Here is a 72,089-nt window from a genome sequence, read left to right on the forward strand (position 1 = left end):
GTATTTGGGAGAGTACCTTGTAGGCGGCGTTCAGCAGGGTGATTGCTCGGTAATTACAGCAATCCAGCTTGTCGCCCTTTTTGTAGATAGGACACACGACACCTTCCATCCACTCCTCCGGTAAAATCTCCTCCTTCCAAATCTTGGTAATCACCCAGTGCAGCGCTTTAGCCAGTGGCTCGCCATCGTATTTTAGTAGCTCGCTTGGTATTTGGTCAACCCCAGCGGCTTTATTATTTTTGAGCCGGCTAATCCCCTCCTGGATTTCTTGGAGATCCGGAGCCGGTAGTGTAATGTCTTCCGCTCGTGCTCCCAGGTGCGTTACCGTGCCATTCTCGTCGCCTGCTGCATCGCCGTTCAGGTGTTCTTCGTAGTGCTGCCGCCACCTCTGGATCACCTCACACTGGTCCGTGAGAAGATTCCCGTTTGTATCTCTGCACATGCCGGCCTGTGGTACGTGGCCCCTGCGCGAGCGGTTCAACTTTTCGTAGAATTTCCGTGTGTCTTTAGCGCGGTACAGCTGCTCCATCGCTTCGCGATCTCGGTCTTCCTGCTGGCGCTTTTTGGTCCGGAAAACCGAGTTCTGCCTGTTCCGTGCCTGTTTATATCGCGCCTCGTTCGCCCTCGTGCGGTGTTGCAGCATTCTCGCCCATGCTGCATTCTTCTCTTCGACTAACTGCTCGCATTCGCCGTCGTACCAGTCGCTTCTTCGGTCCGGGCCCACCGTACCAAGTGCAGTGGCTGCGGTGCTACCTATGGCGGATCGGATATCTCTCCAGCCATCTTCAAGGGCAACTGCGCCTAGCTGCTCTTCCGTTGGTAGTGCCACTTCCAACTGCTGCGCGTATTCTTGAGCCACTCTGCCATCTTGTGGCCGCTCGATGTTTAGCCGCGGTGTTCGGCTTCGACGAGAGCTATGCACTGTCGAAAGTTTTGAACGTAAGCATACTGCAACCAGGTGGTGGTCCGAATCTATATTCGCACTGCGATAAGTGCGGACGTTTGTGATGTCCGAGAAGAATCTACCGTCGATTAGAACGCGGTCGATTTGATTTTTTGTTACTTGGTCCGGTGATCTCCAGGTGACTGTGGATATCTTTGCGAGGGAAGAAGGTGCTTCGGATTACCATTCCACGGGAGGCTGCGAAGTTCACACATCGTTGGCCGTTGTCATTTCATACGGAATGCAGGCTGTTAGGCCCGATCACCGGACTGTACATTGCCTCCCTTCCTACCTGTGCGTTCATGTCGCCGATGACAATTTTCACGTCTCGCAGAGGGTAACCGTCGTATGTCTGCTCCAGCTGCATGTAGAACGCTTCTTTCTCGTCATCGGGTCTCCCTTCGTGTAGGCAGTGCACGTTGATGATGCTGTAGTTGAAGAAACGGCCTTTGATCCTCAACTTGCACATCCTTGCGTTGATCGGCTGCCACCCGATCACACGTTGGCGCTACTTGCCCAGCACTATGAAGCCGGTTCCCAGCTCGTTGGTTGTAGCACAGCTCTGGTAGAAGGTAGCCGCTCGATGCCCGATTTTCCACACCTTCTGTCCCGTCCAGCAAAGTTCCTGCAGCGCCACGATATACCGTGGAATAAGAAGCTGTCGAAATTCGCCTGTCTGGCATGCTATCTGTAGATGTGGCAATATGAGTCAACCGGAGTCTAATAGAAACCACGGACTCACGAGTTTCCCATGGCTGAAGAGATACTAACTCATACTGCACTAGAGGACTTAGGTTTAAAAGGGCCCGGTAGTAATACAAGCCTTGGGGCCCGACGCGGCTCTCGACGGCCCTGCTGCTCCGCATTACTCCAACAGCTGAACTTCAACATCCATCGTCGTGTTTTGCGATCCCATACTTTTTTCCGCCTTCCTGTAGCTAGAACTAATTATGGTCATAACGAACCCATAGCCTGTATGAGTCGTATGTTTAATCAACTCTCTGATGCCTTCGACTTTAATTTGTCCCGAGCCACCATAAAAAAAAAGTTTTTTGAAGTCATATCCACTGTTTAGTTGCTTTCGTTTATAAAATTTTTGTATTATGTTGTAAGTAGTACTTAAGCCAGTTTCACTTTTCGAGTTTGTGTTAGACATAGTTAATAAGTACTGAACTTACTTGTATGTTCTATCATTGTATATTATTTATATTCTGTGTATTATATAGTAATTCGCTTTTTTGTCATTAGGGTTAGCATATTGCCTGTTGACAATGAAAAGATGAGAAGGTTTTATGCCTACTGGAGAAGAGGCGAAAATGAGCTTCACTCCAGCGGGCTTTTCCCTGCTCCACAAATAAACAAATATGATTTGTGCATCCAATTAGCAATTGAATTAGCAGTGTTCCGCAAAAAAGTCAAAATTGTTGCCGGTCTAAGTGTATGCATGAGAGGGAGAGAGTGAGTGGGAGAATGAGAAAATGAGAGCAAGTACCAGGTGTATAAGCTTAAATCCGCTGTTTGCTTATAGATGGTGTTACTGAGCATATTTCACTAACATAGAAATGTCAATTATTACCCTGTCCGTTTGGTGAATTTTTAGACTTTGATGATGAATGTTAGAACTATCGTTTCTTACAAACCTGAATATATATCAAATATTGATCAAAGCATTTGAAAAAATCTTCGAATTTGACTAATATACAAGTACAAAATGTATTAAAAAATATAATAAAACTGTTTTATAAGAAGACAAAGGGATCGCAGTACATTTGTGTTAGAGGAGCACAGTACCTATAAATTAAAACCTGTTTTAATCCACCTAGCGGTGCAATTGTGCCTTTCTCATTTCTCTAAACTATGGCACGGAGGCTTTTTATGTTCAACATAATTGTAGAAATGTCCATTACATTCTTAGTACACTTTGCACTTATACACAATGGTATGCCAGCCACATATCATACTCCATTAGCCTAATCAGCATTAGATCAATGTTAACTGCTTGCTAACTCATTTTGTCATGCGAGGGTGGGTATGTGAGGAGGGCGAAAGTCCCATGAACGAACGACTCCCCAGCTTAAATTGGTATGCTTTGTGATATAGTGGTGGTTTAAAGATGATGGGGTTGAAAGGGAGGGGTATGAGGGCTGGATGGGGTGGTGGTCTGAGGGGTGATTTAAGGAGATTTTTAAAGGAGGGGAGTGAACAGTAGAGGGGGGGGGGGTGTAACCCCTCTCCGTAAACCATCAACTACGCCCCTGTTAAAATCCAGAAACCTTATGCGAGTCGAAAAAAAAATTGGCCGGGATTAGGTTGACGTTTTTCAGAGTGATTGCATAACCTTTCTATATGAGAAAGGCAAAAAGTAAGTCATGGATCGATTTCATCTCTTTAGAAACTATCACTTATTACAATAAATCTTATGATAATTATAATACTGAATAATGAAGAATTCAGAAATAAAGTATAAAGACTTATCCAACTGCTGAAAATTTTATAAATATATTATTTTACTATTTTACAGTCCACAATCTTTAAACAAATTATGAAACAATTTTCGTTTGGTGTATAATTTGAATGCGCGTGAGTTTTTCGAAAACACTAAGAAATTAACAGCTTATCATCATTCGCCTATCCCTCGACTTTGGCTCGATTTATAAGAAAAGCTTTCAACACTACTACACTAAACTCCCGAAAATGATCAGTCCCAAGCAGCAGTCAATATCCCGAGACCCGCCCTGCAGCCGTCTTTCGATCGCCAAGAAGCGAGCGGAAGAGTGTCTTAATTTCGCATTTTTCGAACCGCTCGGAATAAATGTCCGAAGGTCACGTCGTACATTAGGTGGTACAACGTGCATCAAGTTCGATCCTGCTATGAAAAAAAAACGCTGAAACTTTTGCTGCGAGCTGTCCGAAAATTGAGCAATTAGAATTAGACCACCGGAAAAGTTAGAAGATGAACTGAAGTTTCTCCCCGCCACACGATGCCTGGCCCGCAGCAAAGACTGATGTGGGAATGCTATTCTTCAACCCAACAACGAATGAGTCAACATCCTGTTCTAATCTGTACGAACGAACCACCCAAAAAAAATCAGCCTTCCAGCCTTTGGCGCCGATACGTATCGCTCTGCGCCTTGCTCGGTTGGATGGATCGTACAGACCCGCGCAAGTACCCGCTGAGTGCAGAGCAGACGACGCTGATTTTCCGACTTCCTCCCGCCGCCACCACAGAAATCATCAAAGAACAAATCTGAAAGTCATTCCGCTGGCGCATTCACAAGCGTCGTATTTTTTCACTTAAGCTACTCAAGCGAGCGACGAATTATAAACAAACATTCAATTAGACAGAATTTATCTAAATTACTAAATTGGTTTTGCTTTTAGAGGGTCCATCAGACACACGCTCCCAGACGATCTTTTCCTCTTTAAACAACCGACCGACTGTTGTCTGTCCCGAAAATCATCACATTTGCTGTGGGTCTCTTCGAGGGAGTTCCGCCACCGAAGAGCTGAGCTCAAGGGGCAATATTTACACTGACAAGTCAAATTGCTCTCAACTTTTTTCCTCCCTTTCTTTCTTTCTTTCTCTTCTTACCCCTTGGGTGCTTCGCGGTGGACTTTTCAAGATCACGCATCTAGACGCGGGAGGAGTATTTATCTACGATAACCCGCTCGGGTGTAATTTTGCTTGCCGCAGTCTCCGATGATGGGTGGTCAAGCAGCGCTGAACAGACGCGTTAATATGCGGGCTAAAATATGCTCCTTGCAGCCCGGCTCGTAGCGAAAGCACGCGTCACTGATAAGTGCCCACACGCGCGGACGGATGCTGCCCGGACCGGCCTGGCCCGGCGCACTGCTAAGTCGATTGTTGATTTTTCGAGTGAGTACTTACTGTTCAAATCAACTTCACTCATCTCCAACCGAACCGGAGTAATGCATGTAATCTCCGCGCAATAACGCAACCACAACACGCCTAGTCATGCTCAATTGCTGCGGTAGTCCGCGTAAAGAAGAAGTTCGTGCGTGGTATTGATACGGACGGGTGGTAAATTTAGCTCTCTCAATGGTAGACGTTGACTCCCATCCCGTCCGGGGGTAGCCGTTGACTGATAAGACCTAGTCGTGTGGCCTGCAGCTTGATGGCCACAAGGCACGCGCGACCTCTTTGTCCCAAGTCACGGCTGGCAGTCGTTGTTATCGCTCTGCGTGAGGGTTAACTCGTAGCTTTCAAGCGGATGGAGTGGTTAATGAGTTTGAAAAGGAAAATGAAACAACTGCGATAACCACAAGCGAAGATAATTCTTCTAGTTTCAAAATGAACTTCTTCGGAAATGGGAACAATAGAGTGAAGCATTCGCGTGGTGATCGGAGCTAGAATTGGCATTCCGAAGCCGAACAATGAACCGGAAATACTTCCATGTCACCAGTCGATCTGTTCGATCTTTCGCTCCTGGACTGACTATCAAACGTGGGATGTCCTTTTCCCATAAGGTGAGATTGTTTGTCTGTTTCTGGCTGGCAGCAGAGAATGAGAGAATAACGAGAAGTCAACCTTCATTGTCTTACCTACCTCCATTCAAGCTGTCATTTCCGGTCGTGCTGCGATGAGAAGGGTCGCTACCGAGAGATAAATAAGAACTTATGCGAACTTGCTAACAATGGATAGGGACAGGTATTTGATTTCGAGCCAAAGTGATGCGGTAGGGAATTTACGTCTTGAGTTGCTTGCCAAAAAGCAGCTTTTTTGAGACGATATATGATTAGTTTTCCGATCGGAAAAAAGATGTGGTAATTCCAGTAAAATTATTTATGTATACAAAGTAGCTGCTATAATAAGGAACAACTAGTGATAATTTCAGATTGATCGATTAATTGGTTCCTGTGATATCGTGATCGCCGCGCATGAACTTTTCAACAAAATGCAACTCTGAGATAATCGAGTTTTACTGTCGGTGCAGCGAGTCAACGGTCTAGCGTATCAGATACTACGCACCGCCTTCGAGTGGTCAATGGGTAACGGTCTATGAATAGCTGTAACTCAAGTTATAGTATTCCGATCTTAATGAAATTTTAAGAAAATTTTCCTCAGCGTCTGTAATTTCAGAACATCTAAATTTAAAAAAAAATCGATTTTTTCATCCTACCCCTTAAGGGAAAAGTGAATAAAAACAAAACATAAATACCGGTTTAACCACTCTAACTTCTCTAAATGTATTCTGTAAAAGTATATGAACAATATTAATGCTGTTTTTTGCGTTATTGTTTGAGTAATAGGAGTTATTCTTAGCACCTACTATATATAGTAGGTTGGGCAATAAGGGTTAAGAGTTACTCGACTTAGAGTTTACTCGACTAACCCTTTGTTTCAAGGTGACCAAGATGCCAAAAACTATTTCGGACTTCGCATGGAAAACAAATCACTTTGTCAATCATTTTAGAAGAAAAAAATATTTCGCTGCTTGCTAAAATTTAATATTTTACATCCCACAATGCCGCTCAAAATGGCTTAAAAAGGTTAATTTTCTTCGATTTCACCAAATCACCTCACTGTTGCTGATGCTTATATGCAGCTGCTGCTTGATAGGATCTAATTCAATCGGCCGGGTCAACGGGTAACGAACCAAGTTCGTAAAAAAGTTTGAGTTCATCCAGAATAGCACGAAGTTGTATACACTGTAAGCTCCACTACGAACCAATCCGAGGGGTTTAATTAGTTCGTGGAAAAAAAATGCTTGATATTCTTATTAAAATTCGCAATTTTCACGATAATCGTAACAATATGTGTATTTTTGAAACGGACTTCACAAGTAGATGTTGAAAATGGACAATTGGAACTTTTTTGAAATCCCAGATGGCCAGTGGCGTAGCCAGAAATTTGGTTTGGAGGGGGTTTTGATGAAAATCTTAGATTTTTTAAAAATGTTGGCGGGTCTATTGGTGACATTTAATCTGTAGGCCGCGATCGACTGGGTACTATCGTGTTCTGCAGTAATAGCGCAATGGGATGGTGTGAGCGGGCATGGGCGCTATAGCCCTACCGTAGGCAGAACTAAATACCTGTCGCAGGTGTCAGTTATGTTGGGTGGTTGGACAGGTTAGGTCAAGTTCAACGAGTGGCCCAAAAACACCACTTTACTAACAATAGAGCAGAAAAGGATGAGCTGAAAACTCGCAACTTCGAAACCGTAGCATTGGAGGAGCTTTGATAGACGGGGCAAAAGGTGTGGAAATGCAGGGATCGAGCGACGGCTCGAGAGCTGGGCAAAATGCGCCAACACGTGATCGAGTGGCAGGCGATCAGCGAAAGGATGTGTGTGGTGTGGATCAAAGGCCATTTCTTCGACTAGGGCATTATCAATGTGCACTGACCTCACGAAAAAAGATGCATTTTATGCGCAGCTGGAGCATGTCTATGATAGCTGCCTATGGCGGAATGTTAAGCTCGTCATTGGTGACATAAACATCCTGATAGGCCGGGGGCATTGTATAAACTGGTTATCGCACAGGATAGTCTGTACGCCTTATAAATAATGTGCAGAAATTCTCATGATTGATCAGTATATTATGACGAATACCTAAATAGCGAAGCAGTAGACGACAAGAGTATTGCAAGAATCAGCTTGGAGACGCGCGCAGTCGACGACAGATTCGCTGGCAATAATCAACTGTCATGTGAGCTACTCAAACACAGAGTAGAGGAATTGGCTAGAGCACTCCACTGGGTGCTTTTGAAGATCTGGAAGGAGGAGTTTTTACCGAAGCATAGGATGTAGGGAGTAGTATGTCCCATCAACACCATAAAATGGTATTAGGCGGGATTTTTGCAACTAATTACCGATTAATCACATTACTGAACTGCCCTTGTATGCAAAGGTGGCGAAAATGCCATCGAGTATATTTTTCAGGAAATCAATTTTCAAATATTGCATGGTGTGGGTAAAAGCATGCTTTCGCCACTTTGCTTTTCACATTTCAACAGGCTTTTTTTTATTTTTATTTGAAGTCGTTTGAATTGAAAGATGCGAATTTTCGTAGTGAACTTAAAAATACGAAAAAGTTAAATTTAACCAAAGTGGCGTTGAAGTCACTTTTGCATACTAGGATAGTAAACGTCATCTACAAGGTGTTCTCCCAAATTCTTTGTTGCCGCCTATGACCGTTAGTAAGGGAATTCGTAGTGCAATATGGCCTATAATGCACAAATACGGGTTGCATTCATATCTTCAACCAAGCTATTTGCAATAACATTCTTGAAAACTTTGCTGAAGACACTCAATTTGATTGGATTAGTGATGCATCCAACTGTAAAAATTTATCAACAAAATTATGCTGCTAAATACTAAACCTCCAAAAACTGATGGTTTCCAAATTATGAAATCTAGGTGCCATTCAATTCGATACCCGAATGTACATCATAAATAGCGAAAAACGTGAAAAAATTTCAATTTTTTTTATTCCAATCTTAGCTAGTGGCACTTTATATAAGTGATAACCCAAAAAATCAAATGCACATAAAAACCGATTCTGACCTGTTAGAGACAAGAGTAAAACGCCATTTTTCATAAGTTTCTATGTAGGCGTTTTCATTGAGCTATTTTGCGTGATATTTACATGACTTATCAACTATATGATCCTCACTAAAATATTTGTTACAAGATCCCATTCTCACAATTTACAAAAATCCCCCATAACGTTTAACACATTAGGTTCTCAATGTAATGAACAGATAATAAACTTCCGAAATTATTATTTGAATATTTAATAAACTAGTCAGCATCAAACTTTTTTTTTCTTCAATTCAAATATTTTGGTTTGGAGGGGGTTTTAACCCCCAAAACCCCCCCTTGGCTACGCCACTGCAGATGGCGACTTTCGGTTGAGCAATATTCACGATAACTCTAACAATATTGAACTCGTCAACCCCATTCCAAAAATACCCATATTGTTGAGGTAATAGAGAATTTATCTAAATCGGAAATCTGAATTCCTTGTTACAAAAATTTTCACGAAAAAAAATCTTTTGCCCTCTCTTTTGTGTATCGAATCGTATTTCTAGCCTTAAGATAGCTGTAGAAATTTTTCTTTTTTATAAAAAAAATATTTCAACATTGTAACCTCCTAGTTTTAAGATATCCAAAATTTGGCTAAGATAAGGCATTTGTGCCTAGCAAATAAACGAAATGAATAAAAATAAATAAACCGGAAGTCGCCATCTTGAATTTCAAAATGACCAGACATCAATTTCCGCCATTAACTCGTTAAGAATATGTAAAATTGTATACAACCTCTTACTAAATCTGGGTTCGTAAAAAAGGAGTTCGTTATTTCGAATTTAGTTCGTAATAAAAGTTACTTAAATCGAATACCGTCGTGCGGGGCTACTTTGGATATGTGGGGCTTCTTTTGCACACTTTAGTTTTTCAATATTTACTAACAGACGCGCTTTTATCGGTTTTATTATACCTTTGATATTTGTAGAGCCATGTTTTTGCCTTTTTCATATTTTTTCATATAAAGAAAGGCTATGCAATCACTCCAAAAATCGATTTTCCAACCGAGGCCCGGAGAGTCGAGTGTCATATCCCATTCGATTCAGTTCGTCGAGATCGCAAAATGTCTGTGTGTGCGTATGTATGTGTGTATGTATGTGTGAGTCAAATAATGTCACTCAATTTTCTCAGAGATGGTTGAGCCGATTTGCCCAAACTCAGTTTCAAATGAACGGTATAACGCTCCCATAAGACGCTATTGAATTTTTAGTTAATCGGACTTCCGGTTTCGGAGTTATGGGTTAAAGAGTGTGGTCACACAGCAAATTCCCATATAAACTGGTAACCCTATGATGTCGAATGATGTAAGCCATATTCAAATATGTTCAACATTACTTGGATTTGCGGGTCTAGATCATTAAGGACCAATTAAAGTTGTTTTGACTCTCGAGCTAATGTCACACTTATTTTCCAGCAAACCCTTAACCGATGTTTACAAACTTGATTTCAAATGAAAGATATAATACTCCCATTGACTGCTATTGAATTTCATTCAGTTCTGACTTTTGGTTCCGGAGTTATAGGTTGGTAATTGCGGTCTCATAGAAATTTTCATATAAAACGGTACAATCATAATATCTCATAGGTTTAATATCTATTGAAATGAACATCACATTACCTCAATTCGCAGGCCTAGATTACTGATGGCGAATCAAAAATTATTGGAATGTATTGTCCACTTTCGATAATTCCGGAAGTCCCGGGGTTCCGGGCAAATTACATATCTAAAGCCACTTCGGTGACGACTGAACCAAATTTTACTAACCAAGTCTCAAATGGAAGGTATAATATGAAGTTCGGTGTTGAACCCTCCATCTACCCCTCAACCTCTTATCTCTCAAACCCACCCCCCCCCTTTCTCACCCCCACCCTCTCCGACCAACCTCCCATGCATCCCCTTCATCCACCCCGTATACTAAAATAAGTTAGATGATTCCCGACACATCCTCCCCCTCCTAAAATTATCTCCCGTCCCTTCTCCACATAAAGACAACATTGAACTCGCGGTGATTAAGCTATATAAATATTATATTTTTGTTTGTTTCAATTGTGTCAGTATCGGCATGTTGCTTACCAGGTTTGTGACAGTCGTGCACTTATATATACTCATCAAGTGTAATAAGAATGAAATAGACATTTTCACAATGTTATATTGATCATAACCAGCCATAAAATTATAGTTTAGATAAATGAGAAAGGCACAATTGCACCACTAGGTGGATTAAAACAGGTTTTTAAACATGTTGTATATGCCTTTTGTCATTTTTCTTAACATTGTTTACCAAAACAAACAAAACACTTCAAGGGTCGATAAAAGTGATTAGAGGCTCGTAAAATACGACTGCTCAACAAAACAGAACATCTTAAGTGGACCGAGACCACATACTGTTTTTCGGAAAGAAGAAGAAAAACCGATTTAATCCACTTATCAGTGAGATGAGACATTTCTTACACATATCACTGTTGTATTCTTCATCAGTTTGCCGAACACATAAAAGTTGGCGCGCAACTAGATGTGAGATAAGCACAGTTTCTATAATAAATTTAAGCAAAATAATAAAATAAATTAAAATTTAAAATAATTATGAACCAAAGAAATAATGAAAAAGGTTGTCATAAAATGGATAGAATGATTAATATAAATGAAATTAATAAAATAAATCAAATTAACTCAAAAAAAATTAGACTATATAAAAAGTTATGAAATTAGGAGAGTCTATTAAATTATTTCAAGCTAACAAACTGTCGTCCAATAACAAAAAGAACTGACTGAACCGAATTAATAAAATGAAGAAACTGAACCAAATATATCAACTGGGAAAAATTAATAATTTAATAAAATTTAATCATTTAATCAATAAATGAAATAAATAACATGAGTAAAACAAAACGAAAATTATTGAATTAATAAGATAAATAATATCAGTAATATGGTTAAATCTTACCCTTTCATTCAACCATTTCAATTAAAAGTGTTAGAGTAAAGAAACATGAAAAATTTGTTTTGATCAAGATAGATGCTTCTCTAGCAGTGTTATAAGTTTCTGAATTTTTACGTAACAATCCTTAATACACATCTCCTGCAAAGTTTTCAATAGTTCGATTGGGCAGAAAAGGTAGCCGAAAGCAGTCCAAATTGATAACATTTATCAGTTTTCAAAAATATTTGAAGACAACGGAGATTTCATCAAAATATAATTTTTCACCGATAACTGAAAATGTCTCTGGCAGCACTGCTTCAGTGGAATCCAATCAGAGCAATTGCAATAACTTCAGTTCTACGGATATTATTTGTAACTATTACGCGCTCAAATAAACGGTGATAGTCACAATTAATAGTTTTACTTTTTGGTGAGGAAATCTTGTTTGACCCCAGAGTTATAGCTGTTTGAAAACGTTGTTGTTCACAAATAACAGGGTAAACAAAGGGTTAATTTAATCAATAAAATGAATAGAAGAAAAAAAAACAAAATGAAGAATTTTTACCATAATAAAAATGTTTTCATTTCATCTAGAACATTAATTAGACACATTAAAATTTATTCTATTAATTCTATTACTTTTTAATATCGCTGATTTTTTCATTTCAATCAATGCTTAAAAACAAACACAACGAAAATAATGATAAAATGTATATTTATCATTTTCTTCCGTTTTGTTTGTTTTTAAACAGTAAAATGATTAAAATAAAAAATAGATTATATTAAAAAGTAATAAAATTGATAGAATAAATTATATTGAGTCTAATTAATGTTCAAGATGAAATGAATAAAATGAATGACTGAACAAAATTAGTCAGATTATTAAAATGAATAAAATGTGTGAACCGAAAAAATATAAAATTGGATGACAAGAAAAAAGTGAATGAAATAAATCAAATGAATGATTCAATTAAGATGGATGAGATAATAAACTCGGAATGCATACAAAGAATGGAATTAATACAATAGATAAAATTAGGTAAAATAAACAAAATGAATAAATGAAAAACCTGTTTTAATCCACCTAATGGTGCAATTGTGCCTTTCTCATTGGTCCAAGCTACGATTCCATGGCTGGTTATGTTTTAATACAACGGTGGAAATGTATATTACATATTCAGTACGATTTGCACATACATACAATGGATCGACAGCCACGATCTTGAGATGCTATGTCTCGACACTGAAACATCACTTGAAACCAGCAGCGAATCAAGGAAAAGGATCCGGGGGGTCCGGACCCTGCCGAAAATTTTAAACTAGTTTCAACTTTAAAGTAGCAACCCCTCATTGCATACTCCTACCTACGCCTAAATAAGTCAAAAAATCGCCGGGATTAGGTTGACGATTTTTAGAATGGTTACATAACCTATCTATATGAGAAAGGCAAAAAGGTGCCAAAGCCCAAAAAAGTTAATTTTCGCCAAAAAACATTTTTCGATATTACATCAAATCTCGACGTTTCATGCATTTTAAAGAAATTTGGCATAAAAATACAAATTCGATTTGGAAATTTTCCTTTACTCCCCCCTTTGAGCATTTTTCAGTTCAATTTCGCTATTTGCATATGGCAGCCCTAAGTTTGCGCCGCTAAAGCAACAAAAATGATCCATAAAAAATTGAAAAACGATCCATAAAAAAGTTGTCCATGTTCCATAAAACAAAACTGAAAATCCATAAAACAGTGTGAATGATCCATAAAAAGGGGTGATTTGATCCATAGATTATGTAAAATTGAACCATAAAATGGTCGCAAAAGAGCACTAAAATAGTAATAAAAGAGCAATTAAATTTAACCAATGCCCCATAAAAATATTGGAAATGTTCCATAAAATGATACATTTTGCGCCATAAATTAACTGACATTGATCCATAGAATATTAACAATGTACAATAAAACACGTTGATATGTTCCATAATATCGACAAAAATGTTCCACGGTATTACAAAATGGAGCAATAAAATGTCAGAAAAAGTTCCATAAATTTGATGAAAATGTTTGCTAAATAATTTTTCTTGGTCCATAGAAGATGTAAAAATGAACATTAGAAATGATTCATATATCGAACGTTAAATAATGGTTCATGGATATTTACAAAACGATCCATAAGAAAATAAAATGTTAAACGATCCATTAATATGTGCTTATGCACCAGAAAAATTAAATTTAATGAATTCATGCGAAATTTTTGCTATTCGAACTAATAATAAAGTTTATTACATTTGGTTGTAATGTCAAACTACAACAAACCATGCATACATGCACTGCATATAACTACAACAAACAATGCATACATTATAGTTAAACTTAAGCTTCCGTATCCCACTAGTCAGGTAACTGACCTTAGCTAACCTGAAGTCATTATGGCAACTCTTTAAACGTCAGGGTATTTATGAAATTAGAGCGCTGAGAGTTATTAGACCACTGATACAGGCTGGCATGAGTCGCAAATACTATCTGAATAACTATCTGAAGCGAAAACGGACACTTTATACACGAACACTGACTAATGTGGCTACGCCACATCGCTTTCTAGTGCACTGTCCGACTTCGCTGCCGCTCAGTCGGCTTTTAACTAGCTATAGCCCCTATGTTTAAGTAAACCGGGCAAACGAGAGGACCACAGGTTTGCTTGCAATTCCAGCTACGGGTTAATCAATGCCTCGTCCAACGGATCCTCAGCGGCTTTGCGCCGCTTCGGATCCTTGGCCTCGGATATGCGGCCAAGCCGCATCACACTAGCTCCCAGTATAAGCTCACTTGTTAAAACACTGTCACTGTTATGAGAATTATTAAGCACAACTTATTTTTTCAGTTTACCATAAAATTTCGCATGAATTCATTAAATTTATTTTTTCTAGTGCATAAGCACATATTCATGGATCGTTTTGCATTTTCTTTTCTTATGGATCGTTTTGTAAATATACATGAACCATTATTTAACGTTCGATATATGAATCATTTCTAATGTTCATTTTTACATCTTCTATGGACCAAGAAAAATTATTTAGCAAACATTTTCATCAAATTTATGGAACTTTTTCTGACATTTTATTGCTCCATTTTGTAATACCGTGGAACATTTTTGTCGATATTATGGAACATATGGACGTGTTTTAATGTACATTGTTAATATTCTATGGATCAATGTCAGTTAATTTATGGCGCAAAATGTATCATTTTATGGAACATTTCCAATATTTTTATGGGGCATTGGTTGATTTTAATTGCTCTTTTATTACTATTTTAGTGCTATTTTGCTACCATTTTATGGTTCAATTTTACATAATCTATGGATCAAATCACCCCTTTTTATGGATCATTCACATTGTTTTATGGATTTTCAGTTTTGTTTTATGGAACATTGACAACTTTTTTATGGATCGTTTTACAATTCTTTATGGATTATTTTAAATATTTTATATGCAAAAGTACATTTTCCCATTTGCATATCTCGTCTCAGGGTATATCTAATTTGTTAGCAGGGTTACCATATTCACTGATTTTTCTGTAATGTCACAGATTTTTTTCACAAATTTTGATCACAGATTCTTTTTCACAGATGGCAGATTTTTGGCATTTCGATGAAAAGTGTACAAATTTTTGGAAATATTGTGATTTATCACAGATTTTTCGTAAATGCATCACAGATTTTTTTCCTGTTTCAGTTATCACAGATGGTAAAAAGATATTTTTGGCCGAAAAACAGATTTAAATGTGGCATTTCTGTTTGTTGGCGGTTGCGTAACCTGCATGATAACAATCTGTGTTTTTGTTGCGCAGAGACGAAAACTTTCTTAGCAACAAATTTACGCGGGTTGATTCATTTCCACTCAGCCTATCCTATTTTGATTCTGCTTATAGATACATACTACAAAGCCTATTTATGAATAAATACACTGCCACTCGAAAAACGGTTGCAAAAACGCATTTAAGTCCACAAATATTTTTTTTTTCGATTCTTGTATATTTAATGTTTCGATTTATGCTTAAGTCCACTGTAAAGGCTACATTTGTATGCGTACTTTATGAAAGTTACAATAATGGCAAAATATAACTAGAAAGTTTGGTCTATACATGTGATTATATTGTCTAAAATTGGATTTTTCTTCGCCGGTCCGGATTTTTTATCACACACAATCGAAAAGTTTTTACAATTTTTAAAAGCTGATCTTGTGCTATAAAGATTTAGTTCCAAATATTAGTTCGGACACGGTTTTCTGTCTTCCTTCTTCAGCTCTTCTAAAAAGGGTTTAATTGGATTCGATCACCTACTACAAATGAAATGATCTGATAACCAAGAAGGTTTGGTTCAATATGTAACATTCGATGTTGTGCTTAAACTATACGTAAGAAATATATTTGATTTATTATTACTCTAAATGTACTAAGAAAATAATTATTTTACATTAAGTAGTATAGTCCCACGTCTACAGTTCGTGCAACCCAATAGGGCTGCCCCTTGTAGTTTTTATAACAAATAAAGGACAGAAAAAATGCTTTTAGAATCTAGTGTGATAACTAATCTTTTTACTTAAATTATAAGCCAAGGGTCACAAAATTGGATGAAAAACGTAGATGGTATGAAGGACTAAGTGAAAATTGTAACTTTGTATTTTACTCACAATTCATACTTTCCACTGAAATAATATTCTATACTTGATAGTTATCGTTTGTGTTGGGTACAGTCTTCTCGAGCTTGCATCCAGCAGTAGTCACCAACCATGTCACCGTCCCAAAAACCCTGATATCGCATTTCATTAGCTGCTGATCCCTAATGGAATTTAACTTTTACAAAAAATACACACAGATTTCTCGTGGTCTAGCAAAAAATGAGTGTATCATTACACGTTGCCACCCTGTATAGCGTTTGTTTACTGCGGCATTTCAATTGTTTCATTGTTCAACTAGGTGCTCTTTTTGAAATGTGCAAATATTCGTTGGAAAAGTTTTGTTTTGTCTGTTGTGAGTATATGTTTAACAATCGTTCCAGAAACCGGTTGACCGAAATGTTCTTGCATTTTATAAGCATTATTTCAGATTCGAAGCAAAATTCGTAAATGAGCTTTTGACTGCTAAGTCGGTATGCGTATCGTGTTTGGTGGTAGATTCCATCAATACATTGCAGCAATTGAAAAGCGACATGAGAGCTTCTGGGACGAAGGCATGATGAGTGACTATTGTTGGATGCAAATTCGAGAAGACTCTATCCATTCGAATGCATTCAAGGATAAAAGACTGTTTTTTAACCGGAACTATGATTGTGTTAACAGTATATTAATAGATTGATATATTAATAGATAATAAAACTAGATTTCTTTTTAATTCCGTTAAGTGTGTATTTATTGTACTGTACATATTCACATTTCGTCAACGTCTTACAAAGCTTTGGCAGTGCATCCTTCAAAGGAATTTTCACCTTCTGCATCAAAAGACTTCGCAGCCGATTCCTTGTTCACACAACATTACTTGGCTAGTGTTAAAATTAACGTAAACGTATTATCTGTCATCTTAGATTCTTAAAGATCCGAAAATAATTTGTTTTGCTGTGAAAAATCAATTAAAAATGAATAATTTTAAAAAATGGTAAAAAATTCACTTTATTAACTTGGTCGCTGGCAACACTAAATTTTTTACAAATTATCGACACATATCATATGTTTTTAAAAAGGGCATCTCAACACTATTCAACCTGCATATTGAATAAAATAATTGGATGATTTTCACACGAAATATTGACTATTAACTAAAAACCTGTTTTAATCCAATTGTGCCTTTCTCAATCATGAACACCAGAATGTTTGCGTTGTTTATATCACTAGTTTACAAAATAAAAATCTGAACTTCAATATTCGAACACCATTTCTAATGTAAAATTGAGTGCTGAATCCGAAAATGAGGTTCAAAAAAATTACAGTAGAACAGTTTTCGAGTTACAGTGAAAAAATGAATTTTACCTTTAAAATTAAAAGTACGTTCAGTAAAATCCAAATATCTTCGGTTGTAGTACATCGATATGAAATATTATTATGTTGAATTAAAGGTAATTGAATGCAATTTTGATCGTTAGAACATTTTGTTTTAAAGCGACTACTGGTTCTGACGTCATTTACGGATTTACGGATTTGGATAAACGAGTTCGAATATTACCCCACAATAAATTCTTTCAAAATTCTTCTATTTACTTGTTTAACAGAATTTTGACGGAAAGTCCCTCATATATTTTTAAACAAGCCCTAGAAAAAATTGGAATCGAGACGGTTCAATAAGTTGACCCAGAGAAACACAAAAATTGGCATTTTACAATAAATTGAATTACTTTCGCAATTTTCATCGGATTCAAACTAACAAGTGGTTATTTTCATTGGTTATTGGCAGGCTTTAATTACCCATAAAAATATATTTTTTAGGATTGCTTTATCTTGTCGAAAGTATTAATCACGCACTCATATTTCCTTAAAAATGACGAAAAATCTAGAAAAAGTTTAATAGATTCGTAAATGACGTCAGAACCAGTAGTCGCTTTAAAACAAAATGTTCTAACGATCGAAATTGCATCCAATTACCTTTAATTCAACATAATAATATTTCACATCGATGTACTACAATCGAAGATATTTAGATTTTACTGAACGTACTTTTAATTTTAAAGCTAAAATTCATTTTTTCACTGTAACTCGAAAACTGTTCTACTGTAAATTTTTTGGACCTCATTTGGACACTCATAGTTCAGAAATGCTGTAAACTAGTGTATTCATTAAAAACTTTCAAATGCGTATATTACATTTCATTATTATACATGACATGACAACTATATACAAATAAATCATTATTCAAGTTCTATAATTTTGTAAAAGAAAAAACAGCCACGGTAATATTGAACTGAAAAAAAGCAAAATCGGCAAAGTCCCAAAAAGTCGATTTTCATAAAAAAAATTGAGATAGCATAAAATCTCGACGTTTCATGCATTTTAAAGATGTTTGGCATCAAAAATACGATTTCGATTTCTGAAATTTCATTTGAAAAAAAAAATTTGAGTTCCAGCTTATATGGGAATTTTATATGTGACCGGACGGTTCATTCTATATTTCCGGAACCATATAAGCGATCTGTGCGAAATTTCATAGACATCTGTTGGCATAATATTGCTATCATTTGGGACTAAGTTTGTGAAAATCGGCCCAACCATTTCCGAGAAACTGATATGAGTTTGCTAGTTTTGAAAGATGGCCGCTTTTCCCGGGCACTTCCCGAATTATGGTGGTCAATGTAGTCAACAAAATTTTGTTTGGCCGTCGGTGACCTAGAACTGCAAACTTAAGTTGTTTGAGAGACATTTTAGCGAAATTTTTACCTTTTTTGCTTTCATCGGAGTATCGGTTTGAATCACAATTTGCTATGTGATCGCACGCCACAACCCGTAACTCCGGAACCGGAAGCCGGATCGGAATGAAATTAAATAGCCATTTACGGACGCAATACCTTTCATTTGAGACCAAGATTAGTTGAATCGGTGTAGCCATCTCCGAGAAACCGAAGTGACTGTTATTCTGAATTTAGATACTTCCGCCGGGGCTTCCGGAACCGATGATGGTGGCCAATGTGGCCAAATAGACTTTGAATGGCTGTTAGTGACGTAGTACTACAAATCGAAGCAGTTGTGGTCACATTTTGGAAAAATTTTCACCATTATACATTCATTAAAATATTTATTAAAATCGACATTTTCTGCCTGATCGTACTCATCACCCTGTAATTCCGGAACCGGAAGTCGGATCCATTAGAAATTCAATAGCAGCGTATATGAGCGTTGCACCTTTCATTTTGGACTAAGTTTGAGAAAATCGGTTCAGCCATCTCTGAGAAAAGTGAGTGAGATTGTGTTCGCGTACATACACAAAAGACGCACATACACACACATACATTAGCCAAACTCGTCGAGCTGAATCGAATGGCATATGTCACTCGGCCCTCCGGGCCTCCGTTAAAAAGTCGGTTTTCAGAGCAATTGCAATACCTTTCTATTGAGAAAGGCAAAAAAGCACTCAATTTTTTTTTTTGAAAAAATCATGAAACCGCTTCTTTGAACAAAAAAGAATGAATATTGTTCTCGAGTTCAGCGACCCAAAATTTGTCTAGAAAATACTTTTTCTAGCTGTTTCATTTTCCTTTAAAACTAGTATTATTAGAAACATTTTGTGTGTAAATATTTAATTTTCTTAAAGTGTTCATTTTGAAATCAATTTCCCGACAAGAAGTAATTGTTTTAGTCTCCCAGTGCAGATGCAAAAAACAACAATGTCGATTTTAACTTCATCTAAATACGGAATCAACTGTAAGCATGCATTATTTCGCATGTACTTCGACGGACTACCAAGCGTGCGTGGGTGTGAAATAAACAAGACTGCAAAGTTGCATATTGTCTCAAGAGAAAGTTCGTACCAGAAAGAAATATAGCAGCTGCAAAAATAAATTCACGTTTACAATTATGGGCGATATGTTTTTTTTACAAACATAAAAACGTCAATTTACATTAATATAAGTATTTATGATTGAAATCGTATCGATAGGACAGATGCACGCAACGTAAATAAGGCACATAGTTTACGATCGGGTTTCCGTTACCCATAAAGATATTGTGGAAATAAAACGAGTTACGCTTGTCTGCCTTCCAGAATAACCATAAAATGACATCATTTAACCGTAATCATCAATAATGAAACAAGACCACTCACTGCTGCTGATTGTCGATGGGACGTGTTTTCATATTTTTTTTTTGAGCAAACATCTGCAACCGTCCATGTGCGAGTCTATCCAAAACAAATCCCGAAAAAGTTTTATGCGCTGCTTAAAATCCTGCAACTGCAACTACACAGTGCACACCCATGCTCAAGTGGTTTCGCGTGAAAGATGACGACGGACTCATCAAAAGTCGAAGGCCACACGCGATGTTTACTGATGCTGATGGGAAGGTTATCGTGTCAGAGGACAAAGCAGGCTGAGAAACAGTAGGTACCTACACATGTGAGTTTACGACCACCGGTACCGCATCGCGTGGTGCTACCACCATCGGGCTAGGGGGTTAAGGGTAAGCCGGCGATAAACCCGGTCAGGGGTCATAATTGTCACAGGCTTGTTAAAATGGTGAAAACGACAGTAAAATCACTGGCGACTACTTCAAAAAAGCGGTCGTAATCGTGACATGGGGTTTAGCTTTTGGAGGAAGATTAAAAGATAGGAGAGATTTATTTATAAATATATTTTGTAGACAAGTGCACCAGAGCTAACCTAAATGTCTAATTGTTGAATATTTGTGTTGTTGATCGATTTTTATTTGTTGTTCCAAACAATTTAGATTTTTGCTCAACTTTTGAACTGCTTTATTTACCCTTTCATACCCGTAATTATCTTCCGTTGCAAACCTTTCGAACTTGGACCAACAAACTTCAGTACCTTCCCAAGCGTGACAGTCAAATTTTCACATCCTTCTGGCAGTTTTATGTTTGTCCTCGCTTGGTTTCCATTAAACACTTTACAAAAAGGAACCGTACCGCTTTGCTTGCACTTTCGAAACATAACTGTGCCACAGAACAGAGCAAGAAGAATAGATAAAGCAATGATTTGTGGGTCTTGTTTTCTTTCGGTTGCCTTTTCTCACACTCGCCGAGCCGTGCAGTTGCGCGTCTTGAGGAGTTGGTGTTTTTCCAGGGAAACCACGATTTGCGTGTGGGGTGGGCAAACAAATAAACAAACCATAAGCGCATCTCCGCTGTAAGGGCTCTGGATGCTGTTGGTGCGGGGGCACCTTGGCCAGGATCTTTGTTGGGACAAGCGAGCGCGAACGAACGCACTTCAAGACCTAAATAAATAGTGGTTAATCCTTGTGTGCGGACATCAACGACTTTCGGGCGGGTTTAACGTTAATTCCGAAGAACTGATGCTTGAATTCTTTCGAGAGTCAAGTCGCACAAGGATTCCGGGAAACCCATGTCGACAGGTGGATGGCGTGGTAAAGTAACAGAGTGAGATGTTTGTAACTCGTAAAGAATTAATGCTATCGGAACAAATAAACAAAAATAAATAAATGAAACCTGATTTATAGTCTTAATGGCATAAATTAGATGAAATACTGTTTCACGTTGAACTAAAATAATTTTCGTCATTTCGTGGTGCTGCACCAGTGTAGTGTCCAATTGGTTTAGCAGTTATGTCTTTCGCATAATTCTAAAAGCCGATTTTTTTTAATGTCTGCACCAGTTGTAATTTGTAATTCATTAATTTGTAATTAATCATCAGCATAAACGTACAGCAACTATGAATCTATCTCGCCTTGTGCAGGAAGGGAAAGCTTCCATAGCTTTGGTTCAAGAACCGTATTTCCATAAACTTCTATGTTGGAAAGCTACTTAACCCCGTCTTCGTAGCTTTCAACAAAAATGGCATGACAAATCCACGTGAAATGCCTCGTGCATGTATACTTGCGAATTGACGCTTGTCTTAAATATGACTGTTGACAACATAAACAAGAAATACGTCTATTGTTCGGCATATTTGCCGCATAATGAACCATCACCTTCTGATGATTTCAAAAGGGTTGTATCATACTGTGGCAGAAATGGGTTTCTTCTCATAATCGGCAGTGATGCAAATTCCCACCACATAATTTGGGGCAGCTCTGATATCAATTTGAGAGGAACCGAATTGATGGAATACTTAAGTAGTACAAATCTGCACATTCTTAATGCAGGAAACCGCCCAACTTTTGCACGAGCTGGCAGAGAAGAGGTGTTAGATGTAACTCTCTGCTCTGACAATATTACGCATGAGTTGACAAACTGGCTCGTACCAAACGAGCTCGAACCGTCGTTATCTGATCATAAGTACATCGTCTTTGATCATTTAAGCGTCTCGCTAGATATCGTCACCTATCGTAATCCCAAATCTACGAACTGGGACCTCTATGAAGAGGGCTTGGCGACTAGGTTTCATGGGTATCTTCCGACGATTGAATCTCCCAGTGATTTGGATGAGGTCGTGGATAAAACAAGCTCACTCATAGTAGCAGCATACCAAGAGGCTTGTCCGCTTCGAGTTATGCGTGCTTCTAGAAGAACACTTTGGTGGAATACCGAACTTGTTCGACTCAAAAAATTATGTAGGAGAGCTTGGAATCGTAGATGCAGGGACGGATCGGAGGCATTTAAGTTGGCTCGCAAAGCATACAGAAATGTCCTTCGATCCTCTGAGCGAAGTGGTTGGAAAAGCCTCTGCACAAATGTCTCAAGTCTCAACGAGACTAGTAGATTCATGTCAGTTCCATTAGAACTGCTAATGGTGAATACTCGTCTGACGAAGATGTAGTACTCAACTGTCTTTTTGACACACACTTTCCAGGTTGTACGGAGCCATCACTGACGACTGCCCCTGAGTTCTTTTCAGGCAGTTCTGATTCTTAGGCATTTGCTCGTAGAATTGTGACAACCGAATCGATCAAATGGCCGATTGAAAGTTTTGCTCCGTATAAGTCTCCGGGAAAGGACGGAATTATTCCAGTTCTACTACAAAAAGGATATGATTACTTCAAGCATAAGGTTCTTACTTGTAGTCTTGCAACAGGATACATTCCATTAGCGTGGCGGGAAATAACTGTCAAATTCATTCCCAAAGGTGGCCGCGTCATTTATGAGGAGGCAAAGAGCTTTAGACCGATCAGTCTGACCACCTTCCTTCTCAAATCAGTGGAACGTTTAATCGACCATTACATTCGGGATGGTAGCTTGGGCGAGCACCCGCTGCATGCAATGCAACATGCATATCAGCGGGGGAAGTCTACTACCACCCTGTTACACAATGTTGTCTACAACATTGAAAAAGCTTTTTCATAAAAGCAATCAAGTTTAGGAGTTTTTCTCGATATTGAAGGTGCTTTTGACAACGTGTCTTTCGAATCCATTTTGGAAGCAGCACGAGATCATGGAGTACCTTCATATATCACGAACTGGATACACGCAATGCTTAGTAACCGACATCTGTGCTCATCGTTAAGACAAGTAGAGATGAGGGAACTGAGTGTCTGCGGATGTCCTCAAGGTGGTGTGCTGTCACCACTTCTATGGAACCTTGTCGCTGATAGCTTGTTGAGAAAACTAAATGAGCTTGGGTTTCCGACGTATGGTTTCGCCGATGATTATCATATAATGATCACCGGTATTTGCATTAACACACTTTTTGATTTGATGCAACAAGCCTTATGTGTTGTTGAGCGGTGGTGTCTTCATGTTGGACTATCAGTTAATCCAAATAAAACTTCAATGGTGCTTTTCATGCAACGAAGGATTACAACCGGAGCTCGTCCATTGCAGTTTTTTGACTATGAAATTATTGTCGAAGATCAAGTTAAGTACGTTGGGGTAATTCTCGACTCAAAACTTAATTGGACAGCTCACATCGATTTCAGGATCAAGAAAGCTTGCATGGCCTTTGGTCAATGTAGACGGGCTTTCGGCAAATCTTGGGGACTCAAACCCAAGTACATTCAGTGGATCTACACAACAATTGTTAGACCAATACTGGCATACGGGTGCGTTGTTTGGTGGCAGAAGGGAGAAGTCATGACAATCCAATCAAAGTTAAACCGTCTTCAGAGGATGATCTTGATGGCGATGACTGGTGCGTTCTCGACAACACCTACTGCTGCTCTCGAGGCACTCTTGAACATAAAACCACTACATGTGTTTCTGAAACAAGAAGCACTTTCTTGTGCATACTGTCTTAAGGTTACTGGGCTCTGGAACAGTAACTCAATAGATCGTGTAACTAGTCACACAAGACTGTGGCCCCAAATGGTTACTTGGGATGAATATACACTTGATCCCAGTGACCTTACACTCACATGTAGTTTTCCTTCTAAAACTTTCAATGTGAGAATTCCTCTTCGTGAGGAATGGCTGTCTGGCTGGATGGAGCGACAGCTTGAAGAATACGTAGTTTGCTATACGGACGGTTCTTTGTTGGAGGGCCGAGCCGGTGCTGATGTCTATTGTCATGAGATGAGATTAAACCAATCTCATTCGCTTGGTAGATACTGTACCGTATTCCAAGCAGAAATCTTTGCGATTCTGTGTGGCGTACAATCCGCACTTCAACAGGGAATTTGCGGTAAAAGAATCTATTTTTGCTCTGACAGTCAGGCTGCCCTGAAAGCACTTAGTTCGGCAGATTCGAGATCGAAATTAGTAATCGCATGTCGAACTCAAATCGAAGAACTTAGCATTTCAAATGCTATCTACCTTCTATGGGTACCCGGTCATTCCGGTATTACTGGAAATGAATGGGCGGACGAATTGGCTAGAGCTGGCGCTGCGACTGATTTCGTTGGTCCAGAACCAGTTCTACCACTGTCAATAAGTTGGATAAAGCACAAGATTCGCTCTTGGGCTGCATTCGAACATGCCAACCAATGGCGTAGCTTGCAAACTTACGTTCAAACAAAGGCTTTTCTGCCGGATGTGAATCAGAAAATGTCAAGAAATTTGTTGCATTTTTCCAAGCACAACTGCAGTATTCTGGTCAGGGCACTGACTGGACATTACAAACTCAATTATCACATGGCTACTATTCAGCGCGCTGAGTATTATTCATGTGATCTTTGTGAATCCGATTACGGAACATCATATCATTTGATATGCAATTGCCCTGTATTAATGCAATTGCGCATCCGGATTTTTGGTTCTCCATACATAGATGAACAACCTATGTACAGAGAGCTGAAATTTAAGGATATGCTTTTGTTCCTAACCCAGTGTGGTAAAGAGCTATACTGCCGTTCTACGCTTAAATGTCCCATGTATATAGGGAATCCCATAGAACATGGGACAATTAAGCTTATAACGGCAGTATAGTTTTTAGCCGTATTTGAATGACAATATCTCTTCGGGGGTGTTGTCGTTCTGTTATCTCAATATCCCCTCGGGGGTGTTGATATATCTGCTCACTGTTTAAGTAGAGGTTCTAAATCCCTCCGGGGGTTGGAAGTTTTATTCCTGCTGTTGTAGCACCTGCAGATCGTTCAGCATCACTCCGGGGGTGCAGAATGCTCTGTTTTAATTTTTCTGTGTCGTTGTTTTCCTTACCCCTAACCTTACCATTTCCCCAATTCTTCCCATCAGGAAAATGATGAAAATACGATTCTTGGCAAGGCACAAATCTCCGATCAACATGGGGAACGTGCCATTTGAGTCAGATGCTACTAAATTCCTGATTCCTGATTCACGTTCAACTAAAATAATTTTCGTCTTTTCGTGGTGCTGCACCAGTGTAGTGTCCAATTGGTTTAGCAGTTATGTCTTTCGCATAATTCTAAAAACCGATTTTTTTAATGTCTGCACCAGTTGTAATTTGTACCATTTACCAAATTGAGCAAATTCTGAATAGTCCTCGAACTATCCAATAAATACATAAAACAAAGCAGGCGATTTGCCCAACAAGATACTTTTCTTCGAGCGTAAACAAACATCAGTACATTGCCAGTTGCACCAAACATGTCTGATACCGCCGGTGCCGGTCAAAGTGTTGACTATAGCTCGCCGGATGATACTGGCCTAACGAAGGCACAGAAGGTAGCATTAGTTGGAGCTTGGAGCGTTATTAAGAGGGATATCGTGGTGCATGGCAGGAACATATTCGTTCGGTAGGTAATCAGCATTTAACACTGCATATATTGGTACACTTTTTAATGAATAGTGGAATAGTTTCTTCGAGGAACATCCAAACTATTTGAAATATTTTGATTTTTCACAAGACTCGGAAGCAACGGAAATGAAAGACAACAAATCCTTGCATGCTCATGTTCTGAATGTTATGCAATTCTTAGGTAAGTGTCATCTGATGCTATCTCTGGAGTGAATTTTTAATAGAATGTGAGAAGAAGTTCTACTATTTACTTTCTCTTCTATAGATACCTGGGAAACTATAGGGCTATTTTAATAATATGCTATCCAAAAGCATAGTCTTTTCAGCAGTTACAGTTTGGTTTCAAATATTTTGGATCTGTCGCTTTTCAGGAATACTGATCGAATATGGCCTTGAAAATCCAGTCATGTTTAAATGTAGCCTCTCGAAGATGGTTAGGAACCATAAAAGGCGTGGCATCGGAAGGACGGATATTGAGGTATTGATTAAAATTACTTTTTTTTTCTACACCCAAGGTCAAGTTTCGCAACGGATTGTAGTACCAAGGCTTTGCCTTGCTTTTGAACTCTTCGTATATAGGATTTGGAAAAACTTTGTTGTGGGAATATATTCTTTTACAGATATTTAAGGTTTTGTCAGTCTCTTATACGTAAGCAAATGATATTGCGCCCTTCCCACTAACCTGGACTCCGCACTTTCAAAGTGTGAGTGATCAAACTGCTACTGAAAACTGCGAGCCGTCAAATCACATGAATTTCAAGTGATAGATATGGTTCTCTCATAGACAGCTCAGCCGAACTCACCAGTCTATGAGTAGAATTTATTAGAAGAATGTTAAATGCGCAGTGCGGTTCGAATCCAGTTTTTAGTGCCACAAGCAATATTTTTTTTATTCATTTCGTTTATTTGATAGGCACAAATGCGTTAGCTTGGCGGTGCCAAATTCTTTCGTTTTTACATTTTGGATATTTTAAAACTAGGAGGTTACAATGTCGAAATATTTTTTTTTAAAGAGAAAAATTTTACAGCTATCTTAAGACTAGAAATAAGATTCTATATACAAGAGAGGGGGCAAAAGATTTTTTTTTACAAAAAAATTTAAAACAAGGAATTCAATAGTAATAGTTTTTTAGGAAATATTTACAGTTATCTTAAAACTAACAATATAGTTTGGTACACAAAAGGGGGAACAAATATTTATGAGAAAATTCACAGGTTTTTTAAAACTAGGGATACAATTCTATTTACAAGATGGGGGACAATAGTTTTAACAACGAGGTAAAATTACAACTATCTTAAAACTAGGAATACAGAATACTAATTTGAACTTTTTTAGCGGAGACTTAGCTTGGTCAAGATATTCAGAGGGGGGCTGTAGAAGCAGTTGTATCAAGGACAGGGGAGAGAAAGCGTAGATGGTGACCGGGAGAGAAGAGCAAAACTTGCAACTTTCGGGCAAACGGGAGATCAGCGAAACAAATTAGCGCCTCAGTCTAGTAGGTCGGATTGGCGGATGGTATTCTTCGGACCCGCGGGGAATCCTTCAAAAGTCATCGGACCTCGAGTCGCTCTCGCTTTAGTTTCCGTAGTGGTAAGTGCGACGGCGGTTACATAGTTGCAGTCTGGAGCTGATCGGTCCCACAAGGCAAGAGAAAACTTCTAAAAAAGAGAAATAAAAAGAGAGGGGCTAAATTGGGATATTTATCGTTTTTATGAATGTATAAATAAGGAATATATAGGGGAAATCACGATTTGCCAGCATATCTCGGACTGGGACATTTGGTGGTCTACCTCGGGCCCGAAGGGAATCCTTTAACTGAGACCTGGCGTCCAAGTACCCGGCGCATACCCAGACAACGTGCTCGATGTCGTGATAGCCCTCGTCACAAGCACACAGACTACTCTCCGCAAGCCCAATACGCCGCAAATGCGCATCTATGGTGTAGTGATTGGACATAAGTCGGGACATTACGCGAATAAAATCCCGACCCACATCCATCCCCCCGAACCAAGGCTTCGTTGATACCTTTGGGATAATCGAATGTAGCCAACGTCCAAGTTCCCCGTTGCTCCACGAGGTTTGCCAACTGTTGAGCGTCCTCTGACGACAAATACTAAAAAATTCGTTGAAGCAGATTGGTCTTTCGTTTATGTCACCATTTAATGCGCCCGCCTTTGCTAATGAGTCGGCCTTTTCATTGCCCCGGATAGAACAATGAGAGGGGACCCAAACAAAGGTAATCTGATAAGATTTTTCAGATAACGTACACAAGGACTCCTGTATCTTCCCCAGAAAATACGGGAGTTGCTTTTTAGGCTTCACCGCACGAAGAGCCTCGATAGAGCTGAGGCTGTCCGAAACGATGAAGTAGTGATCTGTGGGCAGAGTGTCGATGATCCCAAGGGTGTACTGAATTGCAGCTAACTCTGCGAAGTAAACTGAAGCGGGATCATTGAGCTTGAATGAAGCGGTGATAGTATTACTGAAGATACCGAAACCAGTGGACCCATCGAGATTTGATCCGTCAGTGTAAAACATTTTGTCGCAGTCGACTTCTCGGAATTTATTATAAAATATATTGGGGATCACTTGAGGGCGTATATGGTCCGGGATTCCACGAATCTCTTCCTTCATGGATGTGTCGAAGAATACAGTAAAATCAGAAGTATCTAGGAAACGAACACGGTTGGGAGTATATGAAGAAGGATTAATGTTCTATGCCATGTAGTCGAAGTACAAGGCCATAAAACGGGTTTGAGAATTGAGCTCGACGAGCCTCTCGAAGTTTTCAATCACCAACGGGTTCAGAATGTCGCATCGGATGAGCAATCGATATGAGAGTTCCCAAAATCGATTTTTTAGCGGAAGAACGCCCGCCAGCACTTCGAGACTCATCGTATGGGTCGAGTGCATGCAACCCAAGGCAATGCGCAAGCAATGATACTGGATTCTCTCCAGTTTGATGAAGTGTATGTTCGCAGCGGAGCGGAAACAGAAACACCCGTACTCCATCACCGACAATATCGTTGTTTGGTACAACCTGATCAGGTCTCCTGGGTGAGCACCCCACCATGTTCCAGTTATTGTTCGGAGAAAATTGATCCTTTGTTGGCATTTCTGTTTCAGATACCTAATGTGACATCCCCAGGTACCTTTCGAGTCGAACCAGACCCCGAGATATTTAAATGTGAAAACCTGGTTGATCGTTGCACCCATTAATAAAAGCTGGAGTTGCGCCGGCTCACGCTTCCTAGAAAAAACAACCAACTCAGTTTTCTCCGTGGAGAACTCAATACCTAGCTGAAGAGCCCAAGCAGACAAATTGTCCAAGGTATTTTGTAATGGTCCTTGCAAGTCGGCAGCTTTGGGTCCTGTAACAGAGACCACGCCGTCGTCTGCAAGTTGCCTTAGTGTGCATGAATTGGCAAGACAATCGTCAATGTCATTCACGTAGAAATTGTAGAGCAGGGAACTTAGACATGAGCCCTGGGGAAGACCCATGTAGCTAAATCGCGATGTTGTTAAATCGCCATGCGAAAAGTGCAAATGCTTTTCAGACAACAGGTTTAGCAAAAGGTTATTTAAAATTGGTGAAAGACCATGCTGGTGCAGCTTCTCTGACAGAATTTTGATAGAAACTGAGTCAAAAGCCCCCTTAATATCCAAGAAGACTGATGCCATCTGCTCTTTGTTAGCATAGGCCATTTGGATTTCTGTAGAAAGCAACGCAAGGCAATCGTTCGTCCCTTTGCCTTTGCGAAAGCCAAATTGTGTATCTGACAGTAAGCCATTTGCTTCAACCCAATTGTCGAGGCAAAACAAGATCATTTTCTCGAACAACTTCCGAATACAGGACAGCATTGCAATCAACCGATACGAGTTGTGGCCGGAGGCTAGTTTTCCTGGTTTTTGGATGGCGATGACCTTCACTTGCCTCCAGTCATGAGGGACAATGTTACCCTCAAGAAACCTATTGAATAAATTCAACAAGCGCCTTTTTGCAGTATCAGGCAGATTCTTCAGCAAGTTGAATTTGATTCTGTCTAACCCTGGGGCGTTATTGTTGCATGATAAGAGAGCAAGTGAGAACTCCACCATCGAAAACGGTGTTTCGTTCGCGGTATCGTGAGGAGACGCGGCGCGGCACGTTTTCTGTACCGGGACAGAGTCCGGACAGATCTTCTTGGCGAAAGCGAATATCCAACGGTTTGAATATTCCACGTTCTCGTTGGTACTATTACGGTTACGCATACGTCGAGCCGTACCCCAAAGAGTGCTCATCGCTGTTTCTCTCGTTAACCCGTCGACGAACCGGCGCCAATAACTGCGTTTTTTGGCTTTCATTAGACTCTTCATTCGCCTTTCTAACGACGCGTACTGTAGATAGCTAGCGGGTAACCCGTCTTCCCGGAAGGCCTTATATGCAGTGGACTTTTCCGCGTACAGCTCTGAGCACTCTTTATCCCACCACAGGGTGGGAGACCGTCCATGGGTATTCGCGCTGGGTACTGGTTTAGTCTGAGCTTGATTCGCACTGTCGAGAATCAAGCCAGCCAAAAATCTGTACTCTTCCTCCGGAGGAAGTTCTTGAGTGGATTCGATTTTAACGGATATCGCGGTCGCGTAACTCTTCCAATCAATGTTCCGTGTGAGGTCATATGAGACATTGATTGTTTCCGATGGTCTTGAACCGTTAGCAATTGAAATCACGATAGGCAAATGATCGCTACCGTGGGGATCAGGGATCACCTTCCACATGCAATCTAACTGTAGCGATGTCGAGCAAAGCGATAAATCCAACGCGCTTGCGCGTGCTGGTGGTGTAGGAATCCGCGTCGTTTCTCCCGTGTTTAAGATGGTCATGTTGAAATTATCGCAAAGATCTTGTATTAATGTTGATCTATTATCATCATGAAGACAGCCCCATACCGTACCGTGCGAGTTAAAGTCTCCCAGAACTAGCCGCTGTGCCGGTAAGGATTCCGTGATATTACAAAGCGTTCGGTGCCCTACCGAGGCTCTAGGAGGAATGTAGATGGAAGCAATGCAAAGGTCTTTACCTTTGATTAAAACTTGACAAGCGACAATTTCAATGCCTGGTGTTGAAGGGAGGTTAATTCGGTTGAAAGAATAGCACTTTTTGATCCCCAAAAGTATTCCTCCATAAGGGTTTTCTCGATTCAGACGGATTATATTAAAGTCGTGGAAGTTGAGATTTATATCGGAAGTTAACCAGGTTTCACATAATGCGAAAGCATCACATTTTAAACTGCTTAGTAAAAATTTGAAGGAATCGATTTTCGGGAGGATACTTCTGCAATTCCACTGTAAGACAGTGATCGAATCAGTGACCTCGTTCGATGACTTAGCCATCGAAGGATACGATCGCTGCAAGGAGGGGCCATTTAGCAGTTAACTGTTTCAAAAATGTTTGCACCATAGGAAGAAAATATATCAGAATGCTTTTAAGAGGATCAGTAACATTGAAAGCTGTGAAAATTAAGTCCACTATGTCAGAAAATTTCATTAGTCCGCTACTGGACTGAGTATCTGTTTGAAAAAAGGGAACACTTGGGGTTTTTGGTGTCCCTGGAAGTGATGGATACTCCTTGTTAGAATTAAAATTTCCAAGTCCTGGAGCAAATTGCTTCGGCTTTAGTGCATCACTTCCGTTGGATTTATTGATTGTAGTTGGCGCACTCTGAGTGGACGACACCTTGGCACCCTTACGAGGCAATCTAGGGGAGGCTAGATTTCTCCTCTTCCTGGACTCCCCTGGGTTAACCAAAGATGTTCCCTCTTGTGGGTCGTCAGATTCTTGCTCAACGCCAGCCAAAAGAGCAAAGGAATTTTCGGAAGGGACAGATGGCGAAACATTCTTAAGAATTTCTGCATAAGAGCGCTTCGAGCGTTCCTTAAGGGAGCGCTGATTTAAGATCATGCGGAAGGCCCCCGCAGTAAATACACTTTTCAGTTTCTCCACCGCAAACGTCATCCTCATGTTCTCCTTCGCATTTGCCGCACCTTTTCTTATTGCCACAATAGGTGGCTGTGTGGCCCAGCTGCTTGCAATTGCTGCAGTTCATTACCCACGGTACAAACAGGCGAACACGTAGACGAACCTTAGTTGGGGAGGGAAGACCGGGGAAAGTCACCCGAAGCGAGTCTGACAAAGAATAAGTTGTCTTATTATTCTCAGTTTTTGCGGAATACAATTGCTTGCATTCCAGAATCTTCACATGTTCAAGTGAGGGGTCCTTAAAGCAGCCAACTCCGTACTTCAACACGTCTTCGCACTTCAAACCCGGCTCGGCGACGAGCCCGTCGATCTCCACTGCTAATCAAGGTATATACGCTTTAAATTGCTTTTTAAAACGCTCGCTGCGTGCAATCTGGTTTGCCTGGTCGAGGTTATTCACTAATATGCGTATCTTATTAGCTCTAACACGTGTTATCTGAGCTACGGCCGGGTAGTTAGCAGTCAGCTCCCGTGAGATTTCTAAAATATTAAGCGATTTCGTGATGGGCCGGAAATAGACCACCCAGGGCCCAATTGAACTGGGTGGGTATGTTTTAATACGAGGAGGACTGGGGGAATCAGAGGAGGGAGTGATTTCGGGTTTATCCGGTAAATCCATGGGAACATCATTCCCATGCAATGTTACTTCGCCCTCGGCCTTTTAGGCACGAGGATAGCACATGGTGTAAACGAGAGGTGAAACTTATATTCAGGGGGAAAGGGATCTAAGAAGTAGCGACCGATCGGGGGAAAGGGAAATGAAAAAAAAAAAGATACTTAGCTTATTTAGCGGCTTGTCCGGTTATTCCACTATTCACTTCACCAACCTAGGCACCGGCGAACAAAGCCAGCCTCAAACAATGGTTGACCTTCACAATGTATATATATATATATATATATATATATATATATATATATATATATATATATATATATATATATATATATATATATATATATATATATATATATATATATATATATATATATATATATATATATATATATATATATATATATATATATATATATATATATATATATATATATATATATATATATATATATATATATATATATATAGATTTACTCTATGCACAGCACAAGAAAACGATCTGCTTCGATCGAGAGCTCAGACGATTGTGAGTGCCACATGCAATATGTATAGATTGTATGTCGTTTCGACAGTTTTTTATGGCATTTCTAGTTCCAGGCCATCAAAATGACCGAAACGTCGGCCAACCCATACATATAACGTTTGCTTACGTATAAGAGACTGAGAAAGCCATAAATATCAGTGAATGCTCCGTAACCAGTCGCCAAACATCTAATTTTACTTTTTTAATTCATCCTTTAATTGCATCTTGTTAACTTTGGAACACCTATTTTTTCACATCAAATTATTACATTTATTCTAAGCTCCTACAAAACGTGATACCGCAGTCTTTGTTGAGAATAAGCAGTCCATCTTAAAAGACACAAATGAGAGAAGAAAATTTCAAATGCATTTAGAGTCATTTTAAATATATTAACATAGGGTAACTGCAAATATCTTTCAGGCCCTATCCGATGCCATCAGGAAATATTGTCTGCAGGCGCTGGAAAATCATCGCTCGAAAACACTAGATGAAGCACTATCCAAATTCATGGAACTCATTATGGTAGGATTTGAATAAACAATTTGCATACGAGTTTAGTTAAACTGTTGGTCAATAAAATTTGTTAAATCTTAGTCAAAACAGACAGATTTGGATGTTGAATCTAAATGGGATACAGATCATTCCACTCGAAGTGTCCAAACTATAATATATGTTCTACAATCATGGATTTGAGTCAATATTGGACAAAGAGCCAACATGCCATAAGAAAGAAATTTTGCAGACGTTAAATTCCGGTGAAGTTTTAAAAGGTGTCCGTCCATACCGATTGATCGAACGCCATTGGAACGAATACTATTCTATTTGTCTGAATGGCCATAATACAGAAATCCAAAAATATCGAACTAAATGTTAACAGTTGTGATTTGTCAACTTAAATTGAATACTTGATTACCGGTTCTCACTAAGTCTAGGTTCAATCCTAGCAGAGGTCGTTGGGATTTTCTGAGGGGAAAAATCTGTGACTACGTCTACTTTCGGAAAGAAAGTAAAGCCGTCTCGGTCCATGCGTTGATGGGCCGATATCTAGGGCCCAGATTGTGGAGTAATATGTCTGGCATCGGTGATAGGCACTCAGTGCGGCCAGCGGGTGACGAAAAATAAACATATGCTCTGTGGATATTCTCCTTCTTTATAACATGAGTTGGTCGTTCTATATATTTCCTCAATATATGTCTATAAGTATATTCTTCAACAGTTTCGTTATCTTGCAAAGAGTTCGATAAGATCTGATTTCAGTTTTAAGAGAGAGTAAGAGAAGTATTGATAGATAAAATGTCAGCAAAAATGTTGAGCTTACTTTCGCTAATATTTTCGCTGAATACACTAAATCTCTTCTTTAAATACTTCAGATGTTGAAACTCGTTCGTTATATTTGGTTTCCCAACAAAATCGTTTTTAAAATATCTTTTCAAATATTATTCCTATGAGTTTGAAATGTTTGATGGAGTTGTCAAAATATATAACTTTCAACAACGCATATTTTTTTCTTATTTTGAGGATTTTCAAAAAGATTTGATCCTTTCTTAAAATCACTTGTTCAAACTACGATTCCATAGCTGGTTATGTTCAGTACAATGGTGGAAATATATATTACATATTCAGTACGATTTGCACATAGTACATACAACGGATCGACAGCTACGATTTTGAGAGACTATGTGTCGACACTGAAACATCGCTTGAAACCAGCGGCTGATCAAGGAGGAAGGTCCGTTAAGAGATTTTAAACTAGTTATAATCTTACAGTAGCAACCCCTTACTGCAAACTCCTACCTAAGTCTATACAAGCCAAAAAAATTTTTTGGGATTAGGTTGACGATTTTTAGAGCGATTGCATAACCTTTCTGTATGAGAAAGGCAAAAATGTGCCAAAAACAAGTCAATTTTTGCCAAAAAAAAATTTTTCGAGGTTACATCAAATCTCAACGTTTCATGCATTTTAAAGTCATTTGTCATCCAAAATACAAATTCGATTTTGAAATTTTCCTCTACTCCCCCTTTGAGAATTTTTCATTTTAGTTTACATGGGAATTTGCTGTGTGGACGCACTCTTCAGCCCGTAACTCTGGAACCGGAGGTCCAATCAATAAAAAATTCAATAGCAGCCGATGGGAAGGTTGTACCTTTCATTTGAGCAAATCGGTCCAGCCATTTCTGAGAAACAGAGGTGACATATTCTTCCACATACACACATACACACACATACATACATACATACACACAAACATTTTCCGATCTCGACGAGCTGAGTCTAATGGTATATGACATTCCATCCTCCGGGCTGGGATTATGTTAACGATTTTTAGAGCGATTGCATAACCTTTCTATATGAGAAAGGCAAAACAATAATTCTTTCAGCTATAACTGTAGCTCTACTGAAGACAACGAGAAAAGAATGAAATTCACTGAGATTTACTCAATTTATACAACGTTTCTAATTCTAACTCGTCGCTGTTGTGCTATTTTATGACAAGCGCCATTTTGCACATTTCAAGAAAAGCGATTTTTAATGTTTTAGATTGAATATCTTGAAACTTATAAATCGTTTAAACGATTCAAAAAAGACGGGTGTACCCCGTTAGGCATAAATACGTTAGGCATACGGTCGTTTGGCATACGTACGTTAGGCATAATGGACATTAGGCATAAAGACGTTAGGCATAATGAACGTTAGGCATAATGGACGTTAGGCATAATGGACGTTGGGCATAAATTATCATGTTGAAGTATCACTTAAAGGATACTGGAAGCCGCTCATTGCTGGAAGCCGCTCAAATTTTGTATTCTGCTCAATACCATTCTGCTAGAATAATTACAATAGTCTAAGTGCGTGGAAAACGTAATTGAAGACAGTTTAAATTGATAGGTTTTATCAGTTTTTAATAATATAGCAAAATAACGAAAATATATTAAAATTTCATTTTTCGTTGTCAACTTAAACTGTCCCTGGCAGCACTGATTCACTGGAATCCAATCAGATTAATTGCAATACGCATTGTTTATAAACAACACGAGCATGAGGGGGTTAAGGTATGAATAACGTACATTAACTTAGATTAGCTCTTACGTACTTGAATGGTGCAAAAGTCAAAGAAATGCCTTGAAGAACAGCTCATGAAAGAAAGAATGATGAATTTTATTATTCATTTATCTAATATAAGAATATTATAACTTATATATTGATTATCTCCGATATTATTCAGATCAATGATTATATTCTTGAAGCCATCAAAGAACACAAAATATATTTCTTCGTTACAGACCGTTTTCGGATAATCACTAAACCGCAACGTTCGTGAGTCAGTGGCAATACGCAAAAATAGCTGAATATGACTATTGCACCAATATTCGAAGGTGTACTTGCCGATAACACGGTAACTAGCATAATTTCTTGAAAAAGGTGCAATATATGCCGCCGAAAAGTCGAATGAAAAGTAAATGTTTCGTTAGGTATATACTTCAAAGACTGGAAGTCGAACATAACCCCACCAAGAGTCGTTAGTTGAAATTGTTAGTCTCACAATTTCAATATTTTGATACAATTGTATTAATAGCCTTATTTATTTCGATTAATGTGTAGTCACAGTTTCTTTTTAAAGACCTTTAACGACCTTCAATTAGCTACAGATTACTAAGTAGGAAAAATTATGAAAATTTACAGCCGTAGTACTCAAGTAAGAGCAAGGATGTGAAATATACAGATCGGAAAACTAGAAGTGGCTTAAAATCTTACGGACTAATCTTTTATCTTCTGCTGGCAGGAGTCCATCTTTACCATGAGAACCAACGGTATTTTAGCTGTCTCTCGTTTAAAGGTATGGTATAGAGTAAAGCCATGTCAAGTGATCCTCCAATTTTTAGCAAAATCACCGATCTTCATGAGGTATAATTTATTGTATAGGGATTATGGTGATTAGCTTTTGGTATAAATATTTCACTACAATTCCTTTTTTTCTCTAAGATATTAACCCTTAAACTTTATTGCATGATAAAATTGAAAATTTTATATCTCAAAAACTACTGAAGATAATTCAATGAATTTTTGCACATTTATGGAATGATATTTGCACTATCTTATAAAAATATTTTTGCTTTATAATTGTGTCAATAACGGTACTTTGCATCTATTTAAAATTTTCAATTGTATTTTTTCTTGTGTTTTTCACGCTAAAAATTTTCAAAACTTATGTCAAATTATGCGAAAATCTTTCACCTTCAATAATCTGTATTGATAATTTTTCATTTTTGTTCCTATCGAGAGTTATAGAGGATTTTGAAACTGTGCGCTGTTTCAACGCACGGCTCACTTTGATGCAACCTGCGAGAACGTACATATTGGCAACGTCGCAACGTCCTAATGCGCATTGCTTTGAAGGAGCGTATCTCATGTTCAAAATTGGCATCTCTGAGATTAAAGCAAAAAGACAAGCTTTTCTTTATGGATAATTGAAAGTGATGTTTTCTGAGTAATTTGCATGCTCTTTAGCGTTATTATATTGTTCAAGAGTTATTTAATTTTCTGTTACTCAATACCTCGGACAAGTGCGCTCGGTTGTTGCCAGCCGATGAGCAAAGTTGAGCAGTGGGCATGTTTTAATCTGCGTTGGCATATTTTTCGCAAATTGACATACTTCACAACGTTTTATTTTCAGTTGATTCTGTCTAAGAGGTAGCACGGTATATTGTGAATTTTTTCAGCCATGCGTCATCGGGTCGTGCGTTAAATTACGCGTTCATTTAATTTGCATCAGTGCGAGTGAGAAAACGTTTTGACGTTTGATTTTGTTTCGATCGCACTTGGGTGTTTCCCATATAGAGAGAACTCGACGAAATGCTATATTATCTCAAGATATACAATATTAGCTCAAAAAACATTCGATTGATTTATGTTATAAATATGGGTCGATCACACGAATGATGTATTCCGTTAAAAAAAATTCATAAATATGTTCGTCGTATCTTGTTTTTATGGCATCCATGTGGAGTGATAAATTTATAAATTATATTGGTCAACACATGTGTATCATATGTCGTAATGGGCGCAAAAAATACAACGAAAATAAATATGGACAGGAACAAAACACAATTTTCCTTTAATTTTCAATTTTACATCCCGTGTTTATAGTAATGGGTTCCTCTATAACGCGTTTAAAATATAAGAAAATTTACACGTTTAATTTTTCTTGCTATAGTGTTTGCCAAAGTAATGGAACTGGAATATTCGATGACTCAACAGGTACATGTGGAAAACTGTAACGATGATTTTGAAATAAAGATCGTTGATAATTATTTGAAATTCGACAAAAATAAATAATATCTTACCAGAACTTGTAGAACCACCAATCAACAGAATTAACAGAAGCAATAGTGATAAAAAACCCCAACATCGATACGATTGAACAACAGATTTTATGTAAACTTTTTTTCAAAAGATACATCGTTGTTGACTCGGTTAAAATAAAAACTTGAAATAAAATGCTGTTGGCATAAGATTTTCCACTTTCATATAGTAATGTTGTAGACTCAAAAAGAATTTGGATATAACGTAGATGTATTTTGACTAACAAAAGTGTTTTTAAAGATGTTAATTGTTAGTAGCGTTAAATTATAATAATTAAAAAATATATTAAACAACTATAATTTTTGTAGTGCACTTCAGTTAAAAAAATTTAACGCATCTCAAAATATCCGAAAAAAAATCACCTTCGATAATTCGTATTGAAAAGTTTGCCCTTTTGCGCTAATCGAGAGACATGGTTTCTTTTAGTCATGCGATGTGCACTTCCCACACGATGCGCTTTCTGACGTAGTGACGTGCGACGTTGCCAATATGAACGTTCTCGCGGGCTGCATCAAAGTGGGCCGTGCGTTGAAACAGCGCACTGTTGCAAAATCCTCCATAACTCTCGATAGGAACAAAAATGAAAAATTATCAATACAAATTATTGAAGGTGAAAGATTGCCGCATAACTTAACATACGTTTTGAATTTTTTTAGCGTGAAGAACACAAGAAAAAATACAATTGAAAATTTTAAATAGATGCAAAGTACCGTTATTCACGCAATTATAAAATAAAAATATTTTTATAAGATAGTGCAAATATCATTCCATAAGTGTGCAAAAATTCATTGAATTATCTTCAGTAGTTTTTGAGATATAAAATTTTCAATTTTATCATGCAATAAAGTTTAAGGGTTAATATCTTAAAGAAAAAAATGAATTTTAACGAAATATTTATACCAAAAGCTATTCACCATAATCCCTATACAATAAAATATACCTCATGAAGATCGGTGATTTTGCGAAAAATTCGAGGATCACTTGACATGGCTTTACTCTATAGCAAGCGTAGTGTTTTTTAAGCCGACAAAAACGAGTTTTTATGTTGAGAATCCTACAATAATGAAAGGTTTGCGATTACTCTTATATTTTTGTGAATTATGCCTATCGTCCATTATGCCTAACGTACATTATGCCAATCGTCCATTATGCCTAACGTATATTATGCCAATCGTCCATTATGCCTACCATCCATTATGCCTAACGTACTTATGCCTAACGTATTTATGCCTAACGTCGCGCACCCAAAAAAGACAATTGATGCTTCTATCTATTCTGTATTAATCTCTCAAATATTACGAAGATCGGTTGTATAAATGTAAACAAAAGTCGCACTCACACGTGTCATACGTGTGTATTGATGACATAATTTGTATGGCGTGGCATAATCGCGCATGGAAAATTTTGCATAAATAAAATCATCAATTATTAACTTTCAGTCATATCTTTGGCTTCATTTGGTCTATAAACAATCGGTGAGATGCATTTTGAAGGAAACGAGTCTGGGATTCTAGAGAAAATAGTTTTTTTGTTACAGTGTTGCCAAATATGATATATTTCCAGTTTAAAACTTAAATTGCATTTATCTCACAATTCGTGCATTTTCGTTTTGAAAATGATTCTGTCATTGTGTTTCTTAGATAGTTTTACATATAAAAACATCTTGTACATCAAGATAATTGGAGCCAATCCCCAGACACAGTCATTTGAAGTAAAAAATTAACAATTTCTCAGCACGTTTCTCGCATTACTACTCAGTAACCAAGCAGAATGTCAAAATTCTGTAAACGCCACTTTGTAGAAATTTTTTAGACAAGTAATGTGGCATATCTAACTCAGTTTACCCGAAAATGGCGTTTGTCATAAGATAGCACAACAGCAACGAATTATACTTCTCGTTTTTGCTCATTCATAAATTATTACTGTTTCTATGTCACCTTTTTTATTTTGATTATAGAGGTTTTAACCTTGGGGTTATCCGTCTCTTTTCAAGTTAGAGAAATCTCAATTGGAAAAATCTCTAACCCTATGTGTAGGGTTCGTCGCGGTGCGGATGTGGGCGGTAAATGGATTGTCCGCACCGCAACCGCAAAAAAATAATAAAACCGCACCGCTTACCGCAACCGCACTTTATTTACCGCACCGCACCGCGCGGTAATGCGGTAAATGCGGTAAAATTTTTATATTTTTAAAATTGGTGTCGAAAAATTGTACATTTGTGTAACCATATATAATAAAACGTTATTCTTATTCACACGAAATTTAACTTTAACAGACTCCTAAGAATGAAATGTTTATGAAAAAATCAACTTTTGAATTTTCTATTAATAAAATTCCATGCATTTTAAGGCAAACATTATACATTCAAAAACGTTCAACTGCAGTAATATGAAAACTATTATTTTAGCAACTATTCAGTTAATTGAAAAATATGGAATAAAAATATAGTAAGAAATCAAGTTGCATATTTTTTTCTTTAAATTTTCATATTTTCAATGTTTTTGACATATGAAAATGAAATGGATGATTTTCGCATTTACGTAGTAAACCACCTTTCATTCTTAACGGAATTTCACCAAAAAAAAATTTAAAGTCGAAATACCAGTACTTCTATATAGTAGCGCATATATTCCAATACAGTGAAATAAAAACATATTGTATTTCATTAATAAGAACGACGCCATATTTGACGAAAAAAATTATCTATACATTACATCTAATCAGGAGTCCGGTCTCAACCGGCACACAATTATTGAACATTAGAAAAACTGCAAAAAATGTATGATTTGTAGCATACAGCAGAAATGATTTTTAAAAATAGGGGGTTTTACGGACAAAATATCCCAAAACTCTAACTTCCGCATTCTTCAAGAAACAGATGTATTATCATTTTAAAACTAAGATTGCTCCCTTTAAAATGAATTAAGTGTAATTTTCTAAAAACTGGTTCGAAAGTTCTAGCATTTAATATATTTTCCTCTAATATTTTTCCAAAGAGCCAATGGCAAAAAAGTTATGTAGCATTATGCTATATTTCACCCTAAGGAGGAAAATTTGGTGAACACCAAAATTTCTCACTAGGGTGAAAATTTGTTGGTAAAACCAGTCTTTGCACTTGAGGGCACAAATCCTTATTTCTTACACAGTTGCGTTTTGGCTTCGCCTCATCAGAAACCGACACTAACTTTTTGTCGGAATAGATTAGCGCCGGCTTGACGCAAATCCATTAAAACTAAAACACACTTTGTGTTTCAATCGAACGACTGATCAAACGTGACGTCCCGTCCGAGCAGAAGTTCTGTTTATGCCGATGAGACACAGTGAAGCCGAGACTTGTCTTGGCTTAGCAGGCCTATGCGAAAGCACTATGCTATATTTCACCCTAAGGAGGAAAATTTGGTAAACACCAACATTTCTCACTAGGGTGATGACGTTTGATCACGTGTTTACCAAATTGATATCAAAAACGATTCATAATTCCACGATTTCCAACAGAAATCGAGAGAAGTGATTCACTTTTAAATTGGATTTAAGAGTAAACATGTATTGTTTTTAAATGATTTAATAATTTCGTCTCTATTTGGATCTTGCATTTTATGTATTTGAAAAGGTTAGTTTGTGAAGTTTTACTTAGAAGTATAAAATAACTAGTCCAAAATATGTAGTAAAAATAATAGCGTCAAAATATTTCGGACACAGCTAGATTTTCTTTCATTATCAATTATAATAATCAAAATTATCACTTTATCATTTTTTTTGCGGTGCGGTTGCGGTAAAACTGCGCGGTAAAAGCTCTTTCCCGCACCGCATCTGCTGGAAAAAGTGTCTCACCGCACCGCAGATTTTGTGGTGCGGGTGCGGTAAATACCGCGCGGTTGCGGTAATTACCGCAACCGCGACGAACCCTACCTATGTGCGGGGTTGGGAATCGAACCCAGGTGAGCTGCGTACAAGGCAACCGATTTACCAACTACATTATGCCCGTCCTGCTATCAACTATGTCACCAAAATGAAGGTCTTGGATCATACTTAAAGATCTCAGACGGCATGATTATTAAACACATGTATTAAGGGGGGCATCTGGTGTAAAGTGCTCAAACCGAGGGTTATTTTGGTATATGATTTTGAAGGACAATGGATCTTTTTTGTAATGTTAAGATTCATTTATGCATTCATTGTGTATGAAAAAATATATTTTCAGTCACGCAGAGCCACACATACGAGCTTTCCAAGAGTAGACGTCTAACCATTTCCACGTCGAAGAGGGCGGCGGCGAACACGATAACTCTTGATAAAATTGTCTGTTACGGGAAATTCAATAAGTTTTGTAAATCTTAGACTTTTAATTAGTCGATTATTCACAAAAAATAGAAAAAAATGTGAGTTTAGGAAAATGACTTCGATTTTCAAAAAATCTCATGTTTTACTTTAAAATTCGCTCACTTTTCTTCAAAACAATACGATGAAAACAATTTTATTCAGTTTTTTGTGGTTCATCGACAGGCTGCACATATTGTGCATTCTCATAAAAAATCAAGTCAATTCGTTGATTAGTGTTTGAGTTACAATTTGAAAAACGCGCTTTTGAGAAAACGTTATTAAAGGGTGTCCCACATCAAACTGCATTACGGAAAAAAACGCTTTAAAAATAACCCCTTGGGTATTTTCTCTTGAAAATTTTGGTAGAAGTTGTTTAGAGAGTATTATTTACACTGTATTTTTATCGCTGTCAGTTTTTGAAAATTGAGATTGTAATCTGCGTGTTTTGTAGTGAATATGCGCGAGGAATGCATGGCTGTTCAAAACAAAAGAAGTTCAACGTGGTCCCCGAGATCGCGGGAGACTACTCTAGAGGTTCAATACTAAAAGCGGATAAAAAAGAAGTCGACTCCGCTCTTAAGCAGTATTTTCGAAATTATAACAAATGTATTTCACGAGATAATTTTTTTGCCAATAGAATATACAATCACTCTGACAGTCGGGTTTTAAACCGAGGCCCTGGGGGCCGAGTCCAATTTTTTTGTCGATCTGACTTCGGAATTATGGGTTGAAGAGTGCAGTCACTACTGGCTACTCTGGTTACATAAGAATTTTCCATATAAACCGGTACAATCGTAATATTTCAGAGGTTAAAAATCCAATAAAATGAACATCAAATTATTTTGATTTGCAGGTCTAAATCACTTATGGTCAGCTACAAATTCTTTGAATATATTGTCTATTGTTGACATGTTGACATTTCCGGAAGTCCCGGGCATCGGACTTATTCCAGAATTAATGTGACATCGGTTATTCGGTGTCGACTCACCAATAAACCACCCTCACATCCCCTTTTGCACTTATAATCCCCCCAAAATCCCACTGTATTCCAAAATATGTTAACACGACGACAACACTTAACTCATGCTAATTTATCTACTTACATATTGTACTTTTTTGTTCCAAGTGTGTCATCATCGATATGTTGCTCATCAGGTTCGTGCTTGTCGTGCCCTTACAAATATGTATGTGCCCTTGCCAAGTGTAACAAGAATGTAATAGACATTTTCACAATTATATTGAACATAACCAGCCATTGTATAAATGAGAAAGGCACAATTAACAACACGAGGTGGATTTAAAACAGGGTTTATTTTTAATTCCAGTGAACGTTTACAACACCATGTATAAAAGATTTGTGAATCATAGTGAAAAACATTATAGTCATTATTCTTTCTAATTTCTAAAACTAGCTTCATATTATCCGCATATGTGAGAATTTTGATGTTTTTTCATATAAGAGAGATATCGTTGACATATAAAATGAAAAGAAGATATCCTAAATGTGAACCTTGAGGAACCCCCGATGTAATTTTTTTATCAGATTTTATCTCATAGAATTTTACTATTTGCTGGCGATCTGTTAAATGCGACTTGATCTACTTCAGGTGTCTCGTCTCGATTCCTAATTTTTCAAGGTTGAAAATCAACATGGGAATATCAAGTATACCGAAAGTTTTGCTGAAGTCAGTGAAAATAGCTTCTATTTAATTTCCTTATCCATTTCACGATCCATTTCACGAGTAATCAGAAAATTCTAGAAGGTTTCTACCAAGGGGTTTCCAACGAGCCAAAATAGTGACACTTAATTAAGAATTACTTCGATTTTTCGAAATAATTCGGTAATCCGTTGATTACTTTGGTAATCAATAATAAGCTGGGTAATTGTCTGTATTATTAAAATAATTCGGGTAATCAACCATAAATACAATGTAATCAGTTAATCATAAAGTAATCGTAAAGTAATTCATTACTACAAGACTCATTATATGTTGATTTTCACATTTTTGCTCTCATTTTTTGTATACTCCAAATTGAATGTCTTAGGCCCTAAGATATTAACTGAATTTAATTAAGAATTAGGGAGGCAATTAAAAACATTTGAATACATCTTAGCATTTTAACAAAGAAAGATTCTTTGATTTAACAATTAAAACTAGGAGAAACACTTTTCGACACTTGGTAGGCGCGGTAGGATTTAGAAGTAGAGAGCATATTAGGGACAGCAAAGAGATGGCAGAAAACGATGACAGAAACAAGACGAATTCAAACTTGCACCATTTTGGCACGCGACTGGTCTTTTTTAAAGACCCGACTTCCAGTCCGTTACTTGCATTCGATTTTCAAGAGTGCAGCGATAGATTTTCTGCTAGTCTTGTTGTAGAGATCAGAGAATGATAGAGAAAAGTGAAGAAATAGCTTATGTTTGGATATTTATCGCCAGCACATCCAGAACCCAAAATAAATAACTTATCTGAGATATGGTGCCACAGTACTCGTCTCATGACCAGACAACATGTTCGATGTCGTGATAATCCTTCGCCACAAGTTCAAAGATCATTCTCTACAAGTCCAATATGCTGGGAATGCGCATCCAACGTTTGATTTGGCATGGGCATCACTCGAATTAAATTACAACCCATATCTACCCCCTTAAAACAGGCTTTCGTAGATACTTGTGGGATTATAGAATGTTGCCACCTTCCTAAGTCTCTACTGTTCCATGAGGTTTGCTTTCTTTCGAGTGTCCCTTGACGAGAAAAATGCATGTAAAATTCGTTGAAGTGAATTGATCTTTCATAAAAAATCACTTTCTAATGCACTCACCTTAGCTAGAGTTTGCGCCTTCTCATTACCCGGAATGGAGCAATTGGAAGGGACCCAAACTAATATATGATATGAGATATGAGCTTTTTGTACAAAAATGATTTACCTTTGTTCTGTATTGAGAAAAAGCAATTGAAAAATTCAATGGCGTTTCAGTAATTTATTTTTATACCTCTTCCAATTTTTGAGATGGTCCCCCATGGGTCACTTATCATGAATCTGACTCCAAATTTAGTGTAGTTTCAAAATATATAGGCCTCATCTTGCGCATTTTGTGCCGAAGTTGTTATATCTGTGTTTTTGAAAATACCCATTTGGAGACGCCTTGTAGCTCATGAATCTTATTACAAATTGGTTGCCTATTCGACATCATATTACTGAAAAATTAGTAATTCTTACTAGTTTTGGCAACCTTTTCTGCTATCTGATGTTATTGACTACTATTATTAACGTGTAACCCTTCAACGACAAACGCCTTCAAATGGGTTTACATAAAAGGAGTCGAAAAAAAGAATTATGGAATTTCACAACTGATAGCAGAAATGGATTCAGCGACCCAAAATTAGTTAAAACCCAATTTTTAGCAAAATAACCCAATTTTTATAATTTTGTCACATCTTTGTATGGGGAGGTGCCACTGTGAGTCATTTTGATTTTGACATTAAAAATGTCTTACTCCACTATCTGGGACTAGGTGTCATTCTAAAATCTAAACTATCTCCCATGTAACGAAACTATGTAAGGTTTGCACGCTTATAACTCCGATATTAATAGATGGATTTTAATCATTCATACACCAACCGATTCAGAAACACCTAACTTAAATATTGGTAATAATTTAATATCTCCCCAATAAAAGTAGACTTTTGGAAATTGGTAAAATTAAAAAGTTCACGAAAAACGGGAAAATTACCATTCGTGAGGCAGATTTCTCAGACACAGCCGTCAAAAGAGGGCAGCTTAGTTGCTCAATGAAACACGAAAAGTCATAAATAGAAGCAACGCATGTCCGTTTAAATCAGTTGTTGCTCTTATCCCACACGAGCAACGTCGTCTCCGGGCGATGCAATAAGCGCTATCGATTTTCGGCAACGTTGGCATTTGCACACACTCGCACCTAAGTGACTAAACCATATACGGTTAGTTTATAAATAGAGGTGACGCGTACCCGTTTGAATCAGTTTTTGTTCTTATGTCGAACGGGTAAGGTCATGGCTGCAGCGTCTGGGCACTACAATAAGCGGTAGACGCTATGCATTTTCGGCAGCGGTGGCCGTGTGCGGATTTTTCGGGTACCAGCACAGTGTCACAGAATGATTTGCAAAGCGGGTGGGCGGGGTGGTTTGGATTTAATTCAATACGGTGTGTGCTGCTTAGGCTGCTTAAGAGTGTTGCGTTTGAAAAAAAATATATTTATTTTTATGCATGCGTGTTCGTTGTAACTATCCATGTAACTATCCATGTTTACGGCGCTTTGTAGCTGCGGAGGGTAAAGAGCCTATTGGTTTTCATATGTCGGTTATATGTTTTTGCCTTTCTCATATAGAAAGGTTATGCAATCACTCTGAAAAACGTCAACCTAATCCCGGCCCGGAGGGCCGAGTGTCATATCCCATTCGACTCAGTTCGTCGAGATCGGAAAAAGTCTGTATGTGTGTGTGTATGTGTGTATGTATGTGTGTATGTGTGTGTGTATGTGTGTGTGTGTATGTATGTGCGTATGTGTCAAATAATGTCACTCATTTTTCTCAGAGATGGCTGGACCGATTTGCCCAAACTTAGTCTCAAATGAAAGGTGCAACCTTCCCATCGGCTGCTATTGAATTTTGGATCGATCGGAATTCTGGTTCCGGAATTACGGGTTTCAGAGTGCGGCCACACAGAAATTTCGCATAAAAACTATAGGAAAAATTAAAAATAGAATTTTTATTTTTGATGCTAAATGTCTTCAAGGTGCGTGAAACGTCGAGCTTTGATGCAAACTCGAAAAAAAAATTTACGACTATTCACTTTTTTGGATTTTGGCACATTTTTGCCTTTCTCAAATAGAAAGGTTATGCAATAACTCTGAAAAACGTCAACCTAATCTCGGCCAAATTTTTTTTTTGACTCGCATAGGGTTTCTGGATTTTAACAAGGGCGTAGTTGATGGTTTAAGGAGAGGGGTTACACCCCCCCCCCTCTACCGTTCACTCCCCTCTCTTAAAAATCTCCTTAAATCACCCCTCAGCCCTCATACCCCTCCCCATCAACCCCATCATCTTTAAACCATCACTATATCACAAAGCAAACCAATTTAAGCTGGGGAGTCGTTCGTTCATGGAACTTTCGCCCACCTCACATACCCACCCCCGCATGACAAAATGAGTTAGCAAGCAGATAACATTGATCTAATACTGATTAGGCTAATGAAGTACGATATTTTTTTGTTTCAAGTTGTTCACCGTCGTCACGTAGCTCATCAAGTTCGTGGCTGGCAAGCTATTGTGTATAAATGCAAAGTGTACTAAGAATGTAATGGACATTTCCACAACTATGTTGAACATAAAAAGCCTCCGTGCTATAGTTCAGAGAAATGAGAAAGGCACAATTGCACCGCTAGGTGGATTAAAATAGGTTTTTTATCAGTAAGGCATCTGACAACGTGCTTCTGTAGTTATTGCACTGTTCAGCAGCGTAGTATTTTATATAGGAGAGTACACTCAGGTTTTTTTACGCGGATTTTGAAATTTACGCGGTTTTCATTTACACGGCCTGTATCCCCCGCGTGAAAAATCTGAGTGTAATTGCATCGGAAACAATCACATTCCCAGCAGAACTTTTTGTTTTCTAATTTCAAACACTTTTGTTTCGTACTGCACACAACGGAAAATTTTAAAACAGAACTTACCGTCCCAGCAGCAGTTTAAGCGGGTGTTCTTTTTCGATTCAAATTCAAGCCATGTCTTAAGCGTTACTGGACTTAAAATTGTTTTCCCAGTTTATCCAGTCAGAATATCTGTCCTACCCTATGTATTTAAAACACAGTTCTAATTGCGTTTTAAAGTATACAACAAATAGAACGATTGGGTATACTAATTTAAATTTTAAAATAAATCTGTTTTAAATTATGAAACAAACCGCTGTACTGAAGATATAATTATGTCAGTCCTATTACCACCGAAAACACCTATATAACATAAAACGCTGCAGAATTGGTTTAATAATACAATGTTTACACTACAGAGTTATAACACGTTTTAATAGTTGGCAACAAGAAAAATGTCACCAAGATAGCACAAAAACCCGTTTTAACTGGTAGTGCGAACGTTGCATAGCAATGTAATTTATCAAATAATTTCATTTTTTCCACCACTAATCGATCAAGAAATACTTAAACTTAAGATTGTTTACTTAAGTTCATTAGTACATTATTGAAAATTTAATTGGAAATCATCATCACAGCTCTCAATATGGAACTTTTCTTTTGAATATATTTTCTGGACATAATTTTTTTTGTCGGTTCACATGGTTTAGGATTTTTGTAGTGAGAATAATCCAGCAGAGCTAGAATGTATTAAAGGTGTTTTTTTATTATATTTATTATTTTATTAGATAATAGCGATCAATTTGCTAAGTTTCCGCTTAAAATAATTGAATAATCCAAAGTAAATCCAACAAGAACTCGCTTTGTTTCCAAATAATCCAGAGTAATCGAGGAATTTTACAGTAATCGAGTGATTAATTTAATCGGTTTTTCGAAGAAGTAATCTTTATAACCATGAAGTAATCTAGGTAATTTTTTTCGGGAGTGACATGTAATCAATGCTGTTGGAAACCCCTTGGTTTCTACTTGTTGAAGGGCCTTGTAAAAACTCATGTTGTGCATTTGTTATTGTATGTTTGATTTGGTTAAAAATGTTTTTATTTATGATGGCATCGAAAAATTTAGAAAAGTAAGACAGAATGACAATGCAACGATAATTGAGAATATCGGATTTTTACCCGTTTAATAAATAGATATTAAAAAAAATTCCAGTCTTTTTGAAATTATCAGATTCAAGTGACTTATTGAACAGTCAGAAGAAAGGTAGTATGAGCTCAGTTGCTAAATTCTTTATGAAAGCAGGTGAAATTCCATCTGGCTTTGAACCTTTAGAAGAAAATGTATAAAAAAAAATGCTGAATGAAAACAAAAATGATTAAAATTAAACGATAATATATTCAAAATTATCCTCATATTCAAAATGAAAGAAGCTAAATCAACGAGTATTTAGAATGAAATGGAATTACCTTCCCAACGGCATGCTGTGTTACGTTTTCTTGTTAAAAGTAATGTACGGTTTTGGTACAACAATGTGAAAAAAAAAACCATTAAAAAGATTTTTTGGCATAAATCAAGATGTCGAGGGTATACAACATTTTTCATACATTATTTTGGGTTGCATTTGATGAGATCTATAACCCTTACTAGGTCTTGAGAATATTAATTCCACAGAATTCAAATATGATTGATGCATTGAAATAGTATTGTCAATGTTTTATCTCGAGTAGGAGGAAACTCAGTTCAAATCTGTACTTCCCAAAACTAAATGTACCCAAATTAAAATAAATCTGTATAGTTAGCAACATGACCTCGAAAGAGAAAAGCAGGTGCAGCATGATGTTCCGTACGTTTCCTTGATTAAATCTTTGTTTAATCCGCGCATTAACTAAACGAGCGCTATTTAATTCGACCCCTCTCGTCCCTTACACATTCCTTCTGCTTATTGATTGGATGGCCATTTCTCGCGCAACGTTACAGGAACACGATACTTTAAGCTACCTCTTCCTATCGGCCAGGTTTGGATGTTGCGTTCTTGATGCAATACCACCAGGGACACAACTTTTCCATCATACTCCCAATTCAAACCACCTCCCTACTATGTTGTGCGTATAATATATCCTTCATCCTTCAACTTGTCTGTCCCGTTTCGTCACGGTATATCACATAAATCAGGTTTCCCTCTTACCGACCTCTAAAAACCCGTGGTAATATTTGCTGCTACAGGTTCACCATTGTCTGCAACCGAATGTGGAATAGTAGGTATTGTGTTAAAAAAGGTAGCCGCAGCCTATCTCTCTCCCTCGTTGCCGGCAGGTGCAATGTGTAGGGGGCCTCGCAGTTCAACCTTTTCCTTCGCTTTTCAATTCTTCAATTCCTCATATCTCTCAGGTACATTTCCCGCGGCTTAGGCCGTTCCATTCCCATTATGTTGTGTTATTATTAAAAGGTCGGTTGCATTCTGAAGCTTCGCCCCGATGCAGCACGACGGTCGGCGGGTTCGCCTCACCCACCGTATTCCATTGCTGCCTCGGGTGCACTATTGAATTCTGGATCATCGCTTCGTGTCGGCTTGATGCGAGGCCGGGGCGCGCGGGGCTGAATGTTTATTTTAATTACACGGTCAAATATTATTCTTTCGTTATCCCTCCGTTGCGATCTCGGTGTGTTGTGCGATGATCTTGAGCTGGAATGCCGAAATGGGATCCCTTTAAACGGCCGTGGCTGGCTGGTTGGCTGGCACACAATAGAAGGGGTGGACCGCTTGCTGCGTTGAAATTTTATAATTTCGATGATGGCATCCGCCCTCTTCCGCTGCCGTGACCAATCGTGGTAGGCGATCGAAATTTAATTTGGAAGTAATTTTACATCCAGTGTGTCGGACCGGTTATCGGGCCGATCGCTGGTGATAAGCGGCTGGACGCGTACTGGTGAGTGAGCGCTTCAAACCGAAAATAGATTCTTGCTTGATTTGTCAAATATGCCGGACACGATATGGAGTAGCCGTTTTTTCGTGTTTTTTCGAAGCTCCGATATCGGAAGATAGTGTTTTGCAAGCGCACTGGAGCCCATCGTGCTGGCGTCATTCGAAAGGGTGCCAATTGGACGAATGCTAACACCTGTGTACCTCACTTAAAACAAGCTGAAACGTGTCAACCAGCCAATCAAAACAGATTGGAAGTAATTTCGGAGTGGCAAAAATTCTATAATAGATAGATCACTTTTTCCATCGATATGGTCAAGTTTGCAGATAAAAAGTTGCACAAATTTGAAAATTGCAAGATTTTTATTGATATGAAATTGAAACTGACAGTCGTTCAACAACAGAAATTTTAAAATCAGCTTAAATGTTTGTGAATTTCTTAAAAATACTACACGATGACAATAGGCTGTAACAGTTACAATAGGCACAATACCCTATCTAACTGAACCACTTTATTTCAAGCAGATTTTCAGGAAATTCTTCTTCCTTCGTGATTAGTTTGTTTAGTTTTGACACTATTTTTAGTGACTAGGTAAACCAATGTCCGATACTCTCGGCTGACATTTCTCATTAGTCTAATTATAACGAAACCAGCGGGTACACCCGTATTCGAAAGAACTCGACCGAGTGATCCCAAGCTGCCTGCACTGCACCAGAAAACGTGAGCCGGGTAAAACGTGTGTATAGCTATGTAGGTATGCCCCGTCCCAAGTCAAAGCGCTCGTGTGAATCGGCATGACTCCGACACTCGAGAGCGGTGTGGTGCATTTGCATGCATTCACCGGCTACAAAGTTGCATTCGCGTGCATACCCAACTGCCTACCGCACTATGACCTTCCTATAGCGAGGGATTGTCGCGGATGCCTCGTGCGCACGAGGTAGAAACAAATGCAACAAGTTGTACGTACGTACGTTCATAGAGAGACACTGCCGGATCTGTGCTTCCTCGTTCAACGGCCATCGCGGTGCAATAAGTAGGGTTCATCCCACCAACGTCTATCTCTCTGATCGGTGATTGATTAAATCTGCGACTAAACATGTCGAGTCGTATAATTAGTATCTGGCTAGACGGGTACTTGTTCAGCGGTATGATTTTTTTTCTGGAGATCTGGTCGCACGCTTGCTGAAAGGGCATGTCTTTAAAATAGAGGAAAGGGTGCATTCGAGAAAAATTGTCCTCGTTTATATAACCATAGCACTGTCTTTGGTACAAAATATTATCACAATAAAACCTGCATCGCTCACTAAACAAGTGTTTAGATGCTTCTCTTTGCTTTAAAGGTCAGGAATCGGAATGTGGTCGCTCAAATGGCACGTTCCCCGTATGCAGTCGAGGATTTGTGCCTTGCCGTGTCTTTTCATCATTTCTCTGATCGAATAGAAAGGAGAAGGAGGAGGGAGGTTGTAGAATTTGAAGGGTTGGAAAAATGGACATCACAAAAACAAACAGTTCGTTGACGCGTAAAAAGCATTTCTCGTTCACGTGAAAACACTCTTAGTAGTCCATGTTCTGGCGCATTCACACTCGCCAGTGCTCTTCAATGCATTTCTCGCTTGCGATGTAACAGAGTGCAAGAGCATTCGCTTTGGGTTTCTCACGACCATTTCTGCTCGAGTTTTTCTTTATCCGGGCGCGAACGATGAAGAACGCTAGACTTCTTATTCGTACCCGCCCGCGAACGAACGGGCTTGATGTGCTTCTCGCTCGTTTCGCAGCACTGGCTCAAATCGCCTACGAGAAAGCCTAAAGCTCTTTACCGAAGAGCTGGCTGAATAGTTGAGATGTGTTAATTGAGTTTGCAGTGGCCGATCAAAGCCCTGATTAGTATGTCATATTGCAATGCGGGGCATTGCAAAAAAAATGTCACTAAATCAGCCATTTCTGCTAACTTTGTTGACTAGTACTATAAAGATACTGGTGTTTTATTGTGACGTGAATTAGAGACCGACCGGGTTTCAATTTTTTCAAACCCGAGCACGATCCGAACCCGATAATTTCAAAATTTAAAAACCTGCACCCGACCCGACCCAGAAAATTTTTGATTTGAGAAACCCTATCTTAACCGGATTTATTTATATGAAGAATGAACCAAAGATCCTGAAGATTTTTAATTTTAGGCACCCGAGTTGGATCCAAGGCTCATCTAAGAATTATAGAATCGTTCGAACCTGAAGCAGCACTTTACGCATCCAGTTATATTTGTCTACCTCAAAACGCATTTCTGGCGAGATGAATTGGCACTTATATTCATTATTATTGAACGTCGAATGTGTAATGTTCTGAGAAACTTATAAATCGTCGATATCTCAACCGGAAAGTAGGATAAATCGGCGGCTAACGCATGAGGAAACAAGAGGCATAATGATGATAGATTCAAACAACCTTGCCCGTCATACTTAACCAAAATTTCTAATTTTTTATCGAAAACTATTCCTGCAGGTGTAGTTTTGTACAATTTATTACATGTATTAAATTAGGCTATGTCAATGGGCGTATTCGACAGTTTACACGACGTCACCCGCGTTACTGATTGGTACGGTCAAACTTGTGTCGAAAGGTGTCAATCAAGATTCTCTGGCGTTTTCTTGATGCCCCATCATTAGCTAGTACGGTATGCGCTCCAGTAGAGATGCTTCGACATCTCCAAAGGAGTTCTCGGAGTGACTCCAAACTTCTATAAATCCACTCATGGCTTGAACAGAACACACAATATTTTTACGATCAATAGTGCAAATTCATGAATTTTCATGAAGGAATGTGGATCATGCAACGGCTCAGCCCGGGGACAATCTGACAGAAAGTGCTTATTTCTTATATGTACCCACTGATATAATAGTTGCGCTAGTATACCATTACCATATGAGTGCCATTGTTGATAGATTGTCTCTACTTCCCGTAGATTTCTACCCGCTTGAACCAATATTTTCCGACAAATTTTCGAAGACTTGGTTTTTTGATGATTATCATGAAAAATAAATCGCATAGAAATTTTAGATGCAATACACTTATTATTAAATTCTCTCTCAAGAGTGTTCGTTTAAAGAATAAAATAATTCGGGCAGTCTGATGAGAAGAAATTTGATACACGAATAAAAAATACAATATTTGAGCATCAGAATATATGATGAATATGCGATGCAATGGTGGCAAAATTTAGTACGGTTATATGTGTCATCCATTCCTATCACGAAGTGAAGTTAAATACTACAAAAAGAGACTGCTGTGCTGTCTATAGAAAAAGCGTCAAGAAATAGTTGGATGTGAACTGTTCAAAACCCGAATTTGGCCGGCGACGTTGCCCGCGTCACGGCGTTGGACCCTATCGGCGGCGGTGCGCCGGCGTATGTCGGCTTGACGAATATTGACACCTATGTGACCAAAACAAATTCTTGGCAGTACAATTTATTTCCCGAATTTTCGGTTTCTATTGTAGCAGAATTCGCAGCATACAGTCACAGACAAACAGACGTAACAGTTTGAGGAAAACTCTAAAAAAATCATCGCCCACAGTATACTAGCTACATCTGTCAAACACATTGCATAAAATGTGATTCTCGCAACCATGTCAAATACATTTTTTGCAACCGACGCTCTGTGAGCAGTACTCACCCAGCTTGCCTAATAATTGAAAGGTAGGATTATTTTTACAGTAGTCAATTTTTATAAAAATCGCTGATGTCGCATACTTATTGGTTGTTGTACTCATCTCTTATATTTTGGATAATCTGCCATTAGTTGTGAACTGACATACAAGTAAAGTTTTCAATATGTGTAGGAAATAAAACTGTTGTTTTCAAATGCCACTAGGATGTAGTGACATGCCACTAGCCGGCGCTACGATCGGCCGGTATACGCTATAAGGGCGTTGCGTGCAAACTTGGATTTTTTATTTAAAGCGACTCCATGATCCAAATACACTGAAAAAGCTTCTTTAATACCACTGAAGTATAAGACTTTTTGTTACAGTAAATACGGACAAAATACGCGAATAATTCATATTTTTCGATTTTGATTTTTGTTGGTTCATACTATTTTCAGATTTTTAGGGTTTCCCACTCTTACTGCAATCCTCGAAAACATTGCACCACAAGTGTTTCTCGGGACAACGCAGAACAAGCATATTTAGTTGAAATCAGGCTTGCTATTTGCTCACACAGTGTGTACAAAGAACGAAATACACCGATGAAAAATAGAGCAGCACAAAAACACTGCGATGTGCAAATCGCCCGCACAAAGATAAACTTGAAAACGAAAAAGAGAAAGATCCAAGTGACCAAGAGATGCACATTTTGGAAGAAGAGTCACCTTGAAGAGCCACTTATTTGTGCCTCCCCTCACTGGCAAGCAGGGAGGAAGGCGAATCAAACTACAATTCAGATAAGATTTGATCGGACTAACGTTTTTTAATATGTTTTTTGGTTGCCTTCACTGCTTCCGTCCACGTGGGAACAAGATTCACACTGAAGAGCTTCTTTATTTCTACTCGTTTTTATGTGCATCCATGGAGTAGAATGCACACATGGGAGCAACAAACATCGAAGTGAAGAGGTTTATTGTAAAAGAGAAGAGCGGTGGTTCGCCCGAAGAGGGCAAAGGGCGTTTCTGTTCTTCTCATTATTTGCTCTGAGGTGCATTCCATCCCTGGTTGAAATACAGTTTAACGTATAAAATGTCCATATTCTGTAAATTTGACAAAAATGATTGCAAAGTTTGAACATTTTGGTGAGTTTTCTTTCTACAGATTAACATAACCAGAGAATTCAGCTTACACATCGCATGAATTCTAAATGATCCCATCGCAAACGCAACAAACGACTCTGACAACGCCAAGAGTGCCTGATACAAACAAACAAACAAACAAACAACAAACGTTTCAAGAGTGCCTGATACAAACAAACAATTCTAAAAAATTCTGGTCAGGATTTTTTTTTTGTTCTGACAAGAAATCTGCAGTTGCGGCAAACGTGTTCAGATGTATGTCACAACCGAGACTATGAACTAGGGCAAAGAACTTATCACGAAGAGTGCCTTTACAAACGTTGACTACCTCTTTTAAACAAGACTGTGGCTCACTGGCATTCTGGCCTGATTTATGTTTATGAGTATCATTCAAAACTGTTTTTAAATATTGTTACAGTTTATCCCTGTTATCCCGACAGTCGATTCCACGAAAAACGCGAAATTCCTACCCGAGCAGAAATTAAGGAGTAGATAATTTCGGAACGAGATAAAACGCGTGCAATCGTAGCTGGTTAACTTTTATAATAGCCTTTTTCTCTCTAATACTTTTTGACAGCCTCTATCATCACTGCTTCAATCTTATCTAGATGATACCCGTCAAATATTCCAGTCGCTATGCAAACATAGATTCCGTAACAATATTATATATCACAAACTGCATCTTTTTCCTAATTTGGATTTCGAATTAATTTCTGGCCAAGGTTTCTACGTAGTGCGATTCTTTCGTGCACAACCTTTGGTTGTAAAACTGAAAATAACTAATATAGTAGAAGTATACCCAATTTTTTTACGCGGGCTACGTACCGCGTAAAAAACCGCGTTAATCGGTTGGTCCGCATAAAAACCGCGTTGATTGGAAAATCCGCGTAAAAACAAACCGCAGCAAAAGACTTTTGAAATTTTTGAAAGTTTTTTTTTTGGGCGGATTTCGCAAAAAATAGTCCTTTTGAAAGTAAAAGTCTTAGAAGATTTTCGGAAAGATGGAAGAGACGGATCTGGAAGACTCCTTTTATGGCCCGCACCTCAACAGCATGGGTATTTTCGGAATCGTCCTGACGAGTGGGGGTCAACAAGTGATTTTTGACGCCATTTTGAAATTCAAGATGGCAACTTCTGGTTTAGCGAAATTCTCTATGAACTAATCAGTATCTAGTCTAGTCTAGTCTACACATACACAGCCAATACAAAATTCTCTATGAACTAATCAGTATGATTATTTTCAATTGACGCAATATCTCTCGCATAAAAAGCTTGGGTGATCTTCCTCGAATATAAGATCTAACATAAACCAGCGAAATGCAAAATATTTTAATGTGTTCAACTAGAAGAGTATGGTGAGAATGGAAGTGAGAAGAGAAATTATTACCATATTGATTGGGTTATAGCAAACTTCACTAAACCGGAAGTCACCATCTTCGATTTCAAAATGCCAAAAATCAATATCCGGTACCCACTTGTCCAGACCATACCGAAAATACACATATTGTTGAGGGGCGGGCCATAAGGTGTCTTCCAGACCCGTTTCTTTCATTTTTCCGAAAATCTTCTAAGTTTTTGGAATTCAAAAGGACTTAGAATATGTTAATTCCGAAATCCGTGCAAAAAATACTGCCAAAATTCTTCTAAATTCTTTGCATTTAAAAGGACTTAGTATATTTTTTTTTCAGAAAAAAGCCTAAGTCTTTTGCATTCTAAAGAACTTAGAATATTTTTGCAAAAACCACCGTTAACTACGTGATTGGAAAATCTGGGAAAAACCCATCGATTCGAAAATCTACGTAAAAAAACTTCGTAAAAAAACCGCAGAAAAAGAACCGCGTAAAAAATCCTGAGTGTGCACACGATATAAGAACAAAAAGTATAAAAACAATTTTCAATGGTATCAAATTCGAACTAGATCTTAACAGTTTCAATGACAAACATCCTCGTTTGATACGGCATTTGATTTTCTCAACAGCTCGGAATCCAGCAAAATTCTCGAAATTTCGGGAGAAAACCAAACATCGAACGCAACAACCACTTGTCATCAGCAAACCATTCCTTGTTCTCTCAGTTTAATGCGTGTTTTTCCAGAACCCACCCGTTGAGCAACGATGTATGTACCGATAATCGATTATAAACACTGCCTTTTACATGACAGTCCCAAACAGAAAATTTAAAAAATAAACTGAACGGCAGTCCCCGGGTGAGATGTGGTAGCGCTCAGCAGAAACCAATAAAGCTACCTTCTCCGATGGCGTTCGGTTTGTCCCTTTCCCACCGTGCCGGGTCAACTTTCCTAGCCCGCATTTTCACCCCCTCGGAGGACAGCACGCAGATGCAGATACTGATGATGTGATAACATCAATTCTAACGCAACAACAGGTCCCTGTTGGTCCCCAGCCTTCGAGCAGCAGCAGCGAAGCCCGAAATTGGAATTGGTTCCTGGGAACTGCGCGCTCATTTCCCATATCAGCTAATTTAATCTCGGAGTCCTTCCCCCGTACTATTGTGTTGGACATAGCATGATCGAGTAGGTTCAAACCTTTTACCATGATCGCTAGCAAGCTGCGGTGGTGTCGTACCTGTACCTGTTTCGGTTCAGCAGGTTGAACAGGTCGTAAATTTTCCGCTGCCGAGAGGCGAGAGCCATCGATTTTGGAACCGGACGAAGATCTATCGTCTTGCGATAAGCGAAATCGAATGAAAAATGTGACAAAGCTGCGTGTAAAATTTTTTGGCCTTTTATGTGTTACGGCTGTTATTAGTATTGCTTTGGAACCTGGACGGCAGCAGGCACAGAAGCGGCCGATTGCACTGCATTCCGCTGTATGCATTTCGTTGGCATGCTGTCGTGTGGGAAAGAGTGTTTGGCCGGTAACCAAACACCTCCCGCTGATTTTCTCCGTTTTCGAGTTGAGAATCGAGACAATGGATGTCAAAGTGATGAAGGTTTCAAAGGAATGAACCTGTTCTGTTTGCTACAAAATGAGGGATGGTTGCGGCGAATCCAAAGAGTAACTTGAAGATCATGTTGTTGCCTGTTGGCATGGTACGTAGTTCACAACTTCTAATACCTTCATTAAAATAGGTACGGTGTTCCTAAAACCGTTATTAACAAAAACAATGACCATAAATTTGTCGTACGGCATTCGAAAGATACAGTATCCAAGCATCTTCTTAGTGAATTTCAAAATGATCCATCGATAGATTCGAGAGAAATTGCGATTTGAAGTTTTATGACACGTTTCATGAGGCTACTAGAAAACACCCACGGGTTTGGTCCAATTTCTATAAACAAAAAAATATTTGTCTACTTATTTAGTACATGCCATTCGAAAGATATAGTAATCAAGTATATCCCCTGCAAGTTTGAAAATATTTCATTGACGGAATCGAAATTTATAACGGTTTGGATGTGGTATGCGGACATAGATGGTACTTAGTTGCGTTTCGGCTTCGCCTCATCAGAAACCGACACTAACTTATTGTCGGAATAGATTAAGCCTTCGCTAATCTATTCCGACAATAAGTTAGTGTCGGTTTCTGAAGAGGCGAAGCCGAAACGCAACTAAATATGAAATAAGGATTTGTGCCCTCCTGTACAAAGACTGTTTTTACCAACAAATTTTCACCCTAGTGAGAAATTTTGGTTTTTACCAAATTTTCCTCCTTAGGGTGAAATATAGCATAGGACATAGATGGGTTTTCTACCAGACTTCAAGCGTGAAACCATGTTTGTCCATTGACTATTTAGATCGTTTATACGTGTCGCGGTTTTTAAAGGAAAACCTTACCATTTAATTACATAAATATAATGTACAAAAGGTGTTATTTATATGGTGCACTGAAAAAATATGAAAATAGGGTTGTCTACCAAACGTTAAATATAATGTGTAAATTTAAAAAAAATGGATTAAAGTTGAAATGTTTACTTCAAAAGACCATATCTCAATGGATTGTTGACCGATTCTATTTATTTTTCTCATTATTGAACAGGTGGACGTTTCATCGTTAATTTTCATTAAAATGAATATAAAATAGAGTCATCTACATCAATCAATAGACAGTATAATTGATCTCAACTATATGTATTATCATTAATTAGTGAATATTTTTGTATTAAAAATTGCGGCCTATCCATTTATATATACTAGTTGATTGCAATTGCTGTATAAACATCTGAACGTCAAATTATCATGATAAGCTCAATTCGACAATAAAACTGACAATAGTTAGAGATATTGTAGCCGTTGCTGACCGATCTTTTGGAAGCGCGTAGTTTTTTCGCCACTCCTTTCGGAGACTACCGCCAAGTTTAAGATGCCCGGATGAGACTGCAAGAATGCTAGTCAAGAAAAGAATCCTTTCTTTGAAAGAATCCAGATCGGTTCAGCTAGGCACACAAGCTAAACCCCAGAACAGGTCCAAATACCCTAGACGGCTGAACTCCCCAAGAACCAAAGCTCACCTTCTAGATCCCACAGTCGAAACTCCCCATAGCCAAAAAGCTTATCATCACTGGCAGGGTTAATGTTTGCCACCAGATCGCGCTATCAACGTGGAAGAGAATCTACCTAATTCAAATCTGCCACGCGGCAGAGAAAAAGCGAACGAAACATAATCGGGGTGACGTGGGAAACATTTCAGCAAACTAAAAATTCTGTTTCAATTACACTAACATGAAAATTTATTCAAAACCAAACATAATTCAATATTCGAGACGATGTATTATTAGTTCTAGTTTGTTTTTTATATGGTTACGCTAAGCATGCTTTATTCTATTTGTTGTACATTGTCTATATAGGCCTAACTCTCTATTGTGTGCGTTTTTCTTCTCTATCTATCTGTTCTTCTGTGTGCTTTCAAAAATTCGACCCAGCAGGCTGAGGGATCCGGAGCGGCAAGCGAGATGCGGCTATTGCTTGTACACCCGGGTGTTTTTTATAACATGTGCGTCTCGAGGGTGCTATCGAGAACGCCGTCACATGTGCACATGGATTTTCGTGATCACGTCATGAGCGTGGCCCGTCTGAAAGTGGGGGCTCGTAAAACTGACCGGAGGACGGTCTTAAATTTCACTTCGGGTCGTCTTCTCTGGACGCCACTTCACTACTACTGATAATTCGAACGGACTCACCGAATCAGCTGATGAATGAAGACGATGATGATGTGCGCGGGGGCAACGAGACGATCAGATGAACTGCTATCGTCTCGGCCGAATCTGACCAGCTGTTACTGGTTGACGATTGCTTCGATTACCGGCCGAAAGTGATGATTCGAACCGGCACGTGGACTTCAGATGGTCACCGGAAGATTTGAGATGTTCCGACGGAGCGATGTGTTAGCGTATCGGCTCCCTTCCGACAAAACGTTCGTCGGGTAAATTCATCCTTCCGACGGTTGCAGAGTGATGCGAAATGTGACCGGTGGGCGATGAACGATTTGCGTGCCGTTTGCACCGATCAATCCTGTTTGGAGTCAAAGAAACCTGATGGTCGAAAGGATTGTTAGCCACGTGTGTAGTCAGAATTTTAAGCACATTTTACCTTCTACTATCGATTCGCACACAGAATCGGTTCGCACTATTTCGCTTTCTACGCACACGCACAATTTCTAGCTAGTAAGAGAAACAAAGATTTACAATTCACTGAAATACCAGCCACGTCACGGGCTTTACCTAACTAGGGTATACACGCGGGAAACAAATCGCGGCACTTCCACTCTGCAGAACGGTTTGGGACAAAGTGATTAAAGCCTGATTTCCTCAGATTAAGAAAGGAAGTCTCAAAGTACCCGGAAGTACGTCATTTTCTGAGAATTCTTCGGGATTACTCGGGATCTCAGATCATTCAACCATCTAGTTCGTTCTGGCGTAAGCAAGCGGTCTAGCTTTCCCTTTCCCTCAACTTTTGGTGCAAGGATTCTTCTTGGAATTAGTATTCCCGCAATCTCACTCGGGCTTGAAAGAAACGAGTGTGATCTTCGGATACAGAAACGGTTGGACTTATCGAAGATAGGACACATTGCCTAAATTTTGGCGGATGGAATAATTAGCTTTGATTGAAGTAATTGAAATGTGGATTCTATGTGTGATACTTGATGATCTATTTGTCGGATTGTGTGGGTGTAAATTATAGGCTTGATGATGAATTGAATGTATAAGTTATTATATATTCAATTCAATATATTTACAATCTTAACTTACTAGGAATGTACAACTGTTACAATATGAGCAGATGAACTTGTACTAATAACACCCCCTTTGATCAGTTTTAATATCTGTCAACCCAACCAGCGAATCACGATTGTACAAAATTTCCAACAAAAACCGTATTATAACATAAATTGATCTGAATCCGCAAATACCTTCATAATTTTTAAATTTAATGTTTTTTCCATGCTTTGTAGTTTGCGTTTGTTGCACTCAACTAATGTAAAGAAATTGATAGGTCGTCGTTTTGAATATAAAGATATTCACTAAATAGTAATATTGAAGTAGGCTCTATTTTATATTCTTCTTAATGAAAATTAACGATGAAACGTCTACATGTTCAATAATGAAAAAATAATTAGAATCGGTCAACAAACCATTGAGATATGGCTTTTTGAAGTAAACATTCCAACTTTTATCCATTTTTTTTAATTTTCAAGCGTTAAAAATATGTTTGGTAGACAACCCCATTTTCATATTTTTTCAGTGCACCATATAAATAACACTTTTTGTACATTATATTTATGTAATTAAATGGTAAGGTTTTCCTTTAAAAACCGCGACACGTATAAACGATCTAAATAGTCAATGGACAAACATGGATTCACGCTTGAAGTCTGGTAGAAAACTCTATGACTGCATACCACATCCAAACCGTTATAAATTTCGATTCCGTCAATGAAATATTTTCAAACTTGCAGGGGATATACTTGATTACTATATCTTTCGAATGCCATGTACTAAATAAATAGACAAATATTTTTTTGTTTATAGAGATAGGACCAAACCCGTGGGTGTTTGCTGGTAGCCTCATGAAACGTGTCATTAAACTTCAAATCGCAATTTCTCTCGAATCTTTCGATGGATCATTTTGAAATTCACTGAGAAGATGCTTGGACACTGTATCTTTATGACAAATTTATGGTCTTTTTTTGTTAATAACGGTTTTAGGAACACCGTGTAGAGTCCTTACAGTTGCTTAAGTAGATTCATTCTCATATGTAGCGTTACTATGTTATTATGTATCAATCATAACCACTGTTACACGATGATACACATCACCGTGCCATCGGTAATCCAATTTACTTCCGCATTCTCCAAGAATTTTTTTCATGGCATTAATGTATATGATAAATATAAATGGTCCTAGAACACTATCCTGCGGAACAACAAGGTCAACTTTGGCTTCCGATTATGTATCCGTCTTTAAGCAAACCATATTTCAATCTAACGTTCCACAGATCATCGGAAGTTGTCCTACCGTACATATCAATTGAAACACACAAGCGAACACCGCAAATCAATACGGGGAGTGTGGGTATTCTGGTGCCACTTTTGCGGAGGAGATTAATCCAAAAAATAAAAATTGCGTCATCACGCAAACACCCGGAATGCTGCGATCGTTTTTTTTTCAGAGTTGCACTTCGTTTTGCCGCAGTTGACCGCACAATGCCCACCACCCCAGCTCCCTGGTTGACTGACTGTCTCGTGGGAAGGCGAATTATGCGTGTCTTGCATGTCGGCCAATTGATGCCACCACGAGAATAAGGAATGGCGAAATTAACGAGAACAGATGGAAAGTAATAATAATGGAATCGAGCCTAATTTATGACTGCAATAAAGCAGGCACGCCGTGAGACGCGCCGAGATCAATACGCTGTTTTTTCTCTGTCTGTCTCTCTTTCTCTCTCTCTGTTGCTTTACCTGGCCGATGGGCTAATTCCATCCGCGAGGACACAGCACACGTGGGCGGTGGCGGCTGCATCGGTGTTGAGCAAAAAAAGGGACTCGCAGATTTCGGTCATCTGTCCCAGAAGGTTTTGCGCGTGTTTCACGACCACGGCTCGCTTCGGACACAAGCAGGACACCCCAGGATATGTCACGACTTTGGTGCCGAGTGCGATTCTTTTGTTTCATGCACCGGAGACAGACCGAAATTAAGTGCAAAATAAATTTAAAAAAAACTTGCCAACGGCTGCCACGGTCACCACTCGAAATTGAAGTCATATTTTGAGTGCTAAATAAAACAATCACCACCGTCGAGCTCCACTTTTTTTTCTTGGTGAGATGAGAACAAATAATTCTCGAATACTTTCAGACAAATTTACTATCGGGATCATTTAAACTACGCCAAGTAGGAGTAGCTTACTATTAGCGAACCATTCCTTCCTACTCTGACGGTAAGGATCTCCAGTCCTGTGGCATTGTACAGCGCACGGTCCGTGACTTGCTATCGAATTTCATTGCCCACCAGCCTGCTGCGTTGGCACAACCAGAACCTAATGACCGATCAGGATCAGGACCATACTTCGTGGGTGACAGGAAGACAGGAATTTTGTCCCTTGTCGTACGTGGTCAACCGCAGCCAGTACCGACTGGTGCTGCTGGCAATCACGGCAGCGGCGGATGCAGAGGCGCATGAAATACGATCTCATCTGGTGGCTTGGCATAGAAGTGACGTATGGTCACAGCCTTTCGGGTCGAACTGCGTGCAGTCAACCGAGCCATTCTCGAACAGATGACAGTAATTTGTCACGCTCGGAAGCACATCACAATCGATCAACGTCAACGGTGTTTACGGTGGTGGTGGCATCAGCGGCGGCATCGCCAGTGGCTTGGCTGATAAGGCGTGGACGCACGAGCCATTGTTGGATTAAAGGCATTCGTGGTTCTTACTGGTGACTCAGTACTGTTTCGATCAGTAGATACGGAGGAATGGAACTACATAATTCGTTATCGGCATGCAGCAATTGCGTAAATCGATGACTTTTATTATGATCTTCATCATTATTTTATTGCAAGGAAAATTGTATTCACACACAGTGTGGATCATCAAGAATTCGCCTACTCTCCGATTTACTTCGGAAATCTAGTATTACTATAATGTATTATCATATTTTTACAAATATATTTACTAGACATGAACCGGATTTCGTTCTGTTTTTATCTACCGGTACACGAGTGTGGATAAAAACCCGAAAAACAAAATACTAAACCTCGATAAATTGACACTTGCCGCAATTTCAAAAATCATCAATGCATAATTTTTATTCAGCCTTCTCATGTTGATCTATGATCAGAAAATGTTCAAGATGGTATTTTTGGTAAAAGAAAATGTCAAAAAGTCGAATATTAATGAAAGTTAAATATTATTCGCTATTTTGAAATCCAAGATGTCATACCAAAATTCAAGATGGCGGTTTATTCATGCTTAGGATATGGTAAGATTTTTTCACTGATGTAGTTAGTGGTTTTTCTAATGTGAAAAAATGTCAGAATCCAACTCGATCCATTGCGGTTTAAGTCATAATACGCTACGTTGGGTTTTCTCATGCAATTCTGGGAAATTTTCAGGAATAAAGTAGAAGTAAATTCTTTATCAATAAAATTCAGAAACATTTAGAGTTATCCCCTCTGGCAATGCTTTGACCCGGAGTTTTTTAATGTCCTGGTAGTAGACTTCAAGGAACATGGGAAGCAAATCGATTGCTCAACATTTATAGCTTTTTATTACCCGCCAAGTGATAAGTATGCCCTTATTCATTCCTTCTGAAACTAGTCAGGGTATCAATTAAGTGCTGGTTGATTCCAATGTTACCAAAATAAACTCACATTTGCAAAGTATAATGCTCTCAGCTATTCAGAGCCGTTCATATTACGCTGTAAATTTTTCACATTTGTAACGGTTCTGTAGGTTTAATTTGGTATAGAATTTCACTTCATCGGCTAATCGCAAAGAATCACAATAGCTCTAAATACTGGTCGCTGTGGTTCGTCTCCAACAAAAAAAAATCGCAAAGAATACATAAGCACCTGCCACTATCGCTGTGGAGGATAGGCCGAACAAGCATTGCCCTCCTACACAGCTTGTTGGTCCGTTCGGTTGAATTAGACCAACCGCCATCCTATCAAGCAGCAGCTGCATATAAGCAACAGTTAGGTGATTTGGTGAAATTGAAGGAATTTAACTTTTTTAAACCCTTTGGAACAGCCCACAAAGCCGTTGTGAAATAATAAATTTTAGCAAGCGGCGGAATATTTTTTTCTAAAATGATGGATAAATTAATTTGTTTTTCATGCGAATTCCGAAATAGTTCTTGGCAACCTTGAAACAAAGGGTTAATCAAGCACATAATTTTGAACCCTAGAGGTGATAAAAGCACTACTTACACTTTTCAAACATTTTGAAAAAAAAAATGGCATTGAAACAGTTTAAATTATCTGCTGTGTCACGGGGCCCGGAGAATTTTTTGTAAAACACGGAGGTCCGGAGATCGTTCCGAAAAACCGGAGTGTCAGGTTGCAAACCCGAGGGGTGGCAACCCTAGAAACATTAGATGCTTGGACATTTGGTCTCGATACCACCTTTTTCAGTAGTGCATATCAACTCCATTTGTATATGCGTCATAGTATTCTATTTATTTTATTAGCTTTCGACTGGATTATTGCTTTCTAGAATTTTAAACGGCTTTTTGCAGTCCTTAGTTGATTAAAACGACTTGTTTGTTTCTAATTACCAGCGTTTCGATGCCTTGTTTGTGCCTCCTTTCTGGGGAGAAAAAATTAACGAGGTATTAACGAGCAACGATAATTAGTTTTTTCTCCGCTGAAGAAGCGCAAACAAGGCGTCGAAACGTTGGGATTTAAAAACAAACGTGTCATTTAAATTCCCTAAGGACTGCAAAAAATCGTTTAAAATTCTACATATCGACTCCATTTAGTAATATACAAATTAATTATTTCAATGTAAAACAACGCTCTGGCTCCTAGATCTCTTATACTACGTTCACACTACAGAGTTAAAATACGTTATAATAATTGGAAGGAAAACATCATTAAGATAGCGTTAAAACACGTTTTAACTCGTAGTGTGAACGCAGTATTACGCTCAAGCAATATTCGCGTAGTTATACATAGCCGAGCGCATTATTTACGAAAATAGCCTTAAACGCTTCATGAAGTACGAAGAATTCTGTTCAACTATAGGGGACCCTTCGTTCTATAGTTGCCAGGGACCCCTAGTGGTCTTAATAAGGCCCTGTGAAGAATGTAAATTATAAAATTCCTACAATAGATTGAAGAGTTAGGCTTAAGTTCAATAATTTCAATTGTACTAGCCACTTTTAGTCATCCTGCTTCATATAAACTTCTCTAGCAACACTGTATGTGTCAATCGCTTATAGTACAGAGCAAAGGCGTTGTTTACTTATATAAAGGCTCGCACAGAATGAAGTCAAATCTACCAATCGAACATGTCACCGGCTACCTATCGTGCAAAGTAAACAAACATACTTCTTTAGCAATGCCATCATGCGTGCTCGCATGGGGAGTATTGTTATTGGCAGGAAATATATTACAATAATAGAAGTGAAAAACTATTTATTTATATATTTACCTTTTCTCATTTCTTATATTGCTTACAAAAATCAGCAAGTTAACAAAAACGTGATGAATGCACATTTTAATTGATTCACCGAACCTCTACAGTGCCATTGAACGACTATCAGGCTTATTTTCCCTTTTTCGTATAGTTGATAAATTCACAAACGGAACGTTACAAAACACTCTATTATCTAATTGCGAATATTATGACATTCTTCTTCAAAGATATTTATGGTAAGTGATTTCCTGAGTGTTGCCAGGTTTGATGAAACGTTTTCATTACAAGTAACGAGACTCGTGACGTCCCGAAATATTCTCTCCAGCGCGATAAAAAACAAATACGGCTTTGCGCCGCTTCGGTTCATAGGCATCGGTTATGCGGCTAAGCCGCATTGAAATGGTACCCCTTAAACAGAGGTTCCTGAAGGGTATCGGATGGTTACCGGAACCCAGTAAAGTTCAACCGTAAAGGAGCCGGAAATCTAGCTGGTTCTAATTCGTTTTCCGGCACCAGTAACACAAGCGATTCTAACTAGTCACTCTAGCACCCCGTGGAATTCTAACAATTTCACCACCTGGGCGCCAGTTTGACGATATAAAATGAATTTTGTTTACTTTCGACAAGTTTTGATTCGAGCCAACAACATCCAGCCCTCTTAAGAATGTATCCTGCAATATGGTACACTAAATTACGTTCTGAGTTATCGAACACGCTATCGTCAAAAATCTTCAGAATACTCCAACTCCACAAGATCCACCTGAAAAAAGGAAGACATTTTAGACCAAGACTATTTGGTACCACCTGGTTTACTTTTTCTTCCATCTGTTCATTATACTCTTTTTGATCTGAACTGATTTCAACCATTTTATATCGTCCAACTTATAAGATGATGAAGGAATTTCAGAAATGAACTATGATAAAGAAAGCAACTTCAAGTTATCTTTAAATTGAAGAACAGTTGGACGTTATTCAAGCAGTGTTGTTGCAATAAATTTACACTAAAATTTCAAGTGATAATTAATTTCATTTTCTAATAAACAATGATTCAGTAAATTAGCATTAAATGTGAAATGCGTGGAACAAAATGATTTGTTAAATAACATTAAAAAAATAAAAATCAACGCATAGCCAACCCTAGTTACTGTAAAAGTCTTGTTTTGGTATTATACTATAACATTGGACTTCACTGCAAATGGTAATTATTGTTCTGTCACAGTGATATGGTTTCCGCTTAAAATAACCTGAAAATCCGCTCAAAATAAACTGAGTCCTGCGTTGACTCAAATCCTTTCAATAAATTTAAACACGTTATTCATTGATTAAATAGCATTCAATAAATCAGATTAAATAATGTTTGAAATGGTTTTCGCTGGGATGTTCCGTTTGCCACGATAAAGTTGCATTTCATTTTTCATTCAGTATGAATTTATTTTGTGATTTCATCAAAGTCATTCAAAGTTACAGCAAATATTCCGGTTGCCAGAAAAAAATAAATAGTCTGTATTCCACGCAGTGTTGCGCATTCCTCTGTACGGGACTCTATATTGTATACAGGCTCTAGTACAGAGAACAGACATGCAAGCTAGAACAAACTTTTCTGGAAAACCTGTGTAAACATTAAAATGGAAAGACGTTGAAAATCACCATCGCATAAAAGTTCGCAACAATTTTGGCTTTTTTCTGAACACTGCTATTTCAAATGGTAATTGGATGCACAAATCAAATGCAAAATATGAGCTTAGTCCGATAGCTCTAGTTCACCCACACGAGGTTTCAAGTTTCTATAGTAATATACATGAAAACTCGGAAATAATAACTAAAAAATCCCATAACAAACTCCACAGTATCTCTGCATACCTCAAAACTTATGGCTGTATAGCTTGTTTTATAACGAACAGCTTTGTTGAAGATTGCATATTGATTGGAGGTTCCCGGACAAAGTTATTTAACTTTGAAGACCAACCGAGTTTTTTTATAAAAATTCCTATTCTAAGCATGTGCGAGAAAGAGAGGCAACACATAACTTTATATGAGAATATCTTTTTACCGTACAACCGGATCAATTTGTAGTCTTTGGCAATGTTGATCCTAACACCTTAAGCTATGTATCTGCAGATTTTGGGATGCACAAGATGATTCTGGCATTTTGTACTGAATTAATTGTTTCTTTTGCCTATTTTTCATATATTTTCACATATAAACTTGAAAATTCATGTGAGTGAACCAGAGTTTTCGGAAAAAGCTCATATTTGACAAGTGGTTTGTGAGGCCAATCATCTTTTGATTTAACAGTGTTCCGAAAAAAAGTCAAAATTGTTGCCGGTCTACTGTTTATGCTTAGTAAATTTATCGCTATTTTATTAGATACACCTTTAATACATTCTAGCTCTACTGGATTATTCTCACCACAAGAATCCCAAACCATGTGAACCGTCAAAAAAATTCAAAATGGCTATTCGGATAAATAGTAAGCTGTAGTTTGCTTGTTTTTTTTTATCATTTCACACAATTTTTAACAATTTTTATAAAATTAAAAAATGCAAGCGGCATGCGTCTTCCTCAGGGTTAATCTCTTAGCCCCTTTTGTACAATTTGCTTGTAAACAACATTTATGAATATCTTGTAAATATTAACAAGCTAACGCTACTTGCAGATGATGAAGTGGTCTCCGTAATAGGGTCCAAAGCCATCGATCTGTAAGGTACTTTGGATAGTTTGTCTGCTTTAACTTTCAACCGGGTTGAAGGTTTCCATGAACAAAACAAAGCTAGCCGTATTTTCAAGGAAGCGTGATTCAGCACAAGTACAGCTTCTTTTATTAGGTCAATCTATCGCTCAAGTCACCGCAGTAAAATAACTCGCCATCTGGTTCGAATTGAAAACCACATTAGAAATCTGAATTAGAAGTGGCAAAATAGGATCAATTTTCCAATTTTGTTTTTTCCATTCAATAACTAGAATATAGTGGGGTGCTCTGACTCCTCAAAACTCGACGAGTCTCCTGGCTTCGGTATATTCAATCAAAATTCACCGCTTTCCACAAACTGCTTCAGTTTATGTCTCAGAATTAGCCTTAATTTGGGATCGTTGACACCCTGCCTGTAGACCATTATTTCTTCGTTACGGATAGTATAAGTTGTATGAGTCCCTCCGTTCGATGGAGCGTGGAAAGCACTCCTAGAATGCTCTGGGGAAGGCACGGAAACTCCTGAGTGTTTTTTTAGAAATCATGCCAGATTAGTACCATAGTTTGGGTCCCTTCCAATTGCTCCATTCCGGGTAATGAGAAGGCGCAAACTGTAGCTAAAGTGAGTGCATTAGAAAGTGATTTTTAAGATAAAATTTTACGTATGTATTTTTCTCGTCAAGGGACACTCGAAAGAAGGCAAATCTCGAAAAGCAGTAGAGACTTAGGATGGTGGCAACATTCTATAATCCCACAAGTGTCCACGAAAGTCTGTTTTAAGGGGATAAATATGGGCTGTAATTTAATTCGAGTGATACCTATGGCAAATCATACGTTGGATGTGTATTCCCGGCATATTGGGCTTGTAGAGAACGATTTTTGAACTTGTGGCGAATGATTATTACGACGCAATATTTAGCCATGATATTATTTTTCTCAACACTAATACTTTTATTGCATGTTCTCCGAAAAAAGAATGTTTGTTTACTTTGCACGATAGGTAGCCATCTGACTGTTCGATAGGTAGATTCGGCTTCACTCTGTGCGGGCCTTTATAACATAAACAACGCCTTTGGTGTTGATTAATAAGTTCTACAAAGAATCCTACCCCCGAAACTGCCCTTTACAGCATGCCACACATCAACTTGACATTGACTTTTCCCCCTGCCATGAGGTCGTCAATTTTCTTCGATTGTCAAATAGCACCGAACCGCGAGTGTAAATTTTCCATTTTGTTGTTTAAACCAAACTTGCCATATTCCCAACATACCGCTCGGCCATGGAATCCCACAGAAGCTCTCTCACAATTAGCTCGTTGCAATCAGACAGTGACAGTACTTCGGTTTCCGAAGTGGAAGACAACTGGAGTGATAGTATGTAATAGTAATTTCCTGTTGATACGAACTAACAGCCAGACTTTACAACTATTGGTCACAAATTTATCCATAACTTGAAAGGTACGAAACTTG

At 38.3% G+C, this 72,089-nt stretch overlaps 1 protein-coding gene across 1 annotated transcript; it reads left to right on the forward strand.

Annotated features, from left to right (window-relative positions):
* Positions 1-25,999: 25,999 nt before the first annotated feature.
* Positions 26,000-33,876, forward strand: LOC131689353 (myoglobin). The gene is made up of 4 exons (XM_058974383.1): positions 26,000-26,162; positions 26,224-26,345; positions 26,536-26,642; positions 33,744-33,876. The coding sequence occupies exons 1-4, from the start codon at positions 26,014-26,016 to the stop codon at positions 33,858-33,860; spliced, it is 495 nt and encodes a 164-aa protein (XP_058830366.1). The 5' UTR covers positions 26,000-26,013; the 3' UTR covers positions 33,861-33,876.
* Positions 33,877-72,089: the final 38,213 nt, after the last annotated feature.

Source organism: Topomyia yanbarensis, chromosome 3 (assembly GCF_030247195.1).
Source record: "Topomyia yanbarensis strain Yona2022 chromosome 3, ASM3024719v1, whole genome shotgun sequence".
NCBI classification, from domain to species: domain Eukaryota; kingdom Metazoa; phylum Arthropoda; class Insecta; order Diptera; family Culicidae; genus Topomyia; species Topomyia yanbarensis.

Coding starts and splice junctions, on each gene's coding strand:
- LOC131689353 (XM_058974383.1), top strand. CDS start 26,014: ATGTCTGATACCGCCGGTGCCGGTCAAAGTGTTGACTATAGCTCGCCG. Junction 26,163..26,223: donor GGCAGGAACATATTCGTTCG/GTAGGTAATCAG, acceptor ATAGTGGAATAG/TTTCTTCGAGGAACATCCAA. Junction 26,643..33,743: donor TCGGAAGGACGGATATTGAG/GTATTGATTAAA, acceptor AATATCTTTCAG/GCCCTATCCGATGCCATCAG.